Source organism: Haemaphysalis longicornis, unplaced genomic scaffold, assembly GCF_048455015.1.
Source record: "Haemaphysalis longicornis isolate Haplotype H1 unplaced genomic scaffold, Haemaphysalis longicornis Haplotype H1 scaffold_1, whole genome shotgun sequence".
Lineage (NCBI taxonomy): Eukaryota > Metazoa > Arthropoda > Arachnida > Ixodida > Ixodidae > Haemaphysalis > Haemaphysalis longicornis.
This window is the reverse complement of record NW_027526203.1, coordinates 363,501,346-363,562,426: the sequence shown is the minus strand read 5'-3', so window position 1 is coordinate 363,562,426 and position 61,081 is coordinate 363,501,346. Positions and strand designations below refer to the sequence as shown.

Genomic DNA, 61,081 nt, shown 5'->3' with positions numbered 1-61,081 from the left:
TTTGTTGTTTTATGTTTCATGCACGAACGCTTTATATTGCTAGCTCCGAGATTTCGCAGCACCAGCTTGCTGTGAGAAGCACAGCGGATTCGGATGCGCGCCGTTCGTATCCCCCCCCCCCCCCCCCCCCCCCCCCCCCCCGCTCCTCGATGACATTTCCCGCCTGCTGGCCTGGGCACACGGCGCATGCAACTGACACGCCGGTCTGCCATCGGAGCCACGGACAATTGTACAGAGAAAGCTAAGCTTCAAAAAGCCTGCCAAAGCACGAAGAGCAGACCTAACGCCGTCACCGGCCCACCGGCCAGACGCGCTTGCGCTGCTCGAAGTTCAGTTGCACCAGCGCTGCCGCAGGCTGCGCGGGTTTGGTTATTCAAAATGCCGGGTATACGTTCTCGTTTTCGTCACCGGTGCTCCATTTGAGATATACCGACGCAGTCGTCACCACAGACTAAGCCATGGTGACGTCGTCGTCTAAAAATCACCATTCCATTCCGGGGAAAATGAGCTTAATTCCATTCCCATTCCATTCCTCCAACCGTTCTCCTCATTCCATTCTCATTCCATTCCAACACCTCAAAAAGGTGGAATGATTCCGGAGTGATTCCAATTCCGTAGTGGTAACTCCGCAACACTGCTCGGGAGCTAAGAATATATACGACTGACGCAGGCGCGAACAGTTAGATGTGCATTAATAAAAACAGCGCAAAGGACGGGACACGAGTGAAAACAGACAGGGACGGGCGCTGACTGACGACATTGAATTTTAATGAAAGAAACAGAGACACATAAAGGGAAATACACAGCCTGTGGAAAACAAGAATGACAACATCATGAAAAACTAAGATTCCTGTTCCGTGGTATCACCCACGGCAGTCCCACCCCCTAAATAGTTAATCTCATTAGCGTGAAGAGCGATTGATGGCTTATTAATGGATTCCTACCGACTCGCCCAGCTTCGCACTCTCGTTCAGGAAGTTAGATGTGAGTGGGATGGGCATTCGACGTGCACGTGAAAATCAGACGCCAGCAGCTTATTACTGGCGCTGCACCTATCGCAGTGAACCTGTCTATGGCTAGGATCTAGCAGATCGCCCCCGGCGACAGGAGCGAGCAAAAACCAACAATTTTCACGAAAAAATAATTAAAGCAAGGCCCTAGTGCGTCCTAAGGGCTTCCCTGAAAGCCGAGTTATGTTGCTCCTGCCAAAATGTCTTCCGAGCTATAAATTCGTGTTTTACGGTGAAGCCGACTCTAGGAAGATTGTTTTTAAGCTTGGTTTTTTGTTTGTTTTTAAGATTGTTTTTAAGGTTGATTGCGTTTAAGCCGGCTTTCCCACATTGCGTGTTGCACAGTGAAGCATTGCCATCTACAGAGGAAATTTGTCGCCCCGCCGCCTTTTTCCCGAGCGATTATACTCCTCGCCGCGCAGCGTCTACCTCGTCCCCCCCCCCCCCCCCACCCCTGACATTACGCGCGCTCTTTGGCGGCCACCTGTGCGGTGCACAAGAGCCTGCGCCGTGGTTGAAGCAGCTGCGCAATAAGAGTACGTCATCGTCTCTACGCGCCAATCATGTGTGTCCTTAGTCCGTAGCGTAGAGATCATGCCATTGTCCTTGTAATTCAACATAGAATACCCCCAATATAGCTAAGCGCCAACATAGCAGATCTCACCAAAAGCGCCAGCTTCACTAGACTTCCATCTTCCCAGGGTGGAATGGCTCCGATTTTCGTTCTCCCTGATCTTCGTAGTCTTCTGCTGCCGCCGATACAGATTATGATGACAATGAGGGCGTTCTCTAGAGTGCGTTTTTAAGGAATTTCGTACTCGCAATAGCGAGGAGCTTCCGAGCAAATTGAGCGAAATGTACTGCACCGCTGTGAAGAGATGTGTGCCAGTTAAAAAGAGCGGAGAATTTGACCAGTTTGCTTTCGATACATGCAAATTAAAATATTCGTGACATTTTTTTGTTTTGAGGTCCGAATGCAAGTGCCAACCGAAGCTCTCAATACCGTTTCACTCTGAATAAAAAAAAACTTTCTGATGGAGGCTAAAAGCGAAAACACTCGTGTGTTCGAGATTTCGGCGCGCATTATAGATCCCCAGGTTTTTAAAATTAATCCGGAGCCCTCGACTATGACCCGCCTCATCGCCTGTTTAGCGTCGGCGCGTTAAAGCCCACAATCAAATCAATCACCAATCAAATCAAGAACAAAATAACTGAATGCCCCGTTGGCAGCTAACACACGGAAAATGAATGCAGCAAGCACCGAAAAAAAAAAGCCTAATTGAGGCCAATGCGATAATCGAAATACGCCGCTGCAACGTGTTGCGAATCTCGTAATGGGCGGAGATAACCGTTAGCATGCAGTGTGTCCGATGGGCGTGACGTCCCTTGGGTAAGCTCGTCATAGGCGGCCCTGACTCGTTGCCCGGCTACTGCGAACTTTGCTGGCAGCAAACGCCGGGCCAGCCGGATTCTTCGCGCAGTCCCGACGCCAGCCGCTTGCGGGCCCTCGGGCTCGCGCCGCTGGGCCATTACGCAACGGGCCTCGCGTGCGTCGCGGCAGCCGGCAGAACGAGGCCAGGCATTCCGCCGTTCCGACTCGCAGAAGCTTGCCATGAAAACTGTGCCTTCCGCATATCAGCAGCAGCGGCAGGCACCGGCGTTCGCAGCAGCACGCGTGCCACGCTCGGCAGGCGCTGCGGTGTCCGGAGCGTCCGTGCGCTTTTTCATCGCGCTTGTCTCTCCGGTTCCACGCCCACAGCCGCGTCGCGAAGCCCGACGGCCTCCGGCGGCCGCGGCGGCGGCATTGTCGAGATAACCCGCGTTCTCACAGCTGTCTGACAAGCGCGTTGACCGCTCCGAGCCCGCTCCCCTCCTCGCTCTCCCACAGTCGGCATTCGCGTATTCTAATTTCTGGCTAACGCCCTGTCGTGAGGGGCAGCCGTTCAGGAAACGGCACCTTCGTGAAAAAGTACAAAGACACACCATTGAAGCAAACCACGCGCCGGTGTTTACGCCGCGACGTCGGCGCAGTGGGACGTTAACACGTGGCCTTCGCATTTACGTCTTGCTTTGCAACTTGTTCTCGCTGTCCGAGTACATTAGACACTTTCGACGTATTTTGATTACTCTTTGCGACGGGGAGCCGTGTAGTATGTTTGCGACTCGTGCGTCCTCATTGGAAGTCGAGACACGCAGCCACAGTAGCGGGACTCACGAGCGCGCCACACTTAATCATCATACATCGCTAGAGCTTGCGACTTGTAGCGATTGTTTTCACGACAAATGCAGGTATAATGGTCCTTAACTTGACAACTGGCGAGTTCGCTTGCCACTATCTTCAAGGAAAGTGTATTCAATTAGTTGTCTTTTGAAGCGTTTCACGTATAAGGGTGCACAAATGCAATGAAATTTGGGGGCGAACACTTGGACTTTATGGGGTGCACTTGTGAATGGCACCGTAATAATTTAGACTAACAGTTCCTCTTAAAGGCGCACAATATTGGTGTGCGTCAGAACTCCTTTGCTACATCACCGGTAGAAACGGAGAAATGGAGAAACAGTTGTAGAGTCCAACAGGTCGCCGTGTGCGTCGCAGCATTCCATTCACGCAACCTTGGCGTATCAAGGCGTATGCACGCTACTCTTGCAACCGCCACCTCCCTATCGTGGACGAAAGTCATTCCGAGCCAAGTGAAACAAAGCCCAAGGACAGAAACCAGGAATTCGGGGACTGATAACTGGCGAGTTCTCATATAATTTCGCCGCGAAATGGCATTGAGCGAATCAGCAGAGAATGTTCCCTCGGCGACTGTGGTCGGAGAGCCTAAACGGAAGTTGTGCAATATCATTCGTCTGTTACGCCAGAATGCCGGTAGAATAAAAAAACAGGCGAGCGAGCAGGAGTACGATAACCACACCCGATATGTGCGCTTTGACAGGTGGACTTGCTTTTATCGATGAAGTCTCACACACAGCTGTGTCACAGCGAAGCTTTAGTATATTCTCACTGATGGCGTCTGTAATGCGGAAACGCCGAAGTGAAAGAAAAAAAAAAACTGCTTCCGGTGGCTGGAATCGAACCTGGGTCCCTCGCACTATGTAGCCGGCGTCAATCCGATTGCTCCATTTCAACTTGTCTTTCTTTGTTGTTGTTGCTCCATTTTGACATTGTCAGGGGGTTTAGAAAACTGTCAATAATCGAAGCATCTGCCACGAGAAAGCTTCGCGTTCAACCATCGTCGTCGTCTTCCGCAGGGGTGAATGATTTTCAGCGCGTGCGCACTGCAGGCTGACGTCCCGACAACGTCATCCCGCACCCCACATGTGAGCCCTTTCACGCTGTCCCCAATGCTTCTTGTATGCTTTTGTATGGGTATAATGTTTACCAATGGAGTTTGAAGGCACTTGCATTAGCTCTACATTCTGTCCAAAAGCTGCCCAGCTAAACCCGTGTGCACGTACCCAAGGGAAGCATTCGACAGTAGAGGAAGCAAGGTGACGAAAGGAGCCGTAGGAGAGGCGGAGGAAATAGCTGTCCTAAATGAGCAACTAAGCGTAAAATGTTTTCGTGGAGCCACATACTTACTCCAAACTAGCGTCACTACATAAAGGCTTTTAGAGTATCGGCACTCTTTTCTCTCATTGTTATGTGCCGCCAGGATTTTCATTGGTCGGTCGGCACCACGTGATATTTGTTTACATTTGGGCACAGCCATTTTGTTTTTGAGCGCCTATACTCTATCTTTCTCTCTCTCTCTCTGCTGCGCGGACGCTAGAGCGAGGGCCGGTCACACTCTACCCGTCACAACCGGCGGCGGTTTCATTAGGAGAGATGGCAACACTGCAAGCCATAAACAAAATGGCCCCCAGACGCTTCTGGGTGCACAAAGTTGCGGTACTCTTAAGCGTAGCTTATTTAGTGACGCTACTCCAAACTATCTTTGAATGGGCTAATCTTTAACCGATACCCCGGGCTGGACCGGGCTGGGCCGGGCAAGGCAGGGCCTTTCTTGGCAAGAAAAATTCTGTGTGGACCTGGGTCGGGCTTGGGGTTTTGAAAATGGGCCTTGGCCGGGCTCGGCCAAGGTGGGGGTGTGTGGACAGACTGCGGCCAGTTATTTTCGAGTGTATGAAGAACCTGTTCCCCTTGTTGTAGTTTAACGCTGAAGATACCCCTCATGTGCAATTCCTTTTTTTTTTTCGTCCGTGCTATCTTGTACTGTCTGTCGGGAATGAACAGCTTCCTGAGCCCAAGGACGTGGGTTCGATCCCAGCCGCTGCGGCCACTTTTCAGATGGAGGCGAAAAAGCAAAAACATCCGTGTGTGAAGATTAGGTGGTCAAAATTAATCCGGAGCCCTTCACTACGGCACGCCTCCTAGCCCAGTTGTAACTTCGTCGTGTTAAATCCGATAATGTGAATTCTAGAATGAACAGCTCCATGTCCCACCGTTATTCGCCTTCCACAGTTAATTCTCAAGTTTCTAGCCATAAAGTATATGGAAAGTACGGTCGCTCCTGGCGCTAATACTCAGCTACAGCTCCTTTCTGCTAATGCCATCTCGTTTGTGATCGCTATACAAAGGGGACTCCGTATACCTTCCGTAGGGAAGTGAAAAAAGAAAATAGTCGGCAAAAATCCTTAAATTTTATGGTCTCAGTTTTTTGAAAATTGGGTATACGTTGCATACACTGCGCTTTGGGGTAAATGCCTTATCACCCGATGAGCCTCCCCATGTTTAAGTTTGTAAAAAAACTCTTGTTATCACGTATTTCACCTAGAAAATGTGCCTTAAACATATTTATGGTTACAAGGTGGCGCTATAGCTTGAAAAAAAAGAAAGACAAAGGCTGAACAGATAAGGCCTGGTTTGGCCCGGGCCGCGTAGCGTAGATTGTTTCCGGGTCCGGCCGGGCCGTGCCGGTCCGCGGTTGAAAACAATCGGCTAGTGCAGTGTTCTACTCTATGCGTCCATGTTTTGGTGTTCATGTAAGTCTCGAACTCCAGCAGTCCGTTGGAACCATAATCAGCTGACACGTTGGCAATACTCCAGCAAGAGACCGAGTATACAGAAGGGCCGGTGAGTGGCCATATTGTGTGACGACGTACACGGTTCTGCTTAGAAGACGGGTAATGTAAGCTGTGAAGTAGCCATGCCGTAATTCAGACATGTTTTTGGTTATATGCCTACCCCCTGCCATGCTTCCTGCTGAAGCAGATATGAGTCTAGTTGGCACTCAGCCAGGCAAGATTTGAAGGAAGGTATAGAAGGGAGCTGTAGCCGACCTGCGCAAAAAGCAAAGGTCCGAATAGCCTTTTTATGGCACAGTAGGGCTTAGTCCAGCGCGCAATATGCCTGGACATGTACAGCCACATGAAGGAGTCTGGTACCCCTTTTGAACCATCGACCACTCCGGCCTGGGGCACCCCTTTAACTTAAAAAAAAAAAATTCGTGTTCCTGCTTAATCAAACGCACTGCATGGTCAATAAATGCGATCAAAGCAGGCGCGTACGCCAATCGCAAGGTCCAAAACAACTCGGAAGCTACTGTCTGCGCTGCGACGTTCCGCAAAGTGACCATGACGTCTTGCATTGCATGATATCAAAGTACAGACACGATATTTAGAAAAATGAGTTGTCAGGCATTGATATTCGACAAATTTGTTCCCTTGGCCGCAGCGACCAAAGTGAATTGTGAAGGAACAGACACACAGAAACTTTTTAGATGGCTATGCCACCTCAAGATTTTTTTGCAGCAAAGCTGTAAATTCCTCGGTTTCCAGATATAACGTGCGTGTATAAATCGGCGTAGACTGGAAATTTTTTCCAGCCAAGAGCTAGTGGTTTTTGTTTCCTTCTTGAGGGGCTTCTTTTGTCTTGGTGTGACAGTTTTGCCGGTGTTTTCCCTTCCAGCTTGAAGGGCTTCCGGGGCGACATTTTGCCCGGTGTCTTTCCCGTCTTATCACCCGCACATCACCGGCTGCTGGTTACGCGTGCACGAGAAGGGGGGATGCACGTGCAGCCAGGCTTTACGCGCTCACTGATGCATGCCCGTTGTGCTGGTGGGATATTTAAACGTGGACGTCTCAGGCCCGATGCGACCTGACTAAATCCACTCATCCGTGGTCGAGTGGTTTGGGCTGGTGTGTTACACAGACAGCAGAATGATTACGACGCGGGAGGGAAGCGGACAGTCGCATGTTTGTCTGCTAGAGTAAACATCTAATCCTCGCAAGTTTCATTCAGCTAATTCGCAAAGAAGTAGGCTCAATTTCTCAATTACTAAGAAACGCGTTTTGCTTGGTGCACTCTTTAGACTGCGCCCAGCTTCGCTGGTTATCCTTATTCACGGAGTGGACGAGTACTGATTTTTTTGCCTGCCAGCCTATATAAATAACACTTTAATTAATGCTAATAATGCTCGACCTCTTTGATGAAAATCCCTGGTTTAAAACACGGTGACTAATACGGATAGCACAATATACTTGAACTATACGTTCCATCACCCAAACACTGCATGACACTCCAAATTTCTCTTGAATAAAGTACTTAGCGAAGTGGGCGCCATCCGTGGCGGTAAATGATTGTTTAGGCGCAGGACGACCGACGCCTTCCTCTCCTCGCGTTCCTCAGGATTCGTTTGCCAGGCCCCACCGTATACCTGACACGACGACTGCCTCAGTGTTGATAACGGTTGACGTAAGCAACCATTGATGTCAACGCGACAGCAGCTCTCCACTTTGCAATCGGTTTTCAGTGACTGCTTCGTAGACTGGGCACAATAATGAACAAGTGCGCACTGCAGACCCTCTGTACACGCGCGGCGCGGGTTTAGCTACTTGCGGCGCAAGTAATCGCGTGCGGGCGAGCACAGACGCTCCGTACACGCGCGGCAGGTATGCTATTGCGTCGCAGGCGATTTGTAGGGAGCGCAGAGTGAGCATACGCTCTCAGTACCTTTCGGAAAGGATATTATACCCTTTTCGGTGGTGTGTGAAGGAGTACGTACCGCCGTCCCTCCATAACAGCGCGGAGTTGTTCAGTTCCTTTTGTTACCAGTTCGCACAGATAGCGATGGGGGTAACTTAAGAATGCTTCGCATTAAAACTATATGCAGCTCCGGTATATCATTCAAGGCCGTGCTTTCATCGCTGTTGCCAACGGCAGTAACTCTACTTTTGTATACACCCAAACCACCCTCTCTCTCTCTTCGCGGCATGTTCGGCCGTATTAGGGGCGTGAAATGCCGTCAGCCGCGCAAATTTTCAAACTCTTCTGCGCATTTTAGGGACATTTGCAGCCTAGCTGCGGGAAATCGTACTAGACACCAAACTCTCTAGGTTTTAAAGATAAAATGCCAGCAAAGCTGGTCGAACCCTACCGGCCTAGCGCGTCTGGAGCGGGAGGCATGAATACTGGGCCACTATTTTTGCCATGAAGGAGGTACTGCTGTGGGCAGCTGTCCACATGATATACACACGGGGGCCTATATGTGTGGTTCAGCCTATATGTATACACGAAGAATATATAGGTTGAACCATTCCCAACTACTCAAAACTGCTTCTGTGGCCCACACATGTGTACATAATTCAGCAAAAAATAAACCTCGGCCTTATTTGAGGCAAAATGTAAGTTGATACCAGAGAGTATCACCGTTCTTTTATTTAGCAATGCACGTTTCGTCGGTTTTTAAGGCAGCAAATAAAAAGCAACGCATTACGAATGGTATCGAAGTGAGGCGGCATAAACGCCGACAGCAAAAAAAAAAAAAAATCTGTTGCCGCTTCAAGCTACTCCAAATCAACAAAAACAAGGTTCCAACAGATGACGCACAAACAGTGCGATGGCGCGGAAATTGAATGGAATTGAGAAAATCTTCATTGCGTCCATCATTGGAGAAGCGGGAGGTGAGGGGAGAGCGTGAGGAGCAGGCGGTGGAGAGAGTAGAGGGCGTTACGTGGCAGAGGATGGAGAATATATCAAATTTTTTGTTGATGATCACTGCTAGCGTGCGATGAAACTCTCCTTGAGCTTCGAAACGAATAACCTGCCCACGTCGCCACGAGTGCATTACAAAACAGGTTGTTTCGTAAGCAAGTTTTGTGTCCCAATTTCAACAAGTTACGGCGCGCCAAATTATTTAATGGCAGCTTGAAAATCTTGGGTGATCTGGGAAGGGTATTTTTTACTTGTCATAGCCGACTGTTCAAGCGCTGATGCAGGGCCATCTGATGAAAATAGCGTTAAAATTTACCTCCGTAATTTAATGCGAAAATGACCGCTTGGTCTGGCGCACTTTCCGTTAACGCGAAATTACAGTTAATGGTTGCATTCAGTACGGCGGTCTTGAGTTATTGAAAAAAATTGGCCAACTATTTGGTAAAACCAAATGGGCCTATAGCCCAGTTTAGGCCTCGGTGTCGTCACGCAGTGAACTCTTTCTCCCATCCACGAGGATGGGTAGTATTATTCAGCGGCTGGCGTTTGATGTAAGATTTATCGCATAGTTTTAATGAAGACGACCTGGCAGCTGTGCCGCATTCTTAATGCGACCGTCTTCGATTTGTAATTTTACACCCAACTGGCGGACAAAAATATCTCGCCTCATTCACCTTGTTCAGCGCGGAAGACCTCCGAACAGTGGCGCGTACGAGGAGGCGTCACCTGTAGAAAGACTTGACACTTTGCGCTGCTTCAGCAATGCACTGAAGGCCGAGGAAAAAATGGTCGGAACGACGTCTTCCGGAAAACGCGCCAGTGAATACGGGCACCATCTCCGGTCTGACCTTCTTAACTTCAGTGGCTCCAGGAGCCGTCCCACACCGAGTACACCACTCCCAACGTGTCTCTGAGGGTTTGTTCAGAAGAGGCGGACCGAGCACAGCGCGAGGCACGCCGCTTCCGTTCTACGCGCCGGCGAGCCTAACGTGACCAAAGCGGTGACCACACGCACGCGCCCGCGTGACTGCTTCCACGCGCGGACGTGTTGGCCCCTGCGCGTTGCGAGGAACCGGTCTATAATTGGACGCCAACGAAGCGGTAGGTGGATATTATAGGCACCGGAGCGTTGTTAGGGGCTGAAAGATGAGCGTCGCTGTGGGGGGAAGACGAAGGCAGCATAACCTTCCGCCGATAGATCTATGCCACTGCCTGTTAAAAAGGTTGTGGTTACGTCAGCCCATTGTTAGTGGCAGCGCGATAACTTGTTGCAAGCTGTCGGAATGAACGTAAAGATTAAAACATTCCAAGGGATGCTAAGAATTGTTTAACAATGTGAAGGTGAAGGCCTAGTTCGACCTTCTGTGGATATGCTCTTGAGCTTCCCTTTGAACTTTGCGGCAACCCCGTGAACACTCGACCACCTCCTTGGACAGCGATGCTGGTTCCGCTCGTTATTCAGCTCGCCGATCGAGAGCCCCCGTATCGGCACCTTCCCCTCTCAAGGCGGCTTGTATTGCACGTGCGGCAGCGGACTTCTATCCTTTGTCGCAGCTCTTTCTTCTTTACGGCGCGCGCCGCGTCGCCCTTTCACGGCGAAACTTCCTATGGCTGGGATCCAGAAGATCGTCTACGGAGACAGACCGAGCGTAGACTAATTTTCAGCTGATGGAAATAATCAAATAAAAATGGAAAAGTCCTAGGGCCTTCATATTTTGATATATGACGCTTATCTCGCTCCTGCAAGAATGTCTCCCCAGCAACACATTTAACTTGCAGGTGAGCCGACTTTAAAAGAATCGTTGTAAGCTCGGTCTTTGTAAGCTGGCTTTTTCACATTGTCTGTCGCGCAGTGAAGCATGGTCATCTACGGAGGGAGTGTGGTTACAGCCCCACGTTATACTCCTCTTCACCTCCGCCGCCTCTTACCCTAGTCGTGTTTATTCCTCGCCACGCGCGGCGTTTCTCTCCCCTCTGACATTTCGCAATGCCGCGTGCTCTTTGGCCGTCGTTTGTGCGGCTCAATAGACATGTCATTGTATCTGCCCAACAATCGTGTGTGTGGCGTAGAGATCGCGCCGCTGTCCTTACAATTAAACAAAGCCAATTCCCAATACAGCTAAACTTCAACCTAGGACATCCCACCACAGCGGCAGCTTCGGTTAACTTCTCTCTTAACGTGATGGAAGGACTGTGATTTTTTCAAAGTCCTACTCTGACCCTCCTCCCGCACTGCTGTTCCCCTTTCCTGACGCTCAATTCCTGGCCTCAGGCTCCCATTATCATTATGCCATTTCCTTGCGCGATCCCCTTACCACGCTCCTGGGCACACGCAATCTAAACATTTTTGGACGATTCCGCGTATCTCACAGGTATTTTTTGCACACCTCTGGGGTTCTATGAATCGTAGAGATCTGATAATGTTGCCTGAACATTTTCTTGCTTGTCCTTTTCCGTGGATGGAGACCGGTACAGGAAGTTGTTAGTGCTGTCCACCAAGATACCCAAGTGGTCACCCGCAGTGCCATTTGATATGTACGCTTAAAATACTCGTTCGTCTGTTTACAACAACTTACCTGAAAAAACTTTTCAATTGCATGACACAGCTAAGGTAGAAAAATAATGATGAGTCCCAGGGGCTAATTCTGTAATTGTGCCATACGACGGCCGTCGTTTTACAGGTTTTCCAGAATTCACCACCTGTACGTAATAAATGTATACTGCACTCTGACATAACGCAATGAGGACATGGCGTTGCTGGATGTGGCCATTCCAGATTTGGTCCTTCCAGCTCAACCAAGACGATTCAGGTACATCGTGGCGCAATTGCCTCCCCCCCCCCTCCTTCCTAAAAAATGAAGGAAGTTCACACTGGCGCGTAAGACTTGAAGGTAGCGAAGCTGTACGCAACCTTCACGCCCATTACGACGGTTTAAGTCAACGATCGTAGCCGATTTGCTTCTTCTTTGCTGCAGCAACGACATTTACTCCATCTTCGTTGCTATAATGGTGAAGAAGAAGCAAATCGAAGAAGGAGAACAAACGAACGGAATGCGCACACTTAAACTAGGCACCCGCAGGGGCAACGTGTACCGTATTACGTGTTCTTTGTCAATCAGGTGGTGATTTTCCTCTCTCCACAGTCACATCCGAGTGAGTAAGCCGTTTGACTCTCAGGTACTATCCCACCGTCGTAACCGAGAGGGTGAGACGACTGACTCTACCTCCCTTGATCTACCAGTCTCAGGTTCAAATCCTGCCGGTGCCGGTGATTTCTTTTCTTCGAATTGTTATACTGAGTTTTGTGAAACGCCGGAATCAAGGAACTGCTATACAGCTTCGCTGTTAAAAGGAAAAGTAATTCCTGATTCTGTCCATGTGAAAGTGGACAACCAGCTAGCGAAGGTTTTTAGCACACTACATAGACATGATACAAAATTTTAGTGAAAGGTACGAGGAAATGTTTAACAGCAGAGCTGTTTAAGGCCTTGGGTGCGCCGTTCATGTTTAGAAAAAATACCAAGAAAATGCCGAGCGCACGTACTCACGTGGGGGATTGGCGAGGAATCTAATGCACCCGCTACACAAAACTGTAAATTAGAAACTTCAGCATTTGAATGAATAAAGAGCATATAATCACAAGCAAGGATTGGTAAAAAGTTCGTACGTAGAGGTTGGAACAAAAGAATGAGCTTTTTTGAACAGGAAAAGAATAAATGCTAACAGGGCAGACGCCTAGTTTCAGATACGTATCCAGGCATGCGCGTGGGCTTGCGCCACGTGAAAGCCTCGCAAAAATAAATGAATACCCTCGCGGGGGATTGGCCAGGAAACGACTGTCGTCTGCTCCTGATGTCACTCGCTCGGCGTTGCTAGGGGCAACCACCTGCGCTCATAAAACTCGGAGCCGCTGTGGCGGCGGCCACCGAACTCTGTCCGACTCTGTGCCACGCACAGGGGGATGGGGCGACCAAAGAAAATCCGGACGACTAAAGAACAGGCGGCTTATCAGGAAGCGCGTCGCGTTGCCAGGCGAGAATGCAACCGCCCAGAACACTAACAACAGGCAGTGCAGGTCCTTAACGGGGACGGAGCGCTCGACGAAGACTTTGCGGCGGCGGACGATGAAATATACGAATACTGAAACGGGCACTGTATGAATAAAGCACTTAAATACTTTACTTTCCGTTTGATTTGGCCTGCTGCTGTCGAGCGGCATATATATGCACAGGGTAAATGGTTCTCAGTGACTTATATGGCGCTCGTCGAGTTTAGCTTAGTGGGGTGAAGACAGCTCCGCTGTGACATCCGGCTTGCACCCTTGTGCAGGTTGCCGTTGATATTTTTCTCCTAAGCGTTGATGGCGGTCATGCTTAATAATGACACATACACACACGCACACACTTTTATTTTAGTCTACTAATATTGAAAATGGTGCCAATTAATGGTAACTGATCCACAACAAGTGCATATCCAAGTGACGACACGTATCAGCTTGAGGTCCAAATCATGTTTTAAATGACGTTCCAGTTTTTGGGTAATTGCCTTCTAATAGTACACACACACGGGGATGGTTGTTTTCTAAAACCGCGCTCTTGATCGCCTTATCAGGCGCACACTGCGTCACATACGTCATACATTCTCAGAGACTTCAAACTCCGACGCGAGCGACGACATGCGTTTGCTTTGGCGATAATAATGGTCTTAGTAAGCTGGCTTCCCCACATTCCATCCTCCCGCACGCTAGGGGGCGCCATTACATCCCGGATCCTAGTAATCAACGCTTCGCTTAAAATTTGGAGTTACAATGATAGTCGGCTTGTATAGCTACTGTCATGCTGACTGGCAGATCTTGATGGCTTTTGCGTTTGTTGTCTTAAAATTGGCGTTTGTTTGGCGTGCTGGAATGAGTGACAACACCAAAGAGTATTTCCAGATATGTTTTTATTTCGGGTAAAAGAAGAAACACCAGCCAAAACTGCGGTTTAGTTAACACGGCAGCGACGTTGGTGTTGCACATTGCCCTATGCATTTAGGATGTCAAACATCTGAATGTTGGGGGTTTAACAGGTGTGTCATGCAGAAAATTATAGTCACAGATGGGGTGATCTAACTGTAGGAACACTTTCATTCTAGCGAAAAACCAAGAAGATAAAAACACAAAAGCCATTTCTTGCGGCCCAAACACGACTAGACAAAATTGAGAAGCATCTTCAGATCGCACATTTTCATGCTCAGCGTTCTGTCCACTGTTGCAACCTAGCTAGACGTCGTGACACACACAGTTTCTCTTGCACACGCCGAAAAAGCAACCACACGATCATCACAAAAAATAGGCACGCTTAATATGAACTAACAAATTAGAGGACAATGAAGCAAACGTGACCGGTACAACAAATCAAATGCATTGGAAACAACAACCTCCTTGTAATGATGGCTGAACTTGTAGCAACTGCTCAACAATAAATGACAGCAAAGTATAGGCCTATTTACACAATACAAGTCGATATTAGAGCCACACGCAGATGAAAGTACACAGCTTTTTGGTGTTGAGCTCACCAACGCATACCGCAGGTCACGTCGATTATCCTGGATATATTGACTTATTATGGTATGTTAATGTTTAGATTAACGACATCTTTGCTAAATATAACCAAGCCGAACTGTCACTGACTATGTTATGCCAAGTGGTCATAAAGCCCGGGTCAAGCTTGGAGCAACCTTATTTCACGAGAACTGAGCAGGTCTGGGAAAATAAGTTCGCGTCACTGTTCAGCTACGACCTTATGAGTGAAGGGGGACGGGAAGGGTAGCAAGGTTCATTTCGACAAGCCGTAGTGAGGACCCTTAGGCCCTTTCACGCCGAAGCCTAGGCCATCCAAGGGCACGCTGGCGCCCCCTAGCGGGTTCCCCATGGTGACCACGGGCCTGATGTTGTGACTCACGGTTGCCACCGCGTGGTTCACGTAGGTGACCACTGGCCGTGCCACGAAGCCGATTCGAATGAAGGGCTGTCGCACGAAGGACACCGAGGCGGCCAGCGGCACGGCCAGCGCAGCACTCGGTGAAGCCAGGCCCAAGGAGGCCGCGGCACCCAAGCCCAGTCCTCCACCGTCACCGACGAGGCCACCCTCCCCAAGGCCGCCGCCTGGGCCGTCGAGGCCCCCGGGCCCAACGTCGCCTCCGCGCACCAACTGGGCGACCACGCACAGCACCACCGCGGCCACTGCTCCCTGCTGCGAGGGAAAAATAAAAAACCCTTACACTGTGAAAGTCGAAAAAGGTGTGAAATAGGAACGTTCAGCGATGTACGCAGAGCGGGAAACACGAAAATTGGGACATAACAATGGCACAGGAACCGGGCAGCTGGACTGGTGGCGCCACCGCTCGAAGCTCCCTTCGTTAGTGGAATAAGCCGGTGCATTGGGCTGCGCAGCCCTTTGTTGTTTTTGCCGTGTTTGCCTCGGTGATTTGAATGTTTTGGTGGGAGCACATATGTGCGGTGAAACGAAGTATCGACAGATCTGTTGGTTCTTAGATGCAATAACGGCTACATAAACTTGCCGGATGCTTCTAAAGTTGAGTATGGGATTGGGCATGAGCCTTTTTGCAGTGATCTACGCTTCGATCCACCCGATTTGAGTGCGAAAACTACTATTATTAGTATTCATTTCTTCTTAGATGCAGTAACGGCTATTTAAACTTATCGGACGCTTCTAAGGTTGGGAATGACCTACATTGATATGAGCGCTTCTTGCAGCGCTCTGCGCCTGGCTCCGCGCGATCTGAGTAGGAATAAAACTATCAATATTAGTATTCGTTTCTACCACTTCAAATAACCTTCACTGGTTCCAATGACTACGGTTTGCAATCCAGCCTTAACGGTGGGATACCTCGATACGTGTGCTTTGAAGAGAAAGGCACTTACGTACGAGATCGATTACCCTGCGGCCGTTTACACTTTCTGTGACCGTGGGCTTTTTGCCTTCGGTTTTCGTGAGTGACAGTGGCAGCACGGGAGCCTGATAGCTGAAGCGGAACTCCCACGTTTGTAGTGGTCATTTTATCAAAAGCCAAAGTTATTCAACCGGCCATCAGCCCAAGCTACAAACTCTCCCCCTCCCTCTCCCATTTTACCACTGCATGAGTGGTATAAAGGATATGGCACCGATAGTTAAAAAGTGTGGCCGTGTTAACGTCAGCCTGTGTTTTTTAATGCTTAAGTATTCTTTGCCGAGTACCTAAAAAATCGTGTAATGCCTTGTGAACAAACCAAAAACATTCGACCAGTTGCCTCAAATAGAGCCCGAATCCTCCAGCACAGGAGCATTTCCGACATGCTGGAAGCAATTAGGATTCGGAGAGGGGTGCATGGAAGTGCTCAATTAAAGAGCAAGATCATCCAGCACTCCGTCTAACGACGACAATTGACCGCGAAGCTTTCTTCGTGCGAAATTGAATGGGAAAGGGACAAAGTTAAAGACACTGAAATCAGAAGACCAAACTGCGTGCTGGTCGAATCCAAAGCTCAAAGAGCCAAATTTAAATCTAGAAGGCAACCAAGGAAGTCCGTAGGAGAAAGCTTTGCGATAAACCATCATCATCGTTAGACGGACGAGTGCATGATTTTTCAAGCGTAAATGGCAGCTTGTAAAACTCGCCCGCAGTATTCAATTGGGAAACTGAGGGCAAGTTTTTGTCACTCTCCTGTCTCTCGTCCTTCAGCCACGCAGGAATTGTTTTTTTGAAAAACCATTAGCCAACTAGCCAGCAACCATTCCAAGTCTTGTAAAGCAATGCTTTTCCACGAGATGCAATAACGTTCTACTATCAGGCGGTATTTATTCGGTAAACGATTCCCGATTACTGTAGTAAGCCTATTTCTGTGAAATTACGCACGTTTCTACCGTACTTAATGAAGTTACAGAGTGTCATCTATCAAAATTTCTGTTTGGGGGTAAATCTTAGAAGGTGCCCTCCAACTTGGTCTTTCGCTTGTGCACCACGCTCTTTCGTCACCAACTGCCAAAGGCCAGCGCCGCAGCCTTCGTGAATAGGCTGCACACACCGGCTTTGTAGGAGCATTTAGCTGCAATATATTCCTCGATACGTCAAGCTGCATGCAGGCATGAAAAATTTGCGCGAAGGAACGGACTTGCACTTCCAGCTCTACTTCCAGCTTGGCGCATTGAGCATCCGTCTGCTATTTCTAATTACTGAGTATGGGTGGAAATTACACACACGGCATTCCTCGCAAAAATCGCCTCTACATTCAAGATTTACCGATCTCAAAAAGTCCTTGTGGTTACCGACGCTTTGCAAGCCGCGCCGCAGCAGAACGACAGAAAGCCATGCACAACTACGCTGCGCTGGTCGCCACCTACATTCCACTGAATAGCGGATTTACTGGCAAAGGTTTACTGACATCATTTCCGTGACGGATATGACGTCGGTGAAATCTTGGTGTATCCCGGCATAAAACACTCCCCCTCCACGGCATTCATCAGTGCTCCATTGAGCCACCCGAATTAGTGCATTATTCACGCTTTGTGAGCCATTATTTGGCGGAGCTCACTTTTCTACGGGCGAAAGGCTGGAAGAGTCTTAATTCCCTGAACAAGGTGACATACAACTGAAACGAATGAGTCACAAGTGTCGCTATGGAATAGACCATAGTAACCGAAGCCCTGCATCTCTGCACCCATTCCTCAAAACAGATGAAAGGCGTTTGTACTCCTCAAAAATAATTCAACCGGAAATACGCTATTTCGACCGTCTTTACAGCCATCGAATAAATTTCCGACGTGGGAAGCTTCCACCATGTGCTCTCGCATTTCGAACCGTGAATTAAAACGTGCCGCTGACTGATGCATGCTCCTTCTCTGTAGCACACTGCGACAAAACATACGTTAAAGAATTGGAAAAGTGTGTGCAACAGCACTAAGAATGCTGAATATTTTTAGTGGAGCTGCACGTACAGTGACGCAGTCGAAACCCTTTACGCTCAGTGCTTTTTGAATTGTAACTGTAGTCTTCAGTATACAAGGCGCCACGAGGATCAAGATTAATGATGTCAACACGTAAAAGGAAGATTGAGTGGTTCTGTCATCGGGCTGCATAATGAATTCGGATGACGACGCCTCCATCAAGCAGGTAATGGAGTGGGGGTGACCCGCAAAGGCGGGAGGAGGAACACAACGGGCTGATGAAAGTTGACGGAACGCCATCGAGCAAGCACCCAGAGCGAACAGTCTCAAGATGGAACGGCTCACTCATGAAACGGAGTGTACGTACAGTAATGCACGCTTATGTAGACTACTGACGGAACGTGTGTATCGCCAGCCGTAGACGTCACAAGCAGCGCTTCCTGCAACATGGTTGGCCGCGACGTCAATTGACGTCCCTTGTTTGGAAATATTACGACAGTTGCAGAGACAGTCTGAACCTGGCGTAAGTGGAATGAAGCGCGTACAGAAGGAATCTAGTATGTGCTTTCATCAATATAACTGTGGCGTTGTTTCTCTCTTTTTCGTTTTCCCATGCGTTCGTGGTCATTTTTTTGTGATGTGCTCGTTTCTTTATCGCCTACAGATTTATTTTCTCTTCGATTATATAACCAGGGTTATATGAATTCAGGATGGCATGTATCTTTTATTAAGCATGCAATATATATTGGTTGCCACGAATAGACAGTTCTAAATAATCTACTCACAAGCACTCCAGCGAATATGTGAAAACGCTAATGCCGTTCTTATGGGTAGGGGCATATGGGTAGGTGCAAATGACATTCCTGTAATTATGTAATTATTTATTTATCCTAACAATCTCTGGGTCCGTACAGGCCGCCATTAGAACTTGACCCTGGGAACGTTCAACGCACGCACCCTGCCTGGCGAGGGAAGCGCAGCCGAACTACTAGAGGAGCTCTCTGGCATCAAGTGTGATATTATAGGGTTAAGCGAAGTTAGAAGGACAGGAGACGGCTTCATCGAGCTCACTAGAGGGAATATTGTATGCTACAGTGGACCGCAAAAGAAGGAAGAATACGGGGTGGGATTTTTAATGCCAAAAGAAATAGCAGGAAACGTGGAGGAGTTTTTCAGCATTAGCGAGAGAGTTGCGACTGTTGTGATCAAGCTAAACAAGCGCTACAGGTTAAAGATAGTGGAGGCCTACGCGCCAACAACCAGATATGAGGATGAAGCCGTAGATAGCCTCTACGAGGACGTCGAATCAGCAATGAAGATGGCAACAACGCAATTCACGATTGTGATGGGAGACTAACGCAAAAGTCGGTAAAAAGCAAACGGGAGAAAGGCCAGTGGGAAACTTTGGAATAGACATTCGAAATAGTTGAAGAGATACACTGGTGGTATTTGCTGAGAGAAATACCCTGAGGTTAATGAACGCATTCTTCTACAAACGAAAGAATGGGAAATCGACATGAAAAAGCCCCGATAGTACTACCAAAAACGAAATTAACTTCATTATACGTGAAAAACCCGATGTCGTGCAAGACGTAGAGGGGCTAAGTAAGATTTGGAGCAGCGATAACCGGATGGTTGGATGCAAGCTAGGCTGAATCTCAGAAGAGAAAGAACGAAACTCGTGAAAACTAAGAAGCCCCGCATAGAATCAGTGAAAGCCAGATCGCAGGAGTTTAAAATAATTCTTCAAAACAAATTCTCGCTTTTGAACGAGCAGGACGAGGTCAGTGTAGAGAGGATAAATGACAACCTAACATCGGCACTCAGTGAATCAGCTGCTGTGGGAGAAGCAACATGTATAGAGAACAAACTGGAAACCTAACTAAGATAACGAAGGAACTAATTGCCAAATTTAAGAACATGAAAGTGTCAAGTACACTGGATGGGATTGAATTGGCCGAGCTGTCAAAACTAATTAACAGAAATAAAACAAACGACGTTCGTGCATATAACATGGCACTGATCGAGGAAACGCTGCAAATAGGTGGAAGTTTGAAAGCAACTAAGAGAAAGCTAGCCATCGGCACAGACAGGATGTACGTACTCAGAGATGAGCAGGGAAACATTGCGCCCAACTTGGACGAGATAATTAAGGTAGCAGAACGATTCCACACCAAGCTGTGTGCCAGCGACGTTAGGCCAGGAGAAGCTACTAAGAATACAAGCTCAACTTGCGATGTCCCACTAGTAACTATAGAGGAAGTTAGAAACGCTCTCAAAGGCATGAAAATAGAAAAAGCTGCAGGTGACGATGGCATAATCGTTAGCCTTTTAAAGGAGGGAGGAGATAATGTACTGGAAAAGCTTGCTGTACTATTTGTAGAATGCATGAAGACTCAAAAAGGGCAAATAACCTGGAAAAACGCCAGCATTATTCTGATTCATAAGAAGGGAGATCCGAAGGATCTCAAGAATTACAGACCCATCAGCCTACTCTCAGTTTACTAAAGCTGTTTACCAAAGTTACAGTTAGCCGCATAGGGTACAGCCTGGATTCCCAACAACCCAGAGAGCAAGCTGGGTTTAGGAAAGGGTACTTAACCATGGATCACATCCATGTCGTCAACTAAGTGATGGAAAAATCTGCAGCGTACACTAAACCCCTTTACATGGTATTTATAGATTGCGATAAAGCATTTGATTTCGTACTCGCCGCTGACGTTTTAGAAGCACTAAAAGACCAGGGAGTAGAGGAAACCTACATAAAACTTCTAGAAGACATTTATAAGGGATGCACGGTCAGGATAACCCTCCACAAGCAAAGTGATAACTTTTCGATCCGAAAGGGAGTAAGACAGGGAGGTACCATCTCTCCAAAACTATTCACAGCATGTCTGGAGGGGGTATTTAGAAAGCTAGACTGGGAAAACATAGGCTTAAGGATAAACGGGGAATACTTGAGCTATTTGAGGTTTGCGGACGACATAGTCTTGCTGAGTGAGATAGCAGAACACATACCGACAATGCTTGAGGAACAACAATGAAAAAGCACGGCCGTGTGGTTAAAAATATATGCGGATTAATCTAAAATAATGAGGCATATGCATGCGAAGAACGTCTTATTCAGCATAAGAAACTAAACGCTAGAAGAAGTAACAGAATATAACTACCTCGGACGATGGTTGGTGCTGACCACAACCACGAGAAAGAAATCCGGCGCAGAATAGGTATGGCGGGGGAGCACTCGGCAAGCACTCCCAAATAATGAAAAGTAAGCTACCTCTGTCACACAAAAGAAAAATCTACCACCAGTGCATACTGCCGGTGATGGCATCTGGAGCTGAAACTTGGCGCCTTACTAAACAACTAGAAAGCAAACTTAGGTCGACTCAACGGGTCATGGGACGAATAACGTTAGGAATAACACTTCGGGACAAGAAACAAGCTACCTGGATCACAGAACAAACTAGAGTTGACGATATCATAGTTCAAATAAAGAAAAAAAAGGGCTTGGGCCACGTAGTGAGACGAACCGACCACAGGTGGGCAATCAGGGTTACAGAGTGGATACCAAGAGACGTGTCTAGAAGAAGGGGAAGGCCAATAACATGATGGAGGGATGAAATACAGAAATTCGGGGGTAAACTGTGGACTCGAGTAGCGCAGGACAGAAGCGGTTGGCGGTCAATGGGAGAGGCCTTCGTCCTGCAGTGGACCTGAGCAGGCTGATGATGATGATGGCGATAATGATGATGATGATAAATTATGATTATTAGATGAATGATTCCAGAACAAAACTATAAAAGCGACGTTTGATTTAGTTGTTTTTAAGCGTTTGCTTGACTAACGAAGTTGCACCTTGCTAATAAATACTGATGTCGCACTTGAGACTTATCCCGTGCTCATCTTGTGGTACCAGAAATAGGCCGCTAAGTTTGCTGTCGAATACTGACATTTCATAGATAACATGAGGATCTTTGGTGCCAGCTGAACCATGAACTACCATACTCATTCCGAGGAGCCTCTAGCAGTCGGCACAGCATGCAGTATCAACGGAAACCAAGCAGCGGGTCCGGTTGCAATAGCCTGTACAGATGAGATAGTGAGGCCAGACACATGCTTAAAATTGACCCTGGGAACATTATTACGACGTGGCGACGAATTGGGTGAATCGTTTTTCTCACTCACTCACTCACTCACTCACTCACTCACTCACTCACTCACTCACTCACTCACTCACTCACTCACTCACTCACTCACTCACTCACTCACTCACTCACTCACTCACTCACTCACTCACTCACTCACTCACTCACTCACTCACTCGCTTTATTCGAGAAAATGGTTAGACGTAACGAAAATATTAGACATTAAGCGTAACGATTCCTCAGCCTATTAATCGCCTTTTCCCTACCGGTAATTAAGGTTCATATTGAGAGTGCAAGGTTGCATTACCCAGCGAGGAACTCTTCAGGAATGCAAGCACCTGGCCGCCAACTTGCGCTAAGCGGCAACGAGTTTTGAACACGCGTGTCACGTAGCTGTGGCCAGCGTGCCCTATTCTTGTGCGTTTTTCTTGGTAAGAGAGAGAGAGAGAGAGAGAGAGAGAGAGAGAGAGAGAGAGAGAGAGAGAGAGAGAGAGAGAGAGAGAGAGAGAGAGAGAGAGAGAGAGAGAGAGAGAGAGGCTTGTACTGCACAACTCAAGCGCTTTTGCAGAGCTTCGCGCAAACGCCCTGTTTACTTTGTCAAAGGCAAGCAGCAAATACGAGCTCTTATCATGGGCCAGCGGGCCTTTAATGTAGGGAGGAATGGCTGAGGCCAACTTGGCGCGGGAGCTACAGCCTTGGCTCAATGAACTGCGCAGTTGCAAACTGTTGCCGCGCGCCACCAACCGACAGTTGCATATTTCGTGGCTAAACGGGCCCTCGTCACGTTGTCGTTAGTATAATAAGCGCATTCTTGCACAACAACAGTATGCTCCTGTGTTCACTGCATTCTGCGCGTGCCCGTAGCATGACCAACAAAAGCTCTGTCTAAGGGCCTCCCCCATAGCGCGAGTCGCCTGCGTGGCTTCGAGCGCTTTCCTTCGCTCTCCCTCCCCCCCCCCCCCCCCCCCCTCAAAAAAAAAAAATGAGAGCAGTGTCGATGTAGTGCGCTCAAGAAACAACATGGTACTGGGACGCCTGATTGCTACAAGCAGCCCATTTCAAAAATTCCTGCAAATGAAATGTCTCATTTGCATACGTTGCCAAGAATTAACGCGGAAATTATCCCGCCTGCCCCGTGGGAAACCTACAATTTAGCTCAGGGTCTTTTCCGGCGACGCTTTTTTTTCTGTTTGGTTAACGCCTTTTTCTCTCTCCCTTTTTTCCACGTCGAGAGGTTTCCAATTTGCACTAATTGCTCGTGTGGGCCACACGCGTGTGATTGTCAGGTCACCTTGCTTTATCGGCCGCCGAATCTGTCCTTGTACCGTGCGGTCCTGCATCACGCGTAATGATTCCCTGACCGGGCCAGCCTTTCACGCCTCCACCGGCCTCGGCCGATACACCCGTCGAGACGTCAGGTGGGCAAATTGCGCGGGACGCGAAACAAATATGGAAGCATAGAAAGGCAGACTCCGAATGAAGCGACGGGCGCCATAGAAACGTGCAATCATATGACAACCAACCAAACACGCGAACAGAGACCGAATGGCAGTTGCGCGCCCTCGATTCGTGTACTATCTTGAGGGAGCTCGCTTGTCAACGGGTAGGGGTCTCCGACGTCCTTCGGTACGCTTCCCTGCTGATCGTTCTTTATCGGAGCAACGGCGAGACCGAGTCACAAACTATGAGCCCAGCCACCGCAATCATCTGTTGCCGAGCCGGGCCGCACCGCCACTCTTGAACGCAGCCCAAAAATTTCAACACGAGGTGTGTCCCAACTGCAGTCCTTCGGTTTCTGCATATTCGCCATCTGGGTAGCGACTCGGTCCACACCGGGACCACCGCTGCGTGGACCAAGGCTGAGCCCGCGCGTTTTTGTCCGAGGGCTAGCTCTATCAGAGCGGACACGGGCAAGCGGCGCGTACCCTGGGCAGCGCGAGGTCTGGGTCGGCATATATTAATTTGTCTCATTTATTTATATATTAATATATGCGGGCGTAGGCTGTACGCGATAAGAACGAACGGGCCTCCTTGGCGGGAGGTATGCAGCTGACCAGGCGCAAACGTTGAGTTATCTTAGATCCGTAGGAAACCTTGCTGTGTGGTGCGTACTCGGACGGTAGAGGGTTCGGACGGCAGACAGAAGGACTATTGCGAGTGGCGTTGGCTCCCAACTGGTTTGGTCAGCAGAAGCGTGCTTGGAAAGGGCTTTTAGCGGGGTAAATATGAATAACAGAAAGGCTGGCACACCAAACACAAAATAAACAAAAAGCAGTCAGAATCTGGTATTAAAACAAGACGTCAGGGGGAAACTGTCGAAAGCCTACAAAGCAGACCTTTGCTAGCCCTTCCCCAACAACTTCATTTAGTGTACGATCTCTCGTATTATAATTACTTTGACGTGTTGCCAGCTTGCACGGGATATTTACCTTGCGTAGAAGATTGGAACTGAAGATACATTGCACAAAGCGGATCCCAATCATTGACAAAAAGGTACAGTCATAGTTCAGACAATTTCAAGTCTTTTTTTTTTTTTGTCCCCGCACAACAATAAAAAACTTTAAAATCTCTTCCTGTAGAAAGTTGAGAGAAGAGGGAAAGCTGTATGGCATGAAAACAGCGTCAAAAGTGCGTCAAAACTCTCGCTAAAAGTGCGCTCAATCGATCATCAAACCTTTAAAGACCCAAAACGCAAATGAAGAACGAACCCATGCGACGATTTTGGCGCACTAAGTAAACGCACCTACAAACAATCTAAATGTATACCGATACGTGGCTTATGAGCCAAAACTATATTATTGTACTCGTTCTTCATGACCTATGCGTGTATTATCTTATCTAGAACGGTTCCTTCCTCGCGATTTTCAAGTGACCGTTTTGACACAATGCAAGCCCGGTATTACGCATGCGCCGTGTGTCCAGAAATTTCATCAGAGCTTTTTAGTCGACCAACCGTTCAATTGGGAAATGCGTTAGTTTTTTGGCAGGACGCCATGGGTCCCGCTAAGACAGCTTTCGCTTTAAAAAACAATTAGGTTGCCATTGGGCATGCATGTGTGCTGTTCAGCAGGCAAACTGAGGCCCAGTGCACGAAGATTTTTTATACACTTCGGTAAACGGGATCTGGTTGCAAGGCTCCATCCAAGCTTTTAATCAGCAGATTTTCCCCCTCCAGTTTATTACCCTGGCCTGCGAACCGTTCGTCCAGTAGAATGCATGGGCAGGACATGGCTGTTCCAACCAAGCGACAATGAATTGGCAAGTGAGCAAGTGCACTCTTAGCCCCCAGGACAATAAGATTGTTTGGTTAGGACCATTATTCGCGTTGTATCGCGTAACCAGTGACCTCAGTATTGCCTGTCCGCATTGCTTTATTTGTCGTGATCCCTTCAGAGCACCAGTGACCTCACAGGTTATCTTGCCTCGTGCAAGCCCGTGTGTGTCAGCCCAGCTATTGATTGATTGTAGGGTTTAACGCGCCGACGCAACGCAGGCGATGAGGCGCACCGTAGTGGAGGGCTCCGGATTAATTTTGACCACCTGGGGATCTTTAACGTGCGCCGAAATCTCGTACACACGGGCGTTTTCGCTTTTCGCCTCCATCAGAAAAGCGGCCACCGCGGCCGGGAATCGAACCCGCGACCTCGTGCTCAGCAGCGCAACGCCTTAGCCACTGAGCCACCGCGGCGGGTTGTCAGCCCAGCTAACACGCTCCTTTCCGCAAGTTCGTCTGACAGCCCGGTTTTACCGTTCACAGCGAGATACTCTGCGTCGTTTTCTCTCAGGAAACGACGCCGTATTTGAGGTAAAATAGGTAACCGAAAGTACCACCGTTATACAAATAAGAACTCATATTAGATTGGTATTTTACGATGGTGAATTAAGAAAAAACTACGCGGTTAAAAACGGTGTCTAATAGATGCGAAATAGTCACAAACACTAAAGCAAAAGATCTCGTATAGATTACAACAGAGACAAAGGGACCCAACAGATTGCGCGCGAGCAGCGCAACAGCGGGCAACCCACTATGGCACTCATCATGCGATGAGGGAGAATGGACGGTAAGCGCGCGAGGGCTGGGAGTGGGAGAGCAGAAAAAGTGTTACATGGGAGGGGCGCCAAAAGACTATCGTCTTTGGAAGGCTTTTCCAGCGAACCAAACAGATATGTGGCCACTTTTGTACGCCAATGATTCTAGCCGGAATTTTTAAGTGACAAATTTGAGCAGCATGAAGAATTACGAAAAGTACCAATATTTTTGCGAAAATATCTTGAGAATGGAAGAAGTTATGAGGGTCGAGAAAAGATTTTCAGGAGCTCCCTTCAAGTTTGGGTTGTGGAATCAATGCTCATGCTGCTCTGCCACACACCGACTGTCATTAGAGTTGGTTCCATATCTACACACACATGCATTGCTGAAAATACATTTTCTCAATCACCGTATACGCCTCGAGCGCTGCCTGTAGGGGCGCCACTGAAATCCCCCTAGCGGCCCGTTTCGAAAGCAGCCGCGGGAGTCTCCGTTCCGCTCCCCACTGTCGCCGCTGCTTTTGCGGCACGTTCACGACTGAGATTTACCGTTTATGGGCGTTGGAAATCCATGTTTATGTGCTGCAGTCGCTCTGTTCGCAAATGGGGTGTGTTTGCGAGAGTGTAAATGTTTCTGACGCAATCTTAGTGTGGTACATTCGGCCTGCATAAGAGCCAGGTGTGTTTCATAGGCCAGCGTCGCGGAACCGGCGTATGCATGGTGCTGGATATAATTACACTGCCCTGAAATTTACTAACAGTGTTTCCGTACCCAGCGTTTCCTCAGATGTTCATGCTGCGGCTATACACTACGATGTAAATCCGTTTTGTGCGCCTACATAAACTAACGGAGCACTCATACCTGACAGCACACCAGTTACGTTTGCCAATATCATACATGATATATTGATCACCACCATTTACAAGCCAGTGTGTCTTAATTTCGCGAACATTCAACGAAAGTGCGATGTATAATGCACAATTATACTCGGGGATCAGCACACGAGGGAGGCTCTCCTTGTCGGGAGGCTAGCGCCCGCAAACATTCATCTGCTACATATATCCGCCGTGAGCAGCGCGAATACGGGCTTAGAATATAAACCGCGTCCGCGACTAAACGCTTCTTCGAAACATCGTCATATGGCACAGGGAGCCTGCAGAATAAAGCACAAACTGAAATAAGAGGACCTTATCAGATATCACACTCTTTTAACTCCACCTTTCATCCCTTGTGAACTGCCTACCCGGTATATTTCCAAAAATGCGTCCGCCGAAAGATCAGCTGTTTGTTGAAGTCGAAGAACAAAAGAAAAGTGAACGCAAAATTTGTTTGTGTGATTACTATAACGTTCATTGTTTTATTTCATTCCGCATTTGTACACAGCGTCCCCCTCGAATCCCCCCGCCCATGTCTCGCGAAATAGCTGTGCATTTCGTGTCTACTTGGTCTAGTGAGTCCTACATGCGTGGCTAAAGTTTCAACGAATGGCTTTAGAATATTAGAAGCTGAGTTTTTTCATTCAAATTAGAGCTATTCTGTTTCTTGCGGACTTGCGCAGCATTTATTTTTGCGTGGTTTAATTAACTTACCTTGGTTCTTGATATTAGGCGTGAGTGGGCACATATTTAACGAAGCGCAGACTTGTAATATACTTAACATTTTCGCATGGCTTATATTCTTATAAAATGCATGTTATTGTCCGGGATTAGGTAATCACATCCCCGGAACAAATTTTTCTGCGACGTATATATCCGAAACGAAGCCGCATTCGTTGTCCGCGTTGCAAAACCGAATTAACCTCTCACTGTGCCAGTATCAGGTCTAAACGAGGCGACAGTAGAATTCACTTGTGCCTGACGTATCCGGAGGTGACAGTGGTGATATGCTGCAGCCGTCGCCGACGCCCGGAAGAGCGGCGAAGAAGCGCGCAAAATTGCGTCCACGGGTAGCTTTTGTTGGCGTTCGAGTACTCCACGAAGACGCAGATGCTTTTTAAGTGAACTAGACGCACTCTTTGCTTATAGCAATCACTATAACAAGTTTTATAGGGCGCGGAAATAAAAAAAGAAGCGAAATAAAACCTAACCACGGCAGGAGCCCCTATCAGCCACGTAGCTCAAATTCCGTAAGTGCCACGGAGAAATGGCGGCAGGCGGCGCAGCGATCGCGAAACTCTAGGCGTATAATCAGTCTGACACCATCGCAGGGAGGCCCTAGGGCTCGTATTAAATATCTCCACAGCCCCACAAGACCCCAGGTATCCGTACGAGGCGTTATATACTAAGTCGTTATAAAGTTGGCTTTACTACTAAGCACAATGGCTTTCCTGGGCAGACATTTTTTTCGGAACTTACAGGAAAGTGCGAAGGCCCTAGCGCTTTTATTAATTACCTCCACAAAACCTTATGTATCTCTATAGACGCTAAATACCAAGGCACTTTAGAGCTGGATTCACTGCTATACACAAATGCGCTGCTCAGAAGATATTCATTTCGATGCTATGTAAAGAGACATATCAACGTACAAAGACCCTGGCACCGGTTATTATCCTCATTTTCATGTGTGGCGAAAGTTTGACACATCAAGCATTACAGGCGGGTTTCGCAAAAGAGTTGAAGCTTGGGCTGGTTGGCACGAAACTTCGAAGAAAGCGGCAGCGCAACAGACGGACGGGACGAGAAGAACGCAAACAGAAGCGAAAGTATGCTTCTACTTCTTTTCCCGTCCCACCTGTTGCGCAGGCGCCTTCTTACGGGTTTCCGCGTTGAGTCGTCATAGAAACACTTTAGCATTTAACAAGTTTTGACACATGGTGGGGTGAGGTGAAGTTGTAACTGCATGCGCGTGGTGATAACGCTGGCTGCGCGCGCGTATACTAAGGCGCGCGGTGCTTGGACGAGGTGCTTCAAGAGCCGGTCGATTGGACTTGGTGCGCTCTACTCAAGGTGTTGCCTTATCTTCAACAATAATAATTTTTTGTAAGTGAATGTATTCGGTGTTTCTTTAGAAGATCTGTATCTTTGTAACTAAAGAAAATTTTGGTTAGGTTTTTAAGTTTGTTATTATAACGTAGCTATTGTTTATTTGAAACAAAAAATATTGTGAGATCGTCCATTGCTATGCGGACGAATAGTTATCATTTTCAACCTCAGAAATTTCGCTCAAGGAGTAAAACATTCAGGGGTCTAGCACAACAATTTCAAAATCGTGATATTTAGCAAACAAAAATGTTTCACCTTAAGTATGAGTTATGCAAAAACGTTTGGAGAACGCCCAGTTATTTTGGGGGTAATTTGCAGTCAAAAATGTTTTCCCGCACAAGTAGGCCTGACGACTTCCTTGTTTCCTGGGGCACTGTAAAGCTATCTCAAATCCTAAAATCGCATCTGAAGGGAGCTCTCCTCTTCAGTAACGACTCTGCTAATATATTTGCGTAGTACTAAAACATTCCCATCATTCATTCCTTGACACACTGTTATGATGTGGAAACTCTGTACCTGTCCTGGGTACTACAAACTACATTTCTTTTTTTTTTCAAGTTGAGGAAAGCATAGAGTTAGCACGCCCATTAAGGTACGGCCAACTGGAGTACAAACCGTACCTTTGAGCGTGTACACTAGCGAGGAACGAATCCCGGTGACTGCATTTCATATTTCGTGAATACACAGGACTGCAGTTTAGTTGGCCGGAAGAATTGACTCAAAACGATTCCAATCGTAAGTCTATACATTAAAAATAAAAACATTCTCGAGTATGCTGCATTGCAATGTACCTGAATGGAGTCGCACCTTGTCTAAGAACGAGTAATTTATGACTTCAAGAAAAAAAAAATCTGAATTCTGACATGAAGCAATGCAAAACGCCATGCTCGCCTTGCCTCGTGCCACAGCGCAGACCACATTGTTTTAGGCCAGATCGTATGCGGGTGTCCCTGATCAGCGAACGTACGTTGCACATTTCGTCGCAATGGTTGGTAAAGGAGGTGCGTAGTCGAAGAGCACGCCTTCTAGTGTTTTTAGGTACAACAGGGCAGCTATTTTTGATTGAAAATACCCCAGAAAAATTGTCTTGAATTCGGCATTATTCAATTGTGTCTGATTGCGCAGTGAAAAATATCAAAGCGAAAACGGTTCACGGTTTTACGACGACCAATTTTCAACAATATCTGCTACAATTTCCTAAAATGAAACTATCCCAGTAGATATGCAATAGAAATAGATATGCAGTGTCATTTGCATTTTAAAAAAAATTGGGGCTTGACGCACCGACGCTACACCTGGACTGTGAGCCGTGCGGTAGTGGAGGACTCCATATTAATTTTGACTACCTGGGAATCTGCAACGCGCCGAAATGTGGACACACGGGAGTTTTGGCTTCCCGTCTACATCTAAAAAGAATCCACTGCGGCTGGGATCGAACCCGTCGCCTTGGGCTCAGCAGCCCAACGCCTTAGCCACTGGTCGCGGGTTCGATTCCCGGCCGCGGCGGCCGCTTTTCTGATGGAGGCGAAAAGCAAAAACGCCCGTGCGGACGAGATTTCGGCGCACGTTAAAGATCCCCAGGTGGTCAAAATTAATCCGTAGCCCTCCACTACGGCGCGCCTCATCGCCTGGGTTGCGTCGGCGCGTTAAACCCTACAATCAATCAAGCCTTAGCCACTGCGCCACTAAATAAGGGTGCACTGGATACGACACCTCGAGCTTCATTGGATATGAACATTGGATACGACTGGTGTCATCTCGTGCCTTTGCTTTGGCTGACATAAGGACTCTAATAAACAACTGACAGTTTGAACAGTGTATTTAGTGCCTACCACAGCCTGCTTACAAGTGGCAAAATGCGAGCGCGAAACCCACATGCGCTCATTTAGCACTATTTAGAGGCCGGCCACACCGATCCGCACAAACGCCAGAAAGAAAGCGGACGGTACATCTCAACCACCTGAGTAAACCACACCGCAATGTTAAGTCACGCTTAAATGCACCGAAGGGGATAGGAAATTTCACGCTAGTTCTTTCAAGCGATTTCTTGAGCTCCCTTAATGTTGCTCCCGATGTCTGTTTAGAGTTGGCACGCGCAGAACCGAAAGGTACATTTGTCTGCATAAAAAATACCTAAGAGGAGAGTCAGCATTGGGGCTTGTTCGCGCTTGGCATGACTTACTTCGATGATGTTGAAAACCATCAGTTTGCAATAAATATCTGGCCACGTAGGACTTATATCGGTGTTATCACACATTTAAAACTCGAGTGCATCCTGCGCGCAATAAACTTAAATGGCGAATCATTGCTACCTAGAAAACGAAATAGATCGATAGCGTGCCAGACGTGAACTCACAGCGGAGATCAAAATTTACAATCAAGTCGTCAATCGGGTCTTGAGGGCGCATTTAAGGGCCAGATAAATATTCTATAAATTCGCTTTCCAGAGTTTGTATCTACACACGAAAAAAAATTTATTTGCTCTACTTCACCCCATTTCACCTGAATGGCAGATCGCTGCGTTCATGGTACCAGTTTGACGAGCACTCTTAAGAAGTCCCCGCAGGCAGGCTTCTCGACAACGATGCAAAATGACCGATAACTGCGATCAACGCCGGGTCAGTGCTCGTAAAACTTGCTTGCGTGGAAGCGGCGATCTGCCATTGAAATGCAGTGGGGGGAAACAGATCCAAAGAAATTTTCTCATGTATAGTTGTGAACTCTGGAACGCGAATTTATAGAATGATGGTCAGTAGCGTGCCGTTAAAAGTGCCCTGACGCGTGCCCTAAGCTTGCCTTACGGTCACAAAGAAAAGCAGTACAGCTTTCTAAATGAATGAACACCATTTTTATTGAACCACGGTCGCTATTGTTAAGGCACCCGCCCGTCAGGGATCGCCCATAGCTTTGGCTGACTGCGCGGGCCCTCCTCAATTGGCCAAGCTGGATCTCAAGGTAGCCTAACTAACGCAGAAAGCAGCTTACTAAGTGTCAAAACTTCCTCAAAGTTTAAGCTTCTCGCTTGGATGAACTTCAGTGGGGAGTTTAGAAAAATCAGCACACCGCATACCCGTTTCACTGCAGCGAAGTGCCACAAGTCAGTCCTGTGCGATCTATTTTACGCCGCTTTTGAGAACATTGCATCATCATTTTACTAAATGAGAAATTTCCCCCTTTTCTAAGGGCAGAATACTTTAAATGTGCAAACCCACCGTGCATACTTCAAAACACACGTGGGTCATGCTCTGAAACAGTGCACTTGAATGACCAACCACTTTGATCGGACGAACAAAGCAGGTTTGTGCCCAGCATGGGACATGACCCCAAAAATGGGAGCAACGCTGTCATATAACTAAATACGAGCGTGAGCTCCTACACTGCGGGAAACAACAAACACATTTTCCCACAGTTCATTCGGATGTCAGGCCTTATTATCTACTAAATCTTCTTCCTTCGACGCAAGACATGTCGTACAACTGCACTGCACCGATGTAGACCCATGGATGCTCTTTAGAGTGTAGTGGCTAAGGATTTGTCCCCCGAGCCTCGAGGTCATGGGTTCGCTTCACTGCCAAGGATGGTTCATTTCGAATAGAGGCGAAAGGATAATAATAAAAAAAACGGCCAGTCTGCTCGAGATTCGGGGCACGTTACAGACATCCCCAAACCAGGTGGTCTTGCTTAATCCGTAGCTACCCTGTACGACACGCCTAATATACAAGGTGTGGCGTAAACTTGATAAATCCTCAATTCTGATTTCAACTAGAAACTTTTATGGGCTTGCCTTACAACAGGAGACCTGTTTAGGCCGAGCGCTATCCGTCCGTCGCGCCAAAAAACTTCGAAGTGCGAGGGAAAGTGGCGAGGAGGCAAGGAGCCCACGAGTAGGTGTTGTGAGTGCGCGCCTGAAGACAAAAATGGGGTTAGAGAGGTCCCGGGAATCGAACCCGGGACCTTTATTTTATGAAACCGGCCCCCTAACCACTGGGCCACCACAATGACCCGCGGTGCACGGGGTCAGCAGCGGCGGGGAACAATAACATGTGCAGCCAATTGGAAAGAAAAACAAAATGTTGTGTTTTCACGCAGCGCACAGCCGCTAAAAGAAAAAAAAATGCCAGATATGAATTTTCCCAAATATTAGAGCCAAATGGGTCAATTTTGAAGCGAAAGAAAATCAATAAACCTAACAACGAATTCAGGCACCCATAACGTGCAAGAACCATTCCATCTCGCCTTCCCAGGCCGCCTCATTAACGGGTAGGCAAATGCGCACATGTTTTAGGAGGTTGGAAATAAGTAATAAAAGAACGAAAAAAGCGGTAACCTAACCTCCCAACTTAAGCACAACAGAAAGCAATTAAGAGACTGCCGCCGCATGAAACGAAACGAGTCGAACCAGGGGAAGAAGCGCTTCCCGTGGCCGGTACCTAACCTGGGTCCCTCGTGTTGTGAAACCAGGCTTCTATGCGATTGCGCTCGTGGCGTGATCTCTCACGTGCTGCTCTCCTTGCCAGTTCACGCGCGTTCGCGCCTGAAGTGACTCCGAGTTCTCGCTACAGACGCCGAGTTCGCGCGGCCGGTTGCCGCGGGATCTAGCGCGTGCTAACGCGGTCCACTTTGGGAGAGATGTGAAAGCCTGCGGACGAAACGATCCGGCCCTGCCAGTCATGGAGAACTATCAGCGGCAAGTTCGGAAATAAAGGTGAGGTGAAACATCCGGGTCTCCAACGAAGGGCGGGGGGCCGCCAGCCCTGATGTTTCACCGGCCTTGCACCACTACGACAAGCTGCGCCAATTTTTCTCAAGCACTTTTTCAATGTGTTCCTGAGAAATGACCATTTCTAAAGTAAACGAATACGGTATAGTTTCTCGCCGTTTCAAAGCATTTAATACGCTCTGTTAACCGAAAATACCCTTCACCGTTCGTCTAAACATGAAAACTGTGTTGAGTGCCATATTCCAGTGATGTTAAATCTCATGTGATCATGTTCGATTACTGCAGTTCAGATCATTATAATGCACGGTTCCTCTCAAAAGGGAAAGATCGAGCCCGTTTAAGACATTTCGACACGGAGGCTTGATTTCGCGAAAACAAGCATTTGTGTCGGAATGTCACCTAGCCATTGTCTGGCGTCTTTCTTCAGGCCACTTTCCCAAGTCAACTGGCATCATCCCCGTATCCAAAGCTAAAATGAAAATGCTTAAACTTGCGTCTAAAATTTTTGCGTCCTACTGGCATGGCAAAATAAATGCGGTACCGTTTGTCTGTCCTCATTAACGTCAATTTTGCGCTGTTCTGAAGCAGCTATAACAAGTACACCTTCCATAAACTTTGGATTTTTCTTTTCATGTAGAATTTTTTCGGCTTACCCAAGAAAGAAATAAGGCAGCAAAAAGGCTACGAAACAGATGAACAAACAACGGGAACATTGCATGACAGACCCCGACTCAGGCGCACAAAACTGCCCCCCACCACCCGGTTCGGCGAAGGCCGAGTGCATACTCACAGTGTTCCTCATAGTGTTCGCAAGGAAGCGACGAGTGGAGGTTCCCCGGTGCCCTGTTGGCATTTTATAGTGGCGGGGTGGGCGGGCACTGTGGCGACGACCCTTAGACCACGCGGGTGCGCTTGGGGAAAGTTCGCCACGTTGCAAGGAACCGTCTTTTTCCGCTCTCGTTATCGTTTCGCTCGCGGAAGTCGAGCAGGACCGGCGGCATAGCGCCACCCGGCGCCGCCTCACCATGGCATCGGTAACGGGGTGCTCACCCCCGACAGCCCTCAGCACGTCTGTCTGCAATGTCACGTCGGCAATGAACGGTGGCCGCGCCACGCTGGGCGAGATTGTCATCGCCAAGGCTGTGTGTGATACGGCTGTATTTATATAGCAGGAACTCTTGAATTGCGGCTGAGTGCATCCGAACGCTCGAACCGGGATCCTGCACGCGGCAGTGTGGGATCACGTCCACGCGCTGCCCTAAGGCGCGTGCTCGTGAAGTTCTCCGTCACTTGTATTCTGTTGGCGCTTAAAGTGGCCGAGACATCGTGCCCCCGGTGGTATGATACGAAGCTAGTGTTTAGAATGGTGCCTTCGAGTCCGTGCGTTGACTTCACTGCCAACTTCTGTGCTGACCTTTGAGTTTTCTTCACCGTCCTGCGACAGAACAACATTATCCTTACATCTTATCGTTTTACAGCTTACTTTAGGCGTTGAGCAAACTGTTCACACGTCTATTCAATGTCACGGCGGAGGCAGCTTCTGCGCTAAGCTCTCAAGGTTAAGAAATATTCTAGAAAAAAAGAAGAAAAAAGATGTACGGCTAGAACGTACAGACTGAAACTGTAATATAACGTAAGTATATGCCTGTACTTTGTTTTGTTTTTGTGTGTGTGTGAACGCACATTTCACACAAACGACAAGTTGCACTCAAACGGAAAAGTTCTAGTTGCCTATTAGTCGGCGTGACGCAGCCCAGCGCGTCTCCTGGCTGCGTCACGCCCTCAAGAAACGCAGCCTACTCTCATTGCCTCCGAAGGACACTTTTTGTCAATCTCCAAAAATGAGGCTATCTGGCCAAGCCCAATGGGCCAGCGCTGATATCGCCTAAACGTCGCGCACCATTTGAACCCCAGAAACGTGACAACTGGGCGGCAGTATGCAACAACACGTACCCGTCTGGAGGCTTGATTGGTCGTTGGAGTGGTAAAGGTAACAATCGTTGGTGTAAAGGTAAAGGTCGTTGGTGTAACGTAGCACTCTACGTCCTAGCTTCTAGGGAATGTGCTTTTGTGAATAGGAAGGCAATTATTTTGCTTTAGACGACAACGAAATTCAAAAGAGACCACAGTACGTGAGGCGAATAGGCAGCGGAAGATTCACCTGTCGATGAGAGATTGTAATAACAAAAGGCGCTGTGCGAAAATGACAATTTATTGAGCGCATCAACTCTGAGAGAGAAGGCTGAAACTAATGTACGTACATCTGATACTAATGCACATCTGAAACCATTGCCATTATGGCAGGCCGACGTGGAGGGTGTGTAAGCTCCCCTTCCATCACGCTTAACAAGCGTGAGATAGATTGCTTAGTTCTGTATTTCAGTTCTTTCATTTTTCTTACGTGGAGATTTGGTGACCGCTACTTCGTGGTGGTGGCTTTGCCTGCGAACTTGAGATTGCTAAGATACGATCCCCACCGCCGTGTTACCGTGTCAGAATGTAGGTGTGGCAGAAAAACTGGTTAGTGCAGAGCAAGATAGCAGCCACAAAGACACGAAATCGCTGGATGATTGATATGCGGTGCGGGCGCGCAAAACGGTTACGCTCCGTGCGCGAGATAAAAGAAATCGAAACCGCAACCAGTATTGATCGAATTGCGTGACCTTTCTCTGTCTGCTACAACCACAAACTGGTTTAAAAAAGGGGTGCGCCATTAGTAGATCAACTGATTAATGCTTTACTCCTGATTAATTTTCGCGGCAGTTAATCGGATCAGCTCTTGCTAACGCTATACGCGAAGAGTCAAGCTCCCTAAAAAACTCAGCCTGAGTTTGCGTGAGGACTTCCCTTGTAGAAGCGACACGGTTTACACCACAGCAGCATGCATATAGGTAATATCACGATTAAAACGACGAGCTGTGCACCGCAACCCACAAGCCATGCATGGCTAAACGCGCCTTGGCCACATTTCCCTCAAACCGGAAAATCAAATAAAGACATGAAAAGGAAATGAAGCTTAAAGGGGTCCTGAAATACCTTCCGCCGATGCATGGATGTACATGTACCCAAATAAAGCAATGTATTTGCAATCGCCTCCCGCAAGAATTTTGTTAAAGCGATGAGTATTAGCTGAGAAATCGTAAATCAAAAACCGTGCATTATCGTCGCTCTGCGTTTCCTCCTCCTTTCGACTTACTCTCCGCTGTTGACGGCACGCGAGCCTTGCCTCCCATGATGCTGCGCTCCGCAGCGGTGACGTACTTCCGCTATTGCGCTGCTCAGACTGTCATCTGCTACGGGCAAGCTTTGTTGACACCATGAATCCCGCACTGCGCTCAAGGCTGGAAAAGCGAACGAAAAATCTGGCCGCATGTATGCGGCGGCCTGGCCTTGCCCTTTCGCGGTGTACGTTGCTGGCGGCACATGACTTTTTATCGGCGGCGAACTCGCAGCCGCACGGGGAGGGTCGTGCGCTCGTTCTCTTTGATGCACCGCGAACTGTTTATCCAAAAAGCGCCGTATCAGATGTGGCCCCGCTGGTGCCGGGTCTTATTTTGCGGCGGTGGTAATTCCTGCCGGCGGCATGTGAAAAAGACATTTTAAACCGATACAGAACCCGTGCACAAAACGCTTCAATCAAGTGACCAGTTCAGCTTGGGGCGACGCGTGGTGGAGAGCGGCAACGTTGGCAAAATATTCTCCGCCGCGGCTCTGAGCTTTCTAGCGCTGGAGCGAGCGCCATTTCTTTGACAATCTCAAACATCGGTTGCCTTGGCAACAAGGCACAAACCGCTTAGAAGTCAGTTACGGTTCCGTGATCCCGGTTCAGCTCGGGGCCCCACCTCGCGACATGTGGGCACTGCAGGCGTATCATTCATTCCCATTGGGAAGTGCGAGATGTGCGAGATGCGTTTGGCATTACAGGAGGCGATGGTGTGTGTGTTGTGGACGCCTTTGTTTCGCGATGAAATGCGACGCTGTGCTTTTGCGGGCGGATAGTGCTTCCCATGGTCTGGATTATCTTTCTCGAGCGATGTACGACTCAACCTCGCATGGGGTATGTGCAGTGTGCGTGGCTAAAAGCCATCGGCTTGTGCGCCAGAGTTAAGTGACTTGCTGTTCGTCCCCGCAAAGCGCGCGCGAGGTGAGAGAGAGAGAGAGAGAGAGAAATGACCTTTATTAATTCGTCCTGCGAGAAAGGTGCGGGTCAGGCCACGCAGGGCTTCGCCCCACCTCGTCTAACTACCTGCGCTAGGTAGCGGGCGGAGCCCGAGGCGTCGTGCCCGGCCGGCCGCGCGGGTTACTCGGATCGCCCGCGCCGTCGCCGTCCGTACCGAATTTACGACGGGCAGGAGGCAACCCATCCTCTGTCAATGGGGGTTCCGACTTTCAACGCATGTTGTGACGTTGTGTTCGTTAGAAACGCATCTCTGGATTGTTTTGAAGTTGAATAAAATGTATGCGTCAAACCCGGGCATTCGGCTCAGGGCGTTCTCTGCGATTGCACGAAAGAAGTGCCACGGGGCTTCAACGCTTTCTTTATGGAACGTACTCAGGTAACAGAATATCCATGTCGTGTTATGGCCGTGTTGCATTCAATACAAACGGTTAAGCGTTTGTTTTACACTTGTTTCGTTTGTCGTAAAATGCCCAAGCACTCCGGCACTCTGCTGGCAGATCAGCCGGCGAGCCGACGCTGAGCAGACGACTGATCTCTTTGCCGGAAGTGCGTGAAAAAGCCGCCCAATAGCAGGATGTCTAGCTCATGACGAACATCTGGGAATCGATGATGTAGACATGTGAAGATGGCGGCGTCCAAAAACACGAAGGGAAGGGTGAGAAAAAAACGACAAACTTTGCAACAAAAGTGTGAGCTTTCCGCTGCGCGTAAAAGAGTAATACTTGGCACAGAGGACGTTGACGACCCAATCTAACGGTTGCGCTAGTTCATTTAGTGTGCTCAAAATGCCTTTCAGGGCCCCTTTAAACTTTGGAAGAAGAGAAACGGGAAAGTTGCTGTTTATTATTTTCGCTTGAGTATAAGACGGACTGCAGATTCAATCTAATGAGTAATTGCGGTTTTCTAAACGTCTTCGTTTGGGTGCATGCCCGTGTAACTCTGGCAGATTTAAGCGAGGATGATTTGAATGCCCTGCGACAGTTGCGACCGTCGTCATTTTTCCTTCTAGAACCAGTGCCAGTCAAAAATCAGGTAGCTGGTCATGCACATTTGCAGTTAGGCCTGTCACTTGGAAAGATTAAAGGGTCGTTTGACGAAGTGAGCCCGTGCTTCGCGTGAGCGAATACTTTCCGTCATTTCTGCATTCATTAATTATCTGGTTCTTTTATTGTTCGAAAGTAATATTAATAATAATAACACACATAAAGTAATAATACACACTTGAAAGTAATATTCGGCGCTAGGTCATGGATGCACGTTCGTAGAAGTAAAAGTCGTTCCACTACGGTGAATGCGATCGGTAGCGCTCGAGCAGGAGGGGCGCCGCTCGGATATGCACGCGCTTCGAATGTTCTCACCTGAAGCGCCGTGCACCGACTATGCTGGGTGTTGCCTAGCAACGCGTTTTAGGAGCGAAGCACCTTAAGGGCTCGGCCTGTCGGCGTGTCCTGTCGTCTGATGTAGCCACGGTGCTAAAACACCAGGACAGTCGTTTTCCAACGCCTCGTGCTAGAACGGAACGCGTACTAAAAAACACACAGGGACCCTCGTTTACCAACATCTCGAGCTAAAACGTTTCATCTCCATGGGCAAAAACGCGTACTAAAAGAGACACACCGGGACACTCGTTTTCCAACGCTTCGCGCTAGAACGCATGCTGCGGCATGTGACACGAAGACAACGTACGGCCAGTCTCTCTGTCATTTAATTGCTCAAATCCGGTTCAATGCAAGAGATCGCCAGTACCTAAGCAAGCGCACGATTGCTCCTCGTTGTCCGACGCGCAATAAGTGCGCGCCGTGTGGCAAGAAAGAGAATTACAATCTTTGAATGCACTTATACACTGCATGCTTCGCCCTTTCCCAGGTTTCACGTTAGTGGAGATGGCCTGGGATTTTTCGCTCTCGTGGAATTTTTTTCCTTTTAAACCTGTTCGAGAAGACACGGTCTCAGAGAAGCCGACACCTGCCGCATTCTCCAAGCAATGCTAACCAGTCGGATCACATACGGAGCTCCATACCTTCTCCTCAAACCGCGAGAACAGGCCAAAATTGACATTCTAATTCGGAAATCCTACAAGACGGCGCTTGGCTTGCCCGTGTACACATCGACCGAACGGCTACTGCAACTCGGTCTCCATAATACTCTCACAGAATTGATGGAGGCCGACATAAACAACCAGTTGCAACGACTGCAGCTCACCCCAACGGGCCGACACCTGCTGCATAAGCTCGGTCGACATGTAGAACAGACTCCCGATTCCCCCCAACGAATACCCACTGCTCAACGCGCGAACATACGGGTGCTTCCCATCCCACGCCATATGCACCCCACGTACAACTTAGGACGACGACAGCATCGGACCCGCCTCCTTCTTCGAAAGTACGGCAGTGATTCAACTGCCCTGTTCACCGACGCCACTCCCTACCCCCGACAACGAGCACACGTAGCTGCCGTAGTGCGCTCCGACGCCACCACCCTCGTTGCTTCCAGCCTGCAGACAGCATCAACGAGCACGGCAGAAGAAGCCGCTAAAGCCCTCGCCATCGCTCACGCTACGACTCCAACTGTCACGGTGCTCACGGACTCTCAAGCTGCCTGCCGCCGCTACGCTCAAGGCAGAGTTTCCACCCTGGCACTCCACATCCTGTCCCAACGCCGCACTCTACCGTTAACCCGCATAGTGTGGACACCGAGCCACACATCCCTCCCTGGAAACGAAGTGGCTCACGCCATGGCCCGCGATCTTCTTACCCGGGCCCTCCCAGACGAGGCCTGCCGCCCCAACCTAGACCATGGTCCCCCTGCCCTGAACCCCCTCCAACAAACCTACACCGACATCCTGTACCACTACAGGGCCTCCCTACGCACTTATCCCCCTCCTCACCCTTCGCTCTCCGTTCCCGACGCCCGCATCTGGCGAAGACTTCAAACTCACACATACCACAACCACGTCGCCCTCCACCGCATCTCCCCCACCTGCTATGCACCCAACTGCTCACGCTGCGACACTCTCAACACGACCCTGCACCTTGTCTGGATGTGCCCACTGAACCCCCAACCACCCGATCCCCCTTCTGTAGAGCGATGGGAGAGCGCGTTGCGCAGTTGCCAGCTCGAGGACCAGGAAGCCCTGATCTCTCGGGAGAAGGCGGCGGCGACCCTGCGCGGCCTACCGGAATAGGATGGCCACCCACCGCTCCTAACTCTTTCTCTCCCCCTCTCCTCTCCCTTTTTCTGAATAAACGTTTTACTCCTCCTCCTCACCTTGATATCCAAGCAGAGAGCCCACGTGATGGGTCTAAGCAAGAAAACACACAGCACACAACACACAGCACACGAACTGTGTGTTTTCTTGCTTACTGCTGCCGGGTACCTGTTTTTTTTTTTTTTTTTTTTTTTTTTGCAGTTACAATGTTGTGCACTGTAACAACCCCTTCAGCAGATTTAAAGGTTTTATACTCCAACAGAAGGACTTCACGCAGCAACCCTCTTTTTTTTTACTTTATCGCCGAGCTTCATATACCCACGGCGGGAATCTTCAACTCAAGGTATAGTATGCACTCGTAAAAAACTGTGACGTGCGTGCCAGCCACATCAGCTAGAAGGATCTGGAATGGCTGTGAACGCAGCTGTGGACAAACACATTGCGTGTATTGTCCAAAAATTTGAAGAAATTAGTTTGGTCTACAACAGTACTAATTCTGAATTAACTAATTCTGACTACTAATTAACTAATTCTGAAGTACTAATTCTGAGGGAATTATTGTAAAAACATCGAATGAACTGAAGGGGCCAGACAGGCAATGAGCTTGGCCTGCTACTCCAGATGGCATTGCAATGCACACACAAAGGAACACAAACAGCCAATCACACGAACCAACACATACCTAGGGGTATAGGCGTGCGGAAAGCGCAGAGAATACTGTGCAAACCACTGTCTCGAAGGGATGGCACGAGCACTTTGGCAGCCCGTGACGCAGTGGACGCAGACTGCCGCTGTCCGTGATCGTCCCTAAGCTCGTGGCATGCGTCGCCATGACGACACAATGTCGCCATAACAGATGACCTATGTGCTGGGAAACAGGGGCACACACAGGTATGACACATGCAATGCTGTTAAGGTCTGGCGAATGAGAGACACTCACGATCGTATGGAGGTAGATTGTGAAGGCGACATTGAGCAGCAAGCGGCGTGTAACGGTCTCACCCCGCTTACATAGAGCCACTCACCGCACCATAAGCGGACTACCCAACAAACCCACACCACCATCATAAAATTTTAAGTCCCCCGCCCCCCGAAAAAAGCTATCATTCGAGAGCGAAACAACCCATTAGCCTTCAAACGCCCCATCATCCACCAAGGTATCTAAATCATGGCAGCTTCAACAGAACGCGGCCTTTCCCACTCCCTTATCCCAAGAGCCATCCACTGGTCATTGATTAGGCCATCGCTCTATACGCATTCCTAGCAAAACCGGCACCAATCGAATTGCTACCCTCGCCAATTCAAGAAGTCGATGTCTGCATTGACGCCAGAATCAAACCGTCAATCATCAGCATGGCATGGACCACCCCTGATCTCTGTAAGCTTCATGGCCCTCACACCATCCACGTGACTCAAGCTACTTATCTCGGAGCAGAATTCTTCACCATCATCCATGCACTCGACGTCTGTATGTTTCGCTTTACGTCAACCATCCCACCACAAATTCTTAACCTCACCGATTCCTTCGAAGCTCTCCAAACAAAAACCTGAACCGGACGCTGTTTGCAGGTTACCCGCAAGGCCTGATTTCGAGTATTGCGGAGGCAGTCCCGAAAAAATTCTGCTCGAATAACAGCAACCAGAGGCAAGACGAAGGGCGGAAGAATCCCCTGGGAGTCCTTTCTTACATACCCAACGCTTCACAAAAGTGGCGGAAAACGCAGGCGTCCGGAATGTGTTTTCGGCCTCGAAAGAACTTGGGAGATTACGCAGCAAGCTGAATGCCCTGGGCTCTCAAAAGTGCAGTGCACAACAAAGCACGTGAAGTGCCTCGCTCGTTACCAGTATCCAGCTGTATACGACGTACCCCTGTGCCGACTGTTCACCACAGTGCTGCTCCCAGTCCCAACTCCCTCCGAGTTGAAATTGAGAGCAGCACGGCGGTGAACTGCAAAGCCTGCAACTGCCCCTCCTTCCTTTACAAACCACCAAGGTACTGATACGGTACGGTGACATACGCACACGCGAAATTTTCGAAGTGTGGGTGGTTGAGAAGTGGGGCAAACGTGTGAGCACACCATCGGTTGCTCTCTGTAAAAAAATTCACGCATCTCCACGAAGTGAATAATGACGAGTTGGCGAAGCACTGGGGATCATTCCTATATACCGTAAATCACCCGTGGCATTGCCCACCCGCGCATGTAAATGAGTGACAACACGTGCGTACAGTATATACAATTCCAATCCAATCCTATACGATACAATTCAATTTAAACCAATCCAAATACAATGCAATCTAATTCTCCTAGCGCATGCGCAACACTGTGTGCACGGACACCAAGGGACGAGCCACGGACCAAGGGAAGTCCTAAGTTGCTTCGCCCCTAAAGCGGACTCGCATATCTCGACACACAGATTCCCGGGACGGTGACTCTGCGGTTGCACTATGTCACTTGCTTATCGGCAAATCTTAAGTTATACATTTTTGTGTTTCAGTGTTTCGAAACTGACGCCGATTCATTTCTTCCTTTATATTGCCTAGTGCAAAAAAGGATCTTTCAGCGCTGGCGCCTCGCCTTTGTCGACGCGCTGTTTCGTGTCATAATCCGACCTCCAACAACTACGCTTGCTCGCAAAATACTTCGCCTGATGCTACTTTCATTCGCAAAAAACACCGACATTCGCATCGACTGGTCGCCCAGCCGTGATGAGTACGCTCAGGCAGCTTACTCGGCTGCACAGTTATTAGAGAGTTTTAGTATAGCGTTTTAGCTGTAGCGTTAACGTTTTGCGGGCCGCAATCGCGAACGGATAGCGCCTCGTTATGCTACGGTTAGCGTGCCCGCTAACGCTATGGGCGCGCTAAAGTGGTGCTTTCCGCTATACTAAAACTCCCTAATAATACGCTAACGCTAACGCTGCTTCCGTAGCTTTCCCCTTGCCAGAAACAGAACTCCCCCCCCTCCCCCACGCGCGGTCTCTTCATCGCCAGCAGTGCAAATAAATCAATAGGAAAAAGTCCAGAAAACTCGACTGCCAAACCTTACTCCGCCCGGTTTCCTCGAGTCCCTTCCCGAACTCTCCGAAATAGACAACGTACCTGCCCCTTGCGGCTTCATCTTCTGCGGCTCAATTTCGTTTGGTTCAGTTGTAATTCGACTACGCCCAGCGGTATAACCTTTTGCGAACCTGTTAGTGAACGTTGAACCAGTTCGCGATACTGCTCGGTCATTCCACTTCCTGTCACCGAAGCGTGCGGTCGTGTAATCATGTGCTCCGTAGGAGCGGAGATAGCGGCCCAGGCCGGCCGCAGAAACAGGGCGCAAGCTGAAGACGATTATCAGATCATTCTGCCACAACTGCCAACCGGGCGAATTGTTGCGAACACCATTTTAAATGCAGAGCATTTCTTTAACTCACGATGTCACCCGGCGTTGTCGGCGTTGGTGTGCCTCGGCGTCCGCAACAGCCGTTCCAGGTGCGCCCTCTCCCCCACTCCTCCTCTCCCGCATCACGCTACCCTCCTCGCTCTCAACAACAGGTCCGCACCCCTCCCCCTACACTATATAAAAAAATAATACTTACCGGCGCCTGGTTTTGATCCCACGACCCTGCGGGCGGAACGCAAGGTACATGGTGCTCTACCCACTGCGCCACAAAGCAGACACAGAATGGAAGGCTACGAACGCGCCTTATATCCTTGACTCATTCAAACTACGTCAAGAAGCTGCTGACACAACGCAATCACTACCTGTGGGCGGAACGCGAGGTACATGGTGCTCTTCCCACTGCGCCACAAAACCGACACAGAATGAAAGGCTACGAACGCGCCTTATATCCTTGACTCATTCAAACTACGTCAAGAAGCTGCTGATACAACGCATTCACTACCACTAACACTAAACGTTAACGCAATACACCCACCCCCTATGCGACGCATTTACTCGAGTCCCCCTCGCGGGGAGATGGGCCCTTTTTCTTCACGACGATGTGAAGGCAAGACCGTACCGAGTCGAAGATTTTCGGGATATGCTCGCCAGGACTGGAATGCTCTCGGATGTAACTGCGCTGGGGTCGTACCAGATTAATCACGTCTGGGCCGTCACCTTCAACACCGCAGAGGCTACGAAGAAGATGCTGGATTCCGGCGAACAGGAAGTTAAGGGGCGCCGCTGCCTTATCTTCGACCCGCAGAATCAGCAGGTGAGGTTGAAGCTTCACTGGCTGCTGCAAGGGATCGACGACGAGGATGTCCGAGCTGCATTCGCGGCGTACGGGCGAGTTACGGAAGTCACCAAAGAGCGCTGGCGCGTTCAGGGCGTTCACGACAAAGGGTCGACGACCAGGACCGTCATGCTGAAGCTCAAGGCCGGAGTAAAACTGGACGACCTGCCTCATCAGATTCGTGTGGCGGGCGAGTTGGCGCTTGTGGTTGCTCCGGGACGGCCCATGCAGTGCTTGCGTTGCCACGCGACGGGACACGTTCGAAGAGAGTGCAAAGTCCCCCGATGCTCGCGGTGTCGGCGTTTCGGACACACGGACGCACAATGCGTTCGTACCTACGCCAACGTGACTGGGCCGGCAGGTGGTGACGACTCAAGCGAGCTCGTAATGGACGCAATGGAGGCAGAGGAAGCCGCTCGCGGCACGGGAGACTTTGCGGCCGCGGATGGGACTTCAAGCACGCCACTGTCTATGGAGGGCAACCCGCCCAAGCGTCAGGAGGTGCAAACCGGAGCTGCGGCAACACCGCAGCAAAGCAACTCCGAGAGCGCGCCGCCGTCGAAACAGTGCGACGACGCAAGTGTTCAGGAGAGGATGGACGTGAGCCAAGCGGCCACCGTCGCGGCGAGCACGAAGCGCAGCCACGACGATGCGGAAGGCGGACACCCCCCGGCCACGCATGTAAACAGCGAGGAGCCACCAACTAAGTCGAGCCAGAGTAGACGGGTGCCACCCAAGCCGACGAGACCCAACAACCAGCAGAGCCGCAGCCTCCCACGGGCGACATCGGCGCAGCAGCAATCGCTCGTCTCGAGCGAGCTGGACCCTGGGGGGCGTGTGACGACGCCATGAGGCGAGCAGGTACGCGCCACGCTCTCGGTCTCCCCTTCTAGGTTAAAACCTGTATGGAAGGCGCCTTAAACGTAGGCACCCTGAATGTTAGAGGTCTGGCCACTAAAAGAAAGTAAGCCCAGTTGCATCGGCTGTTAACGGAACGGGGCCTAGACGTCTTAGCTCTTCAGGAAACAAAAATTGACGGGGAGGATGAGACTGCGAGCATGGCGGACCGTTTCACGTTGCGTTACTATACCTGCATAAGTCATGCCGTTGGGTCGTCTGCAGGGTGTGTACTGTTTGTAAAAAAGTTGCCTGGCCTTGTTGTGGAAACCGTGACGTCTTACGACTCAGGCAGGCTTATTGTATGTGATATCTTGTATTCTGCAGTGGGTTTCCGAATGATATACCTATATGCTCCGAATAGGGCGGATGAGAGGACAGAATTTTTTGCCAACCTAAAACATCACATGACAACTGAAAAGTTACTCATACTGATGGGGGATTTTAATTGCGTATTACCTTCGCGGGACAAATCAAGCAGCAGCCCTTATAGAGATGCCAGTACCGACCTCCTCATTGAAATGGTTGAAGAATATAGCATAGTAGATGTAGCAGAGTGTCTGGAGGGAGCCCGAGATGTACAGTACACCCATTTTCAGGGTACCAGTCACGCGCGGCTGGATAGGTTGTACGTCTCGCTGGACCTGGTAGACAAATGTGAAAATTATAAGGTACTGCCTGTGTCTTTTTCGGACCATTGCTTGGTGCAATGCGATATCGGGAGGAAGAAATATAAAGCACCCTTCAATTGGGACCTCTGGAAACTCAATTCTAAGCTCCTAAAAGACGAAGTTTTTGCATCTTACACCACTGAAAGGCTTCAAGAATTCGAGGAAGCAGATAACTACCTAATTGGGCAGAAATGGGAAATTTTTAAACAAGACATCTAAATGAAAGCGATTGAAAGGTCCTGTGTTCTAAAATACGAACAAAAAATGAAGGAAGAAGAGTTGAGAGCGAATCTGCAAAAACTAATTGACCAGGAAAGCAGAATGCCCGGGGTGTTTACCGACGACATACGACAAGTTAAACAGAAACTTGAGCTTGTAGATCAAGAGCGTTATCGCGGTGCACTGGTGCGGGCACGGCCAGAGCATTGGGCTGCTGGGGAAACGCCCACAAAGCGGGCCCTAGGAATCGAAAAAGCGCATGCAAGACGGAACCAGATCAACGAGATAAAATGGAAAGGACGCACGATGACTGAGAAGCATGAAATCCAAAACGCTTTCTTTGAACACTTCCAGGCACTGTTCGCCTTACAGAGTGCGGATGTTGAAGGGTTCCAAAAATACTTTGCCGGTGGTTTGCCTCGCTTAGATGACGATGTGAAACAAGCTCTAGAACAGCCAATTTCGGACGACGAAGTTAAAACAGCAATTGAAAACCTAAATTCAGGAAAATCTCCTGGCCCAGATGGTTTAAGTGCGGGTTTTTATAAGGAAAATAAGCATCTTCTTGTTCCTGTCCTGACATTTATGTTCAACAAAGCGCTAGATATTAAAACTCTTCCCCCATCTTGTTCTACCTCCCATACAGTTTTAATCCCGAAAACCGAAGATACAGAAAAGCTTAAAAGTGTGACATCTTATAGGCCGATATCTTTAACAAATGTTGATTATAAAGTATTCATGAAGATTCTCGCGCAAAGGTTGCAAACAGTTATGATTGAATTGGTAGGACCACACCAGACTTGCGAAATAAAGGGCCGTACAATATTTACAAACATTCACAAGGACAAACATTCACAAGGCGAGATGTGTGTTGGAGTGTTGTGACGCCACTCACAGTGGAGTTGCAATGTTTCAGCTGGACTTAGAGAAAGCATTTGACTGCGTGGCTCACGAACTACTGTTTTTTGTGTTGGAGTATTGTAATGTTGGGCGTGTTATCACTGAAGGCGTTGCCTTGGCCTACCAAAATTGCACTACACGACTAATGGTTAATAAAAGCCTTGGTGCGCCAATTCGTTTGGAGCGCTCAGTGCGCCAGGGATGCCCTTTGAGCCCGCTACTGTTCGGCATTTATATTGAAGCGTTGTGTCAGAGCATTATTAGAAATGAAGCTATCAACGGGTATAAACTGCTGGCCACGGAGGTAAAACTTCTGGCATATGCAGACGATGTGGCGGTATTTTGTACCGACAAAGAGAGCATTTCAAGGGTCATACAAACTGTCAAGCGTTTCGGGGATGTAACGGGAAGTCGGGTCAATTGGGGAAAGTGTGTCGGATTTTGGCACGGGGCTTGGTCATCGACACCCAGCACCTCTGAAAATGTGAGTTGGGTGACAACGCCTGTGAAATACTTAGGTACGCCCCTGGAAAATTACCGTGATAGCGAGCCGTACTGGCGCGGACAGATAAAAGAACTGGAGGAAAAGGCTGAAAAATGGAAGGGGGCTGCGATGTCGATTTTCGCAAAGGCAACTGTCTGTAATTTATTCTTTGTTGCGAAGATTTGGTTTGTCATGCAAGCATTGCATTGCTCACGGGTTAATGTGCAGAAATTTCACAGGGTTTTTGCTGTTTTTGTGTGGTCTTCGACGTGGGAGAGATGCAGCCGCACCAATTTGTTCAGGCGGGTCCGCGATGGCGGCCTGGGGCTGGTACACTTGTAGGTACGACAGCTCGTTAATCGCTTTCTCTTTTTACGGGATACTCGTGATCCTTTTCTACGCACGGTAATTCATGTTCGATTGGCGCGTGCTTTACCTGCATTTGTGGTATCCTCGGGTAGCATGTCGGGTGGCATTCACGGTTATTTGAAAGAGGTTGTGATGTCTTTTCAGTTCCTAACTGCCCGTTTTTCCCTCGAACACTTGAGTTCAGTCGCACGTAGAAGGCTGTATAAAGATGTCTGCGACGCTGTCCTTCCGATACCGATGTACAGAGCTCTGTACTGTGGAGGCCCAGGACAAATTGTGTTGAAACGCGTAAAACGAATGGAAGTTAATCCGGGAGTCAAGTCATTTTTCTTTAAGTTGCATACGGGTACACTTTTAGTAAAAACCTGGATGCAAGACAGAGGACTATTTGTACCATGGGGAGTCAATTGCTATATTTGCAAGCAACCTGAGAATATAGAGCACGTATTTTTGCATTGCTGGGCGGCCGTCTTTTTGTGGGACGTCCTTCAGAGGACCATCCACAAGGACTTTCCGCTACATCCTCACGGCATCCGTTTTTTGAGCGTCGACAACGAAGAGGGGGTTCCATACGATTCGATCATGTTGCTGGGCCTCCACAGCATTTGGCGGTCACGCATGGCCTGGCTCCACGGGGACGTGGACGCGAGGCCAACAAGACATTATTTCATAGAGAGTATCTCGCAATTCGTGGAAGTGCAGAAATCAAAGGACTACCTTCCCGAATGGCTGTCAAGGGTAGAACCCCTGATGGCACTTAAGGAATTTTAAGCGACAATGCCAGCATAAGTCAGGCTGGTAGCTCTACGTGTCATGTTCTATAGCTCTTGTGTGCCTACTGTTTTGTAATGTCGAAGACCGGCAATAAAGAAAAAAAAAGCGATACTGCTCGGTAAATATATAGTCATAACCAACTGTAAAACAAAATGAAATTACAGGGTTTATGAAAAAAAAAACAGAACAGCGCGAACAATACAGGACCGAAGAATAGAAACACGTAGAACACAAATGGGCGCTGACTACGACTACCAACTGTTTATTTTTTTGATCGAAAAATAAATAGTTGATGACCGAAAAATAAACAGTTGGTAGTCAGTGCCCGTCTTTGTTCTACGTGTTTCTATTGCTCGGTCCTGTTTCGTTCGCGCAGTTCTGTTATTTTTTTCATGAACATAAGCCAGATAACTCACACCAGAGTCCTGCTAAGTAGGGGTTTGATGTCCCAAGCAATTGTTGATATTATGCCGAGGAACTCCGGCGTGAACTGAACGAACATAGTGCATAAACGCCCCTGGGACCTTTTGAAAGCGAAAGCTTTCTTAGTGGGGCCGATGGTGTTCTGTCAAAAAACTAATGCATTACCCCACAGACTGGTTGCTCGACCGAAAAGCTCTGATAGGACCGCTGGACACACGACGCCTGCGTGAAACCGTGCTTCCATTGCGTCAAAACGGTGACTTGAAAATCGCGAAAAAGGAGCGGTTCTAGATAGGACAATACACTCATCGATCATGAAGGAGGAGTACAATGGTATACCGTTATCTCCTAAACCACTTATCGATAAGTGTTTAGATCGTTCGTAGATGCGCTTACTTAGGCCCAAAAAGTCGTCGCGTGGGTTCGATCTTCGTTAGCGATTTGGGTCTTTGCAGGTTTGACGATCGATGATTGGACCCACTTTTAACTTTCGCACTTCTCTCAACTTTCTTTACGAAGGGATCAGGGTGTAGCCAAGGAGGAGGAGGGTTCGGTGCCAGAACACCCCCCAAAATTGCAGCATCTCTCCCTCCCCCTTCCCTTCGCCCTATTTTTTGGCTATCCCCTAGGCAATTTAAACTCCGTATATTTATACTGTAATTTAAACAATAAGGACTGTGTCGGTTTATTAAAGCCGAAAAACGACTAAAATTTTTTGTGTGGCAGGGTTTGTCCTTTTTTGTTTTTTTTTACCGGCAGCGTAACCCCCCCCCCCCCCCCGCCCAAAAAAAATATTTTTGGATACGCCACTGGAATGGATTGTAATTTTTTTTTTGCGCTTGCCTTCGTCGAAACCTGGCAATGTTAAAGCCTGTGCAGGGAAGCAGACACACACGCCCTCGCCAACGCGTGCGCCTGCCATGCTCACACACGAACGCACACACGTGCACGCACGCATACACGAACATACACATGCACACACACACGATCACATGCACACATACACTCACGCACATGTACACACAAACGCCCACGCACTCCCGCACGCGCACACACGAACACATGCCCATACACGCACGCCCACACGCGAACAGCACGCACGTACACAGGCACACACACGCACGCGCGCACGCACACACATACACACGTGCGCACGCATGCATAGAGGCACACGCACATCAACACCCCCAGGTACGCAAAAACGTACGCACGCACATACATATACACGGACGCACAAACCCATGCACACATGCGCATGCATGCACGCACACACACGCACACAAACACGCATACATACGCAAGCACGCACGCGCGCATGCACACATCCGCACATGCAAACCCGCACGCATGCACACACACGCACACCCTTGCACAATCACGCACGTACACGCGCACCCACACGCACGCGAAGTAACGCACACACGCACGCACACGCACGTCCACGCACACGCCCACATACACGCGTGCGCATACACTCACGCCCAATCACACACACGCGTATACACACGAGCGCACACACGCACGCGCACGCACGTACGCACGCATGCTCGGCCACACACACGCACACACACGCAGCATAAAATGTTTGCTCCAGTGATTTAAGATTTCCTCGTCGTTACTGCATTTTTATCGGTCCTCTCCGCTATTTTCCTCCTCCTGCCCCACCACTTCCCCCCCCCCCCTTAGTATTACCCGGCCAAAAGAATTGAACATGAGAAATAGTCGTTAGGAAACCGGCCCCAGCGACCTGTCCATTGCACTTTTTTTTTCTCACATGTAAAATAATTGATTGATTGATTGTGGGGTTTAACGCGCCGACGCAACGCAGGCGATGAGGCGCGCCGTAGTGGAGGGCTCCGGATTAATTTTGACCACCTGGGGATCTTTATCGTGCGCCGAAATCTCGTACACACGGGCGTTTTTGCTTTTCGCCTCCATCAGAAAAGCGGCCGCCGCGGCCGGGAATCGAACCCGCGACCTCGTGCTCAGCAGCCCAACGCCTTAGCCACTGAGCCACCGCGGCGGGTCATGTAAAATTAATAACGTAGCTGGGGAAGATACAGAGTTCAAGGGAGCAGTCAGGTCATCCAACATGCACTGTCTACACCTGTGCCTGGGCAATTACCCGGCTAGCTGAAGTACGCTTACTATTATTGCGTTGTGTATTGCACCAGAACAAATCCTGGCCCCTCAGATTCTTGGATGATGGGCCGACACGGTGGAGGCTATACACTGCCAGTGCGTATGTCCTCCTACTCTCTCTCTCTCTCACTCTACAATACTTAACTGCCTTGGTGTAGGAAGTTCAATGCCTTATTAACCTCCCTGCATCCCATTTAGTTTTCTTCTTCTCCCTCGTAAAAATACCCTAAAAGGCCAAATAAATCCACATGTAACTACGGTGAGGGTGACGTAATAAAGTATAAAAGTTTTTGCTCAGCGCAAATTTAGTTTCTCTCCACCCCAAAGTCAACCTTTACACAAAATCCTCGTCATATATACTGTTTGTCGATTTCTCCGGAATGAAGAGTGTCGTCAAAGGGACCCCGCAACACTTTTCTAATTTTTTTTCGAAATCCTAAACTGTTTCAGAACGTAGTCAACAAACACACCCAGTACTTAGAAGAAAAGATGGCAAAGTACCTGGGCCAAAAATTACTGCTCCATGCCCATCAGATAACTTAGAAACTTGTCCAAAAGATTTATCCCTCTTTCCCGACCCTGGCGTTCTTCGAGCGCTCGAATTGCGTCATTACAATCAATGGTGTAGCGGCTATTGGCCGGATTTCTTGCAGTTACTGCAATAAACGCATTCGATAGCCACTTTAAAAAACAACAGTTACAAAATCAAAGCAGAAACGGAAGGCGGAACTGTAGGCGGAACTGTAGCTTTCCCAGTGCTTCCATGACGTAAATTAAAGATTGCAAGCGTTTATGAGAAGTGTTGCAGAGTCCCTTCTTTAAAACAGTGTGATGCAAGGTGGAAACTTCTTTCTGTGGCCGAGACGCTTTTGGGGAGGAGTTTCGGGTTCGTATGAATCAGCTCGACAACCGGGGAAGTGTATGGCAGACAACCGGGCGGTTCCGCTGTGCATTTCCTTTTTAGATTTTGTCCATGTCTTTCTTTTGTGGAATTCGGGCAGCCAAATAAGAGTGTAATAAAGGCGGGGCGGAAGCTATGCTGGTCGATTCTTTCTTTTTCTGTCCGAAAGATAAGGAAAAATGCTCGCGCGCAAATGTACCCGCACTCCGCATCATATTTCGGGGTCGGTAATTTCCTCACGGGCGATTTCTCGCATCGGTAGTCGGTGCATCACGTCCGTCGCCGTTTGCGTTTCGCATTCTTTTAATCGCAATACCTCCTTGGGGTTTGATGCTCTCGTTGTTGTCATACCGACGCGCTGAGCGGGATAATAAAAACAATAGTCATACTTAACCCAGTCGCTTTCATCTGCATCTTCTCCTGCGCCCGGAAAGTTCATGACGACCACTGCCGCCACGGGCGCTGATAATGAACAGGCCCTCGTACCAGAGAATTGCTACGGGCTCTCTTGACGTGTATCGCTTCTGCAGGCTGGATACCCGACACCATGGATGCGGAGCAGCCGTGATCAAAATGGTAGCCTGCGGCTGCGTTGCCAGCTCTCGGCCTCTGTGCCTGTCGTTGCGCGACTTCCGGAAAATCGGCACGTCCGCGTCCCACAGAATCGCCCCTGGCCGCCAGGAAAGGCTAACGAGTGGACAGCCACCGAATCGGAGCGGTCACCCTATCTCCTCGGGTGGGGTCAGCCAGCAGCAGGCTGTAATTGAGGCAAAGTTCCAGGTCCTTCCGGTGCAATTAGCCCTTGCATTCGAAACGATTCCAACAGCACAATCATCATTGTATCTGCATGCAGGGCCTCAGATATGCTCACGGCCACATAGGAATGTCGGCAGTCGCTCTCACCCCAAAACACTCTTTCCCATTTCCTTCATTTTTTTCCTTGCAGCCACCGACAACAACGCGTTCAGTAGCGGCATATTTGGCAAACGTTAACTGTTGTTTTAATTGTAATTGGTGCTCCGGGCAAGGTCGCGGTTTCCGTCCGCGTCTGCCTCATAGTTGTCGCGCATTTCCTTCCTGCGGCACGCGATTACAACGTTAAGGAAGTTTTTGGATCATTTGTCGTAAGCAAAAAAAAAAAAAAAAAAAAAACATGTACAGGGAGCAAGCGAAATGGTTGTTTCGCTTTTGAAGCTGGGTGCATTGCTTGAGAGGGTGTAGATAACGTTCAGTTTGCGTCTCCCCGCGCCTCCGAACCTGTTGTTTGTATCTGTTCTTCAGAACTGGAATCTTCATACCCCTCCACGATCAATGTACAAATGTGTTCTTTTCGGCTCCCACCGCAGTCTTCAACGTCCGAGTCGCGTTCCTCCTACAATGAACCCTCTATCCAATATGGCATTATTCCCGTTCCTAGAACAATGAACGATGCAAAACAGGATGGAGTGGAGTCACAAATCATGTAACTATAAAAGAGTATGCCCGTTTACTTCGTTGTCCCCCAAAAAATGAAGGAAGCTCGCACTAACGCGTAAGACTTGTAGGTAGCGAAGCTGCACGCAACCTTCACGACCATCACGACGGTTTAGGTCCACGATTGCAGCCGATTTGCTTCTTCTTCGCTGCCGCAATGACCTTTACTCAACGATTGTTGCTATAAGTGTGAGCTTTTTTCATTTTTTGCAAGTGATAATTATTGGACATTAAACACCTTGGAGGGGCATACGTTATGACGTGTCTTTCTCGTTCCGAGCAAGCGTTGCCACGGTTATGGCAAACGCTGGGGCTTTTATTTTATTTATTTTTTTTTTTGCCAATCTTGGCCAGTCTCCCTAAGTGGGTATGCTTGGCTTGACAGACGTGCGCGGGGATGCTGGACTGTCGCCGTGAGGCACGCACACGCGAGCACTCGGCATTTTCTTGGTTTTTTAAACTGCTGACACGCAAAACAACGGTTTGCAAAATAGCTTCGCTTTTAAACGTTATCTAGAGCCCATCAAGGAATAAATAACGAAAAGGACTGCCAGTCTTTCTGATTTTACCGGAATGGGGGAACTCACTATTCCCTTGACATTTCGCTGCGCCACAGCTAACACAACGTTGCAGTTGCGGTTCCTGGAGTACAATCCAAAGTCCCGACAGGATCCGGATCCACGGAGGTATACAGAAATATACTTAGCTATTGCATAGTTTCGGTTTATCAAAAGAAACTTAAGTAAGGCACACCATTTACGTGGCAGAAAAACAAGCAAACATACGTGTTTTACCTTGTTAAGTTTTCACGTGTGGTTTTGCATTCATATTATTCACAAAAAAGCATGCTAAGGGCGCCCGAAGCTTAAAAACATTTTTGAGGAAGCCTGGACTGAATTTGTCGAACTCTTGGTTGTGGCTGCATTGTTTAGATTGAATAAATGTAATCCTTTATTTCACTTTTCAGTGTAAGTCTATGCATGCTTAGTTTAAACGAAGGCTCGGAAGAAGATAACTGGGAACAATTGGGGCACACTGGTTTACGATCTTAGTCTTGAAAATGTAGCTTTGTTCCTGGTTTGTGGATTCTTTTTGCACAAGGACAGATTGCAAGTGGTAAACGTGCTTGCAGTTCGTTAAGTGCCGTCCAGGGGACTTTTCAGTGCATCGGAACAGTCACCTTCATCGCCTGGGGTAGAGGAATGCGCCCCATGCTCTCATCTCCTCCTCATCTCTTCTCCTACCTTTTTACATCCTCTTTTATATGTTCTATGTTCTATGTTATATGTTCTATAGTCTTAATATTGTATCTTCTAAGTGTATTCATATCGGAGTCGCTATTATAGTCGGTTGTATTTTTTGGAGCTCATAGTAGGACCATATCTGTGCTCTGGGTCTGCTCTGCTGTTGAAAATTACCTGACAATATCTTTTTCTCTAAACAACCGGGAACCACTCGGTACTACGTGTAGTGGGTCTGCGCTACATACCACACGGCAAATTGTTGGACTGCACGTTATGTTAACAGTATCTTTCTATGTACCAAAGACGTCTTTATTTATTTCTCTACGTACAAAGCATTTTTAAGACAACAAGGCCGTGAGTACTAGTAGTTATTCGAACACTCTAAGCCAATCCCGTGATTCAGCTTCACCGCAATGCACTTCAGTGACCAATCCATGCTGCCGACGAAGTGAATTCTGTGAATAACAACAACGTACATACAATTTGTTCAAAATTGTCATATGAGGTGTGGCGCTGCGCAATGCAGAAAGTCATGCTCAAATCGCGCAAGGCCGCAGCGCCGACCGAACTCGAGTCAAAACATATGCTCGGCATCGGCATTCGCGGAAATTTCATTGTTGACTCCTTGTATTGGTGAATCGAGTGCCTTGCGCTCAAGGTAAAGCACAGGGTTGCCTTAGAGTGTAGCTTGGTCCGTTAAAGGAGCCATGCAAACGAAACACAAGTCTGGTTCATTCGAAAGATTGTCTCGTTAGAATTATACTGACACCACTTTTAACACCCGCTCAAATAATCTATGTAAGTAGGAAAGAAGGGAATGTTCATGTGACTCCAAACTCATTTCCCGCACTAGAACTTATGACCTAATATTCTGAGCTGTGCGATTGGCTGACGCCGGCAAAAGCAAACGCAAGTTAGGCAGGGCTTATACGCTCGCAGAACGAGCTACTTTGGCTTAAATGTAATGCATATGTAAGTTACGAAAGTACACGTAAACATAGAAGTACAACGCGTACTGATGTTGGTACTGCGCGCATATGCTTGTTATAGCTGCACAGCAGTCCGGCGTTTTGGGTTTGTCTCATACAACACTGGCCGATTGCCGCAAGCGACCATACGCGCCCCTGTTTGTCCAGCATACCCCATACCCCAGCATACCCCATGTCTCACCGGCGCCTTATCAGCCATCACGCGGTTTCAATGCTTGCTTTGTGGCGTTTTCTCTGCATGAATACTCTGCTCTATGCTGCACGCCTCATTAGCCTGACGCAAGCGCTCGGCGTCTTGGGCGAGTACTGCTGGGTCCTGCCTGGGTTTTTTTGTTTACGACGCACAATTTTCCGACCTAACCAATTTTCCAAGGCTAACAGCTTTGCTGTAATAAATAAATACCTTTGCCTCATACGGTTATTTGGGCAACATTTCGTTTGTTTAGTATGGAAGGGCCGCATGGTTGCTACCTCCTCTGCTTTGCATCGAGTAGAGTCGTAGAAATGTACATCGGAAGACGAGAGCGAAACGCGTGCACGCACGCACACACACACACACACACACACACACACACACACACACACACACACACACACACACACACACACACACACACACACACACACACACACACACACACACACACACACACACACGCGCGCGCAAGACACACGCGTGTGCGCATACACATGCAAGCACGCACACACAGAGTTATCAGATTATCATTGTAACACCTGCATGAAAAATTATTGGTAGAACTGATACGCGCACCTGCACACACACGCACGTGGGCACAACGGGTACGCAATAGTAGCCGACAATAATAGCACGAACAAAAACTTGTTAGCGAAGGAAGACGCAAATTTGGGTTTCTTGCCAACAGGTTTTACCTGGGCTATGAGGTGGGCTGTACAACTTAATTTTGACGTCCACCTGGAGATTTTTAAAGGTGTTGACAAAACATTCGTCGGTCTAATGGCTTTGCATAGCATTTCCATACGTTACCAACTGACGCTGTTCAGCCCGGCGTTGTGCGTCGTGCAACGTGGGATGAGAATTGATTCGTGTAAAATATCACTTTGAAATAAGGGCCACGGAAGGGCAGCGATCAGTCATGATTACAATATGTCGCGGTTCCCGGTGGCATCGAGTAATAACTTACATAAAATTGTTTTAAGATAAAATAAAATGCACCAGCCTCATATCGTATTAAACTGGTGTGGCGGAGGCAAACAAACAGCGAGAAGAAACAAATTATAATCACAGCCTGTGGTTGAGACAAGTTTAGAGCGCGCTTTTTCCCGCAGAAGGCAACAAGCGATGAAAGGATAAAGGCGGAATGTGTCAACCACGGCCGCCTGATATTTTATGCGGGAACGATATATCCACCGTGCCAAGGTGCGTGGCGGCCCCACGAAGTGCAGGCCCTGAGACAAAAAGGAAAAAAAAAAAAAGAGTGGACAGAGCCTGGGCGCGAGGCAGCGTCGCTTAATACCGATGCCAAGTCCGATAGGCGGCACGCACCAATTCCCGGCGGGTCACCCGTTCGAGCGCTGCGAGCCAGTGGCGAGCCGCGCCGAATGCGTACGCCCGAAGGACTTGACGTGAGGTTTGTGCGCGTGCGTGCGTGTTCTTTTTTCGCGTGTGTGGGTGTACGCGCGTGTTGGTATGCCCGCTTGTCGGCGTCCGTCTCTGCGGGCAGCAGCCCACTGCACCTTAACTGCAGTTCGGAGCTTACCATAAGAACCTTTTCGTCTGGGATATTTCTGCGAACTACAGCTCTGCGTACTATTTGTTATTTTAACTCTTTCGCACCTCAGAGTAATTGGTTCACTCGGCCTTCTCTTACAATCGCGGCTATGACTGCCAGCTTCTCACTCAAGAACTTGAACAGTCATTTCCATTTTAGAATATGGCAGTTATTTAAAGGCTGCGCTCTAGGTTGATGCGAGGCAGTATAATGTTGCTGCCCATTAGACCATAAATTATCGTTGTTAGCCCTATGAGCGGAGTGGGCTATAGAACGGTCAATAAAACGCTTGGCCGGCATCACGAGAAAAAGCTAATTTAGCCCCTCAACAAATATGATGAAATAAAAAATAACTGTCTGAAATGAATTCAATGAACAGACATGTGGCCGAAGCGATAATAACAAAATACAAACAGAATCAAGATAAAGGCTGGCGTGTGGCGTAAAATTACTTCAGGGATTTGCTTTCGAACGCCCAGTTATTTTCCGCATTCTAGAGCACACAGTTCGTGCGAACACAATTACAAAAGGACTAGTGCCACCCGCAGGAACAAACGCCAGGCGGCGTACATAAAACAATAGTGCCGTGATTTCGTTTTTCTTTCACGAACCAACTGGTCCGTTCTTTCCCCCATGGTCGTGCATTTATTCGTTCTTCAACAAGGACTAGAAGCTATGACTTTCGTACACAAAGAAGAGAATGGAACAAAGAGTATGTACAGAGGAGCTGAGACTGCGAGATAATGGGAAAGAGAAAGGCATGACAGTTGGCCCCTTGACCGGTTATGCAACGCCTATTAACTCGCTGCACGGCGCAGCCCTTCCGCCGCCTCGCCCGTGCCGTGACCGACCATTTCTGGCTGGGGTGTACGCGGCGGACGCAAGGACGCACAACCCTCCCTGCACTGACGGCCAAGTTGCGCTCCGCTGAACACGGATGATCGTTACGCATGATAATACATTCCGCCCTCTGTGTACTTTCTGTAACAAAGTGGCCGCTTATACGCGGGAAGTTTAAACAGTGAAGACCAATGAATGATCTAGAACAAGGACTAGCTCACGCTGGGACAATGTACGGCTGGGACAAAAGTGAATGTGTCTTCGGAGCATTTGAATCCTCAGCACGTTTTTCAGTGAAGTCTTGAGGTACTGTGCTAAAGAGGAAATAATAAAGTAAAAGCAAAGGGCAAACACATGCCTTCGATTCCCTCAGCATTCCACCACACTGCTAATTACGGCTAAATTTCGTGAGAGCCGCACTTATTGGCTAACAATACGTCACGAGAACAACAAAAGCGACACATGCCACAACTAGTTAAGCTTCAGTAGCAACGTTTGTAATACCGGCCTAGGGATTCGAAAACTGAACTTTTTAAGCAGGTATTTAATTAAGCTGCCCAAGTTTACGAGAACCTCCAACCATTAGGCGGTGTAGTTGGTTTCTACGCTGTCGCGGAGACTTTGCTTTTAGAGGAATACAAAAGTGTAAAAACAAGTTGACCTGGATCGGTAGATACAAATATACCACTTGCCTCGGCAGCAATTGGCTATTAAGCAAATAAAAATACTAAAAGCATGGAAAAAAGTATCAACGCCTCATACACTCTCTCTCACTACAATTTGTGACATCATGAACCGAGAATGCACGATGAATTAGGATTGCGAGAGATTGTTGAAGTGTTTTTAGAAAACAAACACTGAGGCAGGGACATGTAAACGTAAAATAAATGTACGCGGACCTTTGGCACCTTAGGTGGCCATCCTTATTGGATACGAGGCCTCACTGAAGGTAGACGGTCTTGTTTCAGTTTAGATTTCGTTGCAATGTTTCGGCTTGCGATAAAATGGGGTAAAAAGACACGTGCGGGTAAACGATAGAGCCTGCCGTACTTACTCGCTACAGGTGCATATATATACACAACAGTAAGCCGCAAAAGTGAGGGATCGTTATCGCGATCAGCTACGCTTCCGGGTCGCGGCAGCTGCAAACTTCATTGCTGGCCCGTTGCGCGTGTATTTTTTACACCTCGCGGCACCTCACAGGGAAGTTTCTCGAATAACGGCATTCCACAGGGCCGGGGCTTGGTGGCTTGCTTTGCGTGGACGGCTTCATGCCAAGATGACGTTCGAAGACTCTTTTCGGTTGCCTTCCAATCTTAGCGACGAAAGTGAATGGCAACGGGAGCAGGATTTCCAGAAGATGGCGACGATCGGCTCTCTCTGGGCTCTCTGGGGTGTGTTCTTCGACGTCACAAAAAATGGAAGGGAAATTGCAGAGGAAAATGCCAGCTTTCGTTGTTTTTTCTCAGCAAATGAGGCATACTTGGCCGTCGTACAAAATCGGAGAGTGCTGGAAAACGAGTGACCTTCAGTTAAAACTTATTCAACCGTTAATGCCCCTTTAGGATATGCGTATGAACATGATCATCAGCCTATTTGGGTCCACTGTAGGACGAAGCCCTCTCTAGACAAAGATC

At 48.6% G+C, this 61,081-nt stretch overlaps 1 protein-coding gene across 2 annotated transcripts; it reads right to left on the bottom strand.

Moving 5' to 3' along the window:
- Positions 1-13,835: 13,835 nt before the first annotated feature.
- On the bottom strand, positions 13,836-44,380 carry LOC144170947 (uncharacterized). 2 transcript variants are annotated; one of them, XM_077700945.1, is made up of 2 exons: positions 34,546-34,792; positions 13,836-15,185 (listed from the first exon to the last, which is right to left on the bottom strand). In XM_077700945.1, exons 1-2 carry the CDS (start codon positions 34,780-34,782, stop codon positions 14,769-14,771), a joined length of 654 nt encoding a protein of 217 aa, XP_077557071.1. In that variant the 5' UTR covers positions 34,783-34,792; the 3' UTR covers positions 13,836-14,768. The 2 variants fall into 2 exon arrangements, 1 of the variants encoding a protein (XP_077557071.1); XR_013322703.1 differs by lacking the exon at positions 34,546-34,792 and adding an exon at positions 44,244-44,380 and having other exon boundaries at positions 15,053-15,185.
- Positions 44,381-61,081: the final 16,701 nt, after the last annotated feature.

Coding starts and splice junctions, on each gene's coding strand:
- LOC144170947 (XM_077700945.1), bottom strand. CDS start 34,782: ATGGTGAGGCGGCGCCGGGTGGCGCTATGCCGCCGGTCCTGCTCGACT. Junction 15,186..34,545: donor CGAACACTATGAGGAACACT/GTGAGTATGCAC, acceptor TTTCCCTCGCAG/CAGGGAGCAGTGGCCGCGGT.